At 42.9% G+C, this 60,948-nt stretch overlaps 1 protein-coding gene across 2 annotated transcripts; it reads right to left on the bottom strand.

Moving 5' to 3' along the window:
* Positions 1–9,045: 9,045 nt before the first annotated feature.
* MARCO (macrophage receptor with collagenous structure) lies at positions 9,046–36,276 on the bottom strand. Of its 2 annotated transcripts, XM_088662012.1 has the most exons (16): positions 35,955–36,276; positions 34,823–34,924; positions 30,718–30,942; positions 29,795–29,839; positions 28,897–28,929; positions 28,189–28,242; positions 27,402–27,446; positions 25,410–25,517; positions 21,949–22,056; positions 20,910–20,945; positions 20,111–20,203; positions 19,972–20,025; positions 18,344–18,388; positions 16,403–16,441; positions 11,202–11,384; positions 9,046–9,979 (listed from the first exon to the last, which is right to left on the bottom strand). In XM_088662012.1, the coding sequence occupies exons 1-16, from the start codon at positions 36,067–36,069 to the stop codon at positions 9,849–9,851; spliced, it is 1,416 nt and encodes a 471-aa protein (XP_088518138.1). In that variant the 5' UTR covers positions 36,070–36,276; the 3' UTR covers positions 9,046–9,848. The 2 variants fall into 2 exon arrangements, with proteins under 2 accessions (XP_088518138.1, XP_088518137.1); XM_088662011.1 differs by lacking the exons at positions 9,046–9,979; positions 11,202–11,384 and adding an exon at positions 16,930–17,037 and having other exon boundaries at positions 13,907–16,441.
* Between the last annotated feature and the right edge of the window lie 24,672 nt (positions 36,277–60,948).

Here is a 60,948-nt window from a genome sequence, read left to right as displayed (position 1 = left end):
GTGCAGTGTGAAGGTATGAATGATTTTCCTTTTGCTTTTTATAGAGAATTAATTGAACCTGGCCACCTCACACACCAACTAATAATAAGTCTGCACTGGAAGGAACAAGCTGTGAATCCACTGAACCAGATGGTGATGATGATGATGATTTTATTTTATTTTATTTGTACCCTGTCCATCTGACTGGGTTGCCCCAGCCACTCTGCATGGCTTCCCACAAATATAAAAGTATAATAAAACATCAAACATCAAAAGCTTTCCTATAGGGCGCTGTCTTCAGATGTCTTCTAAAAGTTGTATATTGTAGTTACTTATGTCCTTCACATCTGATGGAAATAGAGTGGACAGCTAGCTAAGCACAAAATGTCCCAACAAGATGGGAAAGTCTTAAAAAGGTCAACTGCTCTATGTTGTCCACCTACCACCCCCTTCCGCCTTCACCCCAACAGGTGCCTGCCCAGCCTTTCCTTAGTGCAGATGTGAAGAACATTTGGTCCGTAATTCCTGGTCATTGGCCATGCATGCTGGACCTGATTAGAGTTGTAGCACAGCAACATCTGGAGGGCCCAAAGTTTCCTACACCTGCTGTAGCACCTCATATTTGTAGCTTTCTTTAGGTGATTGCTAAGATTGCTGAACTTCGTGGTCTACAAAGCCAGGCATCTGGGAGATAAAGGGAAGCTTGTCCAACACTTTCTCATATAATATTGAGGGGAGAGACAGAGGACAAAGTCGACATTATGGGAAATCATTTTCTCTCCCTAAAACGCCAACAACTTGGTCCTTCTTTGTAATCAATCGGTCCATGTTCTCAAAAAGCTTAGCCTCACATCATTAAAAACAAAAGGATCAAGGATGGAGAAGGGGAAACAGCTGGAAATAATAACCATTCCTAAGGGCAAATATTCATTTTTAATTACTGGTATCCCTTTTATCCATGACAATGTAATTGCATTCTGTTTAACTAAATCTTAATTGGGGCTGTGAAGTAATGATAAGCATAGCTGTACAATTCTTTACTGGCTATCTTATACATACATACAATCATTCATCCTATCTACTATGTAGAGAGAGGATATGATGGGGCACATCAGAGTAACAGTCACAGCAATATGGTGCGATTTTAAGGGAATCCAGTCCATGTTTTATGTGTCCCTGTTCACCAGAGTCTAGAGCAGTTCCAGTCCAGTTTTTACACAAAGCTCAGGGGCTCAGTGTAGAGACTAGGCTTTGATACAGCCAATGAGATCTAGTCCAGCATCCCGTTCTCACAGTGGCCAACCAGGTGCCCCAATGGGAAGGCTGCAAGCGGAATCTAAGCACAACATCAATCTCTCCATTTGGATTTTATACCATTTTTTCCTGTGGTGGCCGTGCACCTGGAAGTTGATGCTGCCACTAGGCCAGGACCCCAGTAAGCCACATAGGTGAGGGGGGGCTGTGGGGTGTGTGTGGAGGTAGCAGTGGCCAGGGGAGGAGGGATATTCCCATTTTGTTTCAGGCAGTGAAAAGGGTCAGTCCAACCCGGTTCCCAGTCCTGCCTGGAAGTGCTGGGAATTGGACCTGGGACCTTTTGCACAGCAGATGCCCTACTGCCAAATGGTCCTTATGTCTGTCCGACACTGACAGCAATGGAACAAGAATTCTCCACTGCAGTTTGTAGAAATGTCCTAAAAACATTTTGAAGCACTGATTGGATTGTGGAGATGAGGAGCCTGATGATCAGCCACAAAGATTTACAATAAACTTGAAATGCCTCCGCAGACAAGCGGGCAATATTTCCTGTTTTTGCTAAAGTCTCCTCTTAGTCCCTGGACAACTTCAAATATGTTTGTGCCACAATGGATGATGGGAATGTCAGGATTTTCAGGAGAGTGCAAAAGAAGACATCAGGGCCCCCAACCCGCCTTCAGGATCATCTACCTCCAATTGTCCTATGGGGGCAGAGCCAGATGATTAGTTATAGTTTACTATTCTCATTATTTTATCAATGTATCCTTATGTTACTTGTAAGCTGCCTTGAACATAGGCAATGGAAAGAAGGAATTTCAGTTTGCACTCTGGCAGACCTAGAAAAAATCTGAGCACCATGTTCCTCCTTTTCTCAGATTTGACCAGAGGTCAAAGAGAATAACAATTACCAGACCTGTAGAAGGCATCTTAAGGCAGTCCTGTTTAGGGAAGCTTTTAATGTTTGATGGATTTCGGTATTTTAATATTTTGTTGGAAGCCGCCCAGAGTGGCTGGGGGAACCCGGCCAGATGGGCAGGGTATAAATAAATAAATAAATAATAATAATAATAATAATAATAATAATAATAATAATAATTAAATAATAATTATTTTATTCAGCTAGGGATTGGGGACAAATTCGATTCAGTTTGCATTTAGAGGCAAATCTCTGAAATTCAGGCAAATTACATTCCTTTTTAAACAGGTCTTTGGTTGCTTTGATTTACATCCTATACCTTTTTAAAATATGTATGTGTGGGGTGTTTTTTGGGGGGGGATGTTATTGGGTTGTTACTTTTATTTTGATTATATATTTTGTGGTTTTATATTCTGATTTTGTTCTGTGAACCACCCTGAGACCTCCGGGGATAGGGCGGTATGTAAATTAATTAATTAATTACCGGTACTTAAATTAATTAATTAATTAATTAAATATAAAAAGCAAATTAAAACACAGCCATCCTTTGAAAGTTGCTCCTCTGAATTCTGCCATGCAGTACTCCAGACAAGTAATGTGTAAAAAATATATATGTATGTACTAGGGTAAGGTATGCACAGAAATGCACATACTGGTGAAAATCACATATGAAATACATTATATCGGGGTGTGTGTGTCATTTTTCAAGAATGTGCATATTATCCAGAAGTGCATACCAAAATGTGCACATTAAGAAAAAGTTGCACTAAAATGCTGGTGAATGTTTGTAAAGACTTTTTCTTAAATTGCAAAGTGGTGTGGAAATGTGGCAAACTGGATAAAGGAGAAACGGGGAGAAATTTGAATTGCTGGATTCACCCATTGCTAGATACAGAGTTAAAGAGGGAGGGAGCAGCCATCAGATACTTCTCAAACTCGTGGCCAATTTGCTTCTAATGGATAGTTGTCAGGCACAGCCATGCAAATTCTGAAGGTGAAAAGAGGCAAGATTTTTCTCTTTAAAAAAAAAGAGAGAGAGAGAGAGAGAGATTTTGTTTATGTGAAATCTAAACATTGCTAAAATGACTAGAAGTTATCAAGTAGCTTATCTGCCTAGGCACACACCTGGAGTAAGACGGTTTATATTTCAACACCATGTCCTACCTATACTCACTGATTACTTTTGCCAGTGACTCCTTGCTATATTTTTCTCATGACACTGGACTACATCTTTATTCTAAATGAGGACGAGGACCTTGAGCTCCACCTAGCGCTGGGAAGGAGCAATTTGTGAAAAGATCCGAAAGGAGACAAAACACATCGAAGCAACAAGGTTGTCTGTTTCTATTGTGGATTGTGTTGTCTTTCATCACACAATAAGAAAAGGTTGATTCAGTGTAAGGGTTTCAGCTGATAAATCAATTAAGTCTATATGCATTTGCATGTGGGTAAAACACACCTGTGGAAGGAAAAACAAAGGATATTTGTCTTGTGTATGATGTGTATCTCACATCTTATGATGTGTATCTCATAACAGCTTGTCTCCAATGTGGCAAAGGAGGAGAAATTGTGCTTCTAAGGAAGTGCTTATTTTAAAAACAATTAAGCTTTTTTTTTTTAAAGCAATAACAGCAACAGCAACTGCTGTTCACAAAATCGGAGAGAGGGTACTATTTTAAAGCCATTTTTTAAATGTTTAATTCATGCTCAATTAATTAAATTAATTGATGAATGGACTAGACATTGATGCCCTAGGCTTTGGACCAATGCCTGATAGAGCAAGCAAAGTTTATCCACATTAAGAAAAGAAATATGTTAAGGTGATTTTTTTTCAGCAAACATTGGTGCATACCCTTTTACTGTTCTGCAGAATGTTTAGAAGGGGTAGTTCCTATTTTCTAGTATTGATCTCTAGGTAAATTGCTGTCCTTTCCCCACCTTTTTTCATCATTTCAGGGATGCCTTGTTAAAATTGTGTTTGTGTGAGCTGCTAGAGCTCATTCTTCAGGGTTCAGCTCCTTTGTTAGGGTTGCCAGAACAGATATATTTGGAACCTAAGACTCTCCAGACATTGCTAGACCCATCTCCCACCATCTCCAGTCAGCATGGACGATGATCAGGGATGATGACAGCTGGAGTCCAACAACCTCAGCAGGGCCAAAGGTCCTCCCTACCTGTTCTAGATGTTAAATCTCCAAATGAGGGTTCTGTGGATGTCTCTTCACATCCACAGCATGTGTAGCAAGGCACCACACAGTGTGTTGCCCAAATGATGTGGATGTGGGGCTTTCTTCTGAAATGTCAGTGTTAGAGTCTAGGGCAGGCATCCCCAAACTTCGCCCCTCCAGATGTTTTGGACTACAATTCCCATCATCCCTGACCACTGGTCCTGTTAGCTAGGGATCATGGGAGTTGTAGGCCAAAACATCTGGAGGGCCGTAGTTTGGGGGTGCCTGGTCTAGGGCAGGGGGTGGTCAGACTTCCAGCTTTATTTATGATTATATTTCCGCTGCCAGAGCAGAGGAAAAGGCTTCTGGGATAACTTGACCAGCCCTGGGTAGTAAGCATCTTGAGTTGGAATGGGGAAAGGGACACACAATTCACTGTTCTGCATTTAAGTAGCAAACCTCCTGGCCAGGCTGCTGGGTTCATGCACACAAGCTTCACATAGCTGTTCTAATGTCTAGTTGATCCAGAGATTCCTTCTTCTAGTTCTTCCTGAATGCCAGTGCTTTCCCAGGGATCCCTTTGCACACAGCAACAGGCTGCATTGATGCAGTGAAGATTCTTGACTGCTGGTAGGTTGGGTGCTCAGAAGGTGGGACAGGTTTGGAAAAGATATGGACTTATTGACTTAAGTCAATTTTGCTCATCTGACTTCAGCCGCGTTGGCACTCCAAACCTGGGACCATGGTCATACATTTCCTTTTAAGTGTACACTTAAGATAACCATTAAAGCAGCACATATCACTAGAGGTGAAAATATATATTCCGTATCTTCTCTTCCAGATCTGGTTGTATCCATAAATGAAGCTTCATCTGATGCTTAATGACAGACTCCAGGATTCTGAGTTGAAGCTTGAAGGCATTCCCAGGACTCATGTCTTAAAGCAGAGAGTGGTGAGTAGTGTAGGGTTGCCATACATTACTGGAGGTGGGGTGGGGGTGGGTATGGGGAAATTTGTGTCCTGGGGGAATTTCCAAAAGCTCAACAACTTTGGGAGTTTCCTGGTTTTTACTTTTTGAAATATGGCAACCTTGGAGTAGTGAGGAAGGTTACTCAGCATGGTTTGCTTTTCTGATTGCATGATTTCAAAGATCTTGTAGATTAGACAAATCCTCTGATTCATGCAGCCCAGTGCTTTCAAATGAAGGAGCAATTTGCTAATGCACTCTATGTTAGAGCTGGTCTCTTTCTCTCTCTGGCTATGTGAAACATTGATATTATGGGTGTGCACATGTGTGTTTTAAACCCACTCTTCTATATTTCTTGTGCAAAGAATAAAGTATTACTAGACTCTGTGCCACTTTATTTCTTCAGACAGAAATACCTTCAATGAATTTGCTAGGCTTGCAGTTCAACTAAAATGAAATGCGCTTTAGAAGAAATAATAAATTCTGCATAAAAACAATAGTCTAAAAATATAGTACTTAGCATTCAATTATATTCAACACAGAAAAAGTAATTTCAATGATATTTTTTTCCTTGTGTGTTTGGCCGAATACAAATTATTGGCATGCCTGGGCGGACATAAGTAGGGGAAATATAGGAGAGACATCAGCTGGCAGTGCTGATTTTGGAAATTCCTGAATTGCTTAGCTAGGTGCATCATGTTTTTCTCCTGCCTGATAGGGACACATCATTCAATCAATCAATCAATCAATCAATCCTTAAGAGAAACTAAAAAATGGCAGCACAGTGCATTCATGTTCTGCTCTTTTATTCTGCACTGTAATCTAGCTATAGGTCCCAACCTGCTACTAGAAATCAGCTCTCGTCATTCATCAAGTCATTTAGGAACTTCCAGAATCCTTTCTTTCCCTCTACATGTGTGGCCTGGCCCATTTTCAGCATGACTTTTCTAGGTGTCTGTTTAAATCCCCAACCTTTGCCTAAGGCTAGCTGTGGGGTGTAAAATGGGCTTCCCCCAGTCCCTTTCCATGTCTGACATGCTTGTGCACTGTTTCAATGCTACCTATTTCTATGGGGAAGGTGGTGAGCACAATGTTTTGACCACTGGATGTAAAGATAACTGAAATTTCTCATAACCAGGGTTCATTTTTTCCTTACATATGAATAGATTTCTACCAGTTGCAGAGGTGCCCTATTAATTTTGGTGCCTCATGAGAAGGAGACCCAATAATTTTTATACAGTCACTGAAACTTAGGGTAGATCCATACCCTACAAATAAAGGCCATCCAATCCACATTTAAAGTGCATGACTTCCCCAAGATTCCTGGGAACTGTAGTTTTCCCACCATAGGACTACATTTCCCAGTATCTTTAAGAAACTACAGCTCCCAGGATTCTTTGGGGAAATCATGTGCTTTAAATGTAGGCCGAATGGCCTATATATGTAGGGTGTGAATCTTCCCTTAGTGTCACACATTCATGGATGTACATCAATTAACTGGAATCACAGGGCACATCTGCACTATGCATTTAAACTAGATGACATCTGAGTTAACTGCTATGATTTTCCCCCAAAGAATCATTTTGTGAGATGGTTGAGAAGTTTTTGTCAGAGATCCTTTATAACTACAGTCCCCAAGATTCCTTGATTGGGGCCTCAGACCGCTTAAAATATTTGAAATGGGTTGAAAGGTGTAGCGCAGACATGACCTTAGTTCCGAATTGATCAGTCATGTATTTTGGCTCTCCCAGGAAGTGACTATGATCGGTTTTTGCTTATATCATCCACCTTTTCTGTTGGGCACTATGAGTTTACCTTTAGACATTTGGTATAGGAGGGGTATTATTTAGTAAAGTATATGTAAGGTTTATTCATCAGTGAATTGAAGCCTAAGTATTTAATTAAAACCTGCACATTCTGAAATTTACACTATATCATTATTATACTGGCGTAAAGTTTATCATGTAAACCATGTTGGCTCCAAATGCACTCAGCACTTTAAAAATATAAAATAATGCACGGCTATGTTGTTTGCAGGAATGTTTTCACCAGTATACAGATTGACAAAATTCATGGAGAATAAGGCTATCAATTGCTATTAGCCATGATGGTCATGTTCTACCTCCAGTGCTGGAGCCAAATATGCTTCTGTATACCAACTGCTGGGAATTGCCAGTGGGTAGACTGGCACGGGCATCTAGCTGGCCCGTGAGAACAGGATGCTGGACTAGATGGGCCTTTAGCCTGATGCAGCAGGGTTCTCATTATACAGACTGGAAATCTGGAGAAATCACTCAACAGTTCATTTGCCCTTTCCCCGCCTCCCTCTCTCCATTGGTCATCTTTTCAATATTGCCGCCATCCAATCAGGCAGCAAAACCAATGCCCATGGTCCAAAAGAATGCCATGGCCATAAAAACATTGGTACAGTGGAGCAGGAACACAGGGGAGTGCAGCACCAGGGTTTTTACTCACAGGAGTGTTGCAAGCTTGGGAGTTTGGAGGATAGTTCTAGTCCGGCACATGATCCCCCTTGTTATGGAGACTAGGCTCAGACAATGACTGGTCCAGTGAAGTTCATGGCAGATCAGGAATATGAACCCAGTTCTCACAAGTCAAAGTTTAACATGGTACATGAAGATGAAAGTTTATTGAAGAACAAACAAGTTTTAAATATGTTCAGAATGGTTTCTCAAATGCGCGCCCTTAACTAGATGTGGGACTCTCACACTGTCACACTCTTCTCTCTCAGTTCTATCCGTCTCTCACTCTGTCACAACCACTATGTTTGACTTTTTCTGTCTCTGTCTGTCCCTCACTCCTCTATCTCCCCATGGTAAACCCCTGGGCTGAGCCTCAAAACCAGGTATGCTCCGCCTCTGACTTTCTCATTGGTCAATCTACATCAACCATTTCCATCCCGCCTGTACAAACATAATCACAAGGAATGGGCAAACGCCACAGTGTCCTTCATTTGTTCTTGGACTCCCAACTCCTTTTAGCTCCAACCAGCATGGTCAATGATCAGGGGTGATGGAAGTTGAAGTCCAGCACATTTGGAAGGCACCATCTGCTATGTGCTTTGTGGTATGTATCTATAAGGAATCAACATGGATGGCTGCATTGTTATCCTCTTATCTGAGTTTAGGGACTCCCCTTGGAAATCAAGGCTATGGAAGACATTTTGAGCTTTGACACTTCAACATTTACCACAGCATCGAAAAATAAATCAGCACACTGATTTGGAGAGCTTCGCTTCTTTTTTCACTACAGCAGCCCCCACCAGCAGTAGGAGCAAGCCACTGCGCTCTCTCTCTCTCTCTCTCTCTCTCTCTCTCTCTCTCTCTCGGAGAAGCTTGCCTCTTTGGCAACAGAAACAGTTTCATTTCTCTCCTCCACACCCAGATCCTTCCTTGGGATCATGGGCAGTGTCATGTGACTTCAGCCAAACACTGCTAGAGCTCTAAGAGGAAAACAGTGAAATGAAGAAGTTATGAACAAGGCACAGAAAGACAGACTAAATAAACATGAGCATTATCTTTCAGAGAGACAAAGGCTCTAAGTGTTGCCTCAAGTCTCATCTGCTTTCGGAAGTGTTTCCGGGATGTACATTTCAATGGGTTTATGGACAATATCCAGCTGAAGACACCTGGAAAATGATTTTGCATGTTTGAATTACAAAAGCCAGCTGCACATATTTTTCAAGTCACCCTCCTCTATCTGGATCCTATGCATCCTTACTCAGAAGTCAGCATCCCTGATTTCAATGGGTCCTTCATTTATTGATTTATATGGGGGCTCTTTACAAGGAAAAACTCTCTCAAGGCAGCTTCCGCAAAAACAGAACAACATACAAGCATCAAACTTCCCCAATGCAAACCATGAACAAACCTATCAGTTATAAAAACACATCCAGCTCTCCCAGCCCAAATAAAACTATAGCCAAAACCATCAACAGCAAAAGAGCACAATAAATCATTACACAAAAGAAGGCTACTGAAAACAGTCAAGATTGTAGGCCTTTCTAAAGACCCTACTCCCATTTTAATGTGATTAGGATGTAGAGTTCCTGTTTAAATGTTCAGTGTTATGATTAGGAACATAGGGAGTGCCCTTATACTAAGTTAAACCTCAGGTCGATCTAGCTCAGCATTGCCCACGCTTGGCTGGCAGTGACTTTCCAGGGTTTCAGACAGGGATATTTTCCAGCCATACCTGGAGATGCCAGGGATTGAACCTGGAAGCTTCCTCATGCAAGGCAGATGCTCTTACCCTCGAGCTACATCCCTTCCCCCTGCAATAATAGTCCAGTTTACTGGTCTTCTAATAAAGTGAGCCCAGTTCCTGATGTTGATTCCTCACACACCCAATTAAAATAGCCTTGATCAGCAAAGGAGAATGTAGAGATGTGTTGGTACAGTGGAATTAAAGGAGTAAAACAAAATTAATCCATTCTCTAATTAGCCAAGAGATACACTCTGAAGGACAATGCCATGCACACTTCTTCGTGGAATTATCAGTATTAAGGTATTATTTTCAGACATCGGAGCAGAACTGTTTTCCATTAGGCACACTCTACCCCAGCATCTTCATTATGACTGCAGTTGTTTTCACCCCAGTTAGGTTTTCTACATGAATGAATGGAGAATTCTGTTCCTGTACATTGCACGTCATCCAACCAGATTCTTCCGGAGCCTGATGTCAAGCAGATATGTAACGAGTTAGCACAGGGAGGGAAAGGGTGAAAAACAACAAAGCAACAATCCATCTGCGACTCACATGCTAATGTCTCATTATGCCTAAGTACCAGGAAAGTGGGGGGGGGGGGAGAGGCTGCTTTAGGAAATGCTTCTGGAGCCACATAACAACTGCATAATTACTCCAGAATGAAAATTGCTTGGAAAGAGAATCTCGCTCTTCTTTTCTTTTCCACCATCCTATTGTCCAGCAAACAATTTCAGACAGCAGCAACTTCAAAAGCAGTAACTAGCCATAAAGGAAGCATGCAGACTTTGTTGTTGTTTAGTTGTTTAGTGGTGTCTGACTCTTCGTGATGCCATGGACCAGAGCACGCCAGGCACTCCTGTCTTCCACTGCCTTCAGCAGACTTTAGTACGCTTTAATACACTCTGGACACTGGGTTCCAGTGATGAAACACCTTCCTGGTTGGACCTGGGACTTTTGGCATGCAAAGCAAATACTCTACGACTAAGCTATGGCCCTTCCCCTATTAGGTGAACTCCTCATTCTTCTGAGAAGAAGCCAAGGCTGTCAGAGCCTTCTGGGAGCAGGCAGTGCCTGTTGAGGTTCTGCTCACACCTCCACTGCTTGCTACCCCATCTCCCAAGGAGCAAAGAACTTGCTTTGTGGGTCTGGGATGGCTACCAGGTACTAGATGACTCCTCAAAGTGAAGGGATCCCTACTCGGCCTCTCATCATTTCCCCAACTGTTTGGAAAGTGAAGATCCTGCCAGTGTCTTTTTCAACCGGGGGTCATGGGAACTGTACTTCAACTATAACTCCCATGACCCCCAGCAATAAAATATCCTGACAACAGGGTCTTCTCTTTACAAACAATCTGGGAAGGATGAGAGTCCCAGTGGTCATTTAGCATCTGCAAGGGAGTTTCTACTCCATCACATTGGCCAACCTCCCCCCCCCCCATCTCTCTTGGAGTGGCAGAGTCTTTCAAGCACTTGAAAACTCCCTTTAAGGGGTCTCAAGCATTCAAACTGAATGTTCAGAGGGGAGCAGCATAAGGCTGCTTGCCTAGCTCTACTCTAGTGACATGTTTTGGATGACAAAGAGAAATACCTTCCCCATCCCTGCTATTTTTGAACACAGTCATATTACACACAATTGAATCTTTCATTTTGCGACTTGATTAAATCAGCCAGTGAATGAACTGATAAATTACCTGCAGTTGCAGTGAAGGTTTGAACTGCTCGGCTAAATCCCAGCATCCGACAAATCACAATTCCATCATTAATGTCCCAGCTGTCATCACATATGGTACCCCATACTCCTTCGTGTAGAACCTCAACTCGGCCACGTTGATATCCTTCAGCAAGTCTTACAATAGAACTGCTCCCTGTTGGATGTTTTTGAAAGGCAACATTTATGCATATCAGGAGACAGAGGCAACACATCAAGATTTGGGACAGGGTATGAGTAAATGATGGGAGACGTCAGGCCCGTCTTACCCATTGAGGCTAGTGGCGCGTGGCGCCAGGGCGCCAAGTTCTGGAGGGCACCAGACGAGAGTCCAGGGAACACCGAATGAGCGCGCTGAGTGAGCAAAGGTGTGTGCACCGTCGGCTTGGTTTTTTCCCTTTTAGCCTGCAGGCAGAGAATTCTGCGGGGCACTAGAAGGCTAAAAAGGAAAAAAAACTGAGCTGATGCTTGGCGGGAGTGGGGCACGCACCCTCACTCACTTGGTGCAGGCCTGCTTGCTCGGTGTGCTGCCTGTAGTGGCCACCGCGGCACGAAGCGGCCAGCTGAGCCAGGAGGCGCCACATCCAGCCTCTGTCTTTTCCCTGCCGGAGGAGCCGCCCTCCAGCCACTGCCCGCCTCCTCCAGCCCTAAAAAAAAGGTCAACTCTGGGAAAGGGGGGGCGCCGGGGGGATCTTTGCACCACAGCGCTGGATATGCTTAAGACGGCCCTGGGAGAGGTAGTCTCTACACATCCCCTCCTTTTTGGTTGCTGAAATATGTGTTGTACATTCCAAGAACGAGGCCCAGCCTATTTCTTTGTAAGCTTCCAAATAAACTCTGATAGTGGTTTGAAGGGAAGCTGTTCCTGAGTAGCTGCCAACTCGTAGTGGAACACAAGGACACATTACATCACTTGGGACTTTAAGCGTAATCCTGTGATAAACATATCAAAATGATAATGTGCACATATGTGTTTACTAGTAGCATTACTGCACTTTAGATTACTGTTTCCTTAGGCTTCCTGTTTCTGGCGGTGAGAAATGGCTGACTCCCACACGATCGGACCTCAGCCGTGCCAGTAATTCAGGGCTGATATGGGGGTAATTAGCCCTGGCAGACTCCCCAGGGTGGGGGAGGACTGTCTCATAGACCCGCAGATTGTCCGAGATTGTCAGCTTGCATCAAGGTGCAAGCGGCAGGACACTGGGTCCCAGAACATGACACGGCTGGCACTCTCCGAAGCCACTCTCTTAGCTGGGAATATCTGTTTGATAAAATAATTAGATTCAGACAATAAACAGACATAGTCTGAACCGAAGAAGACTGAGGAAAAAACCTGCAGAATTGTACAGAATTGTACTTTTTTTTCTTTTTTTCTTCTCAATACCTACGCCAAGCCTCATTAATAAACTTATTTTTTTATGAAAAGTACAGATGGACTTCTATTTATATTTAAGTATTCAATTGCACAGCTTTACTTAGACTTGAAAGACTTGATAAAGAGAAAAGAAGAAACAAGATGGTGCTTGTTAATATGACGCAGCACAGAAAAGTGGGAAGAGAAGAGGGAAGTGGGAGATGCTTGCTGGCTGATTTTGTAGTGACTTGAGACAATAATTTGGGACAACATACAGTGCATGGTTTTCCCAGTAGTGATGTATGGAAGTGAGAGCTGGACCATAAAGAAGGCTGATCGCCGAAGAATTGATGCTTTTGAATTATGGTGCTGGAGGAGACTCTTGAGAGTCCCATGGACTGCTAGAAGATCAAACCTATCCATTCTGAAGGAAATCAGCCCTGAGTGCTCACTGGAAGGACAGATCCTGAAGCTGAGGCTCCAATACTTCGGCCACCTCATGAGAAGAGAAGAATCCTTGGAAAAGACCCTGATGTTGGGAAAGATTGAGGGCACTAGGAGAAGGGGACAACAGAGGACAAGATGGTTGGACAGTGTTCTCGAAGCTACGAACATGAGTTTGACCAAACTGCGGGAGGCAGTGCAAGACAGGAGTGCCTGGCGTGCTATGGTCCATGGGGTCACGAAGAGTCGGACATGACTAAACGACTAAATGACAACACAGTGCATCTGTTTGCAGAATTTCTTCATTATGAGCGAGAGAGAAGGCTAAATGGATGTCTAGCAGCCCCCCTTCTAGGGCCCAGAAGGGGGGATTGTGTGGTCTCTGAAAGCTGATCGATCACCAAATGACTTATATCTGTGGAATACAGTTCATTTACATTGCAGTATTGCGGACAGTATGCTTAACATCAAAAGACAGGCTTGGACAACAGACCGGATTGGAATAACTTAACAACATGGGAGTTGCTGCATCATTAAACTCTAAACGATAGACTTGGACAACAGCACAGACTGGAAGATTGGAATGGAGTCAGGAAAAGCTGCGCTGGCAAATAGACAGTTGGAAAAATACTGTACATATTTACAAATAAAGCTGTATTCGATGGATGAAAGGCTATATGATTTCTGACATGATTGAGAATCTCATAGCCAGGGACGAAGAACTTTAAAGTGTTAAGACTGGAAAGTGGAAAATATGAGAACAACAAAAAGAAGACAGGAACGAAGATATTGGAGATATACTTAAAGAGGTCCAGACTATGGGGAGCCTGGAATAATTAATAATTTGGACTGTAATTTGTTTTTTTTTATTTTAGTTTATTGTTTTTAATTGGATTATGATTATGGATATGTTAATTGGCTGTATTTATTGGAAAATTAATAAAAATGATTTTAATAAAAGATTACTGTTTCCTTGACCCCACTGACTGGTGTGCATGGAAAGGAATCACGGGTGGTGGAGGCTTCCAATGGAAACAGAAACAGAAATGGCCAAAGTTGATTTGTTGGTTGTTCACTGTTGTTTTCAGTCCACAAATAATGTGTAATTGATGGTGTTTCCCCACCCCCACACATACCTTGCATTGTGTTTCTTTTGCATTGAAATGAATGGTGCAGGATAATGTAACGATAACGGAATTAACAATGTAAAATTCCACCATGGCAGACAGTGAGATAAGTAATGTAGTTTTTGTTGGAATATGAACTGCAGTGGGACAGAAACAGCAATGAATGTGGGTTGGAATGGAAGTCGATGCCTTCTTACAAGCCTAATAGGACTTCTTACAGAAGGAGAAGCTGTCACACATTTGCTTCACTAACAGAGAAAGCTTGATAAACAAGTTCTTGTGCCTCTGGTGTTGTTCTTCTCAGACGCTTACTAGATACCCACTAGCGGATTTTAATCCAGAGTGCACTAAGAATGTACCGTGTTTCTCACATTATAAAACATCCCTACAAAATAAGGCATGGCAGGATTTTTCTGAGGTGGCAAAATATAAGGCATACCTCGAAAATAAGCAATACCGCAGGTCTGTGGCAAAGAAGAGGAAAAGGAAGGGGGCTGCTCGGAACTGGATGCTGCTGCTGCGTTAACCCCCGGGACCCGGCTGCAGCCTTTGCACGCGGCGCGAGAAGCCCCGGGACCCGGCTGCAGCCTTTGCACGCGGCGCGCGAAGCCCCGGCTGTAGCCTTTGCGCGCGCCGCGTGAAGCCCCGGGACCCGGCTGCAGCCTTTGCACGCAGCGCGCGAAGCCCCGGGACCCGGCTGCAGCCTTTGCGCGCGGCGCGTGAAGCCCCGGGACCCGGCTGCAGCCTTTGCGCGCAGCGCGCGAAGCCCCGGGACCCGGCTGCAGCCTTTGCGCGCGGTGCGCGAAGCCCCGGGACCCGGCTACAGCCTTTGCATGGGCTGCGCGAAGCCCCGGGACCCGGCTACAGCCGTTGCATGCGGCGCGCGAAGCCCCGCTCGCAGACAGGCAGGCGCGCGAACGAACGAGGGAGGTGAGGAAATGGCCAGGAGAGGTTTCCCTCTCACCCCTGTCGTGAGAGGGCGGCAAGCGGCTACCGTATAGAATTTAATTTTATGTATGGCTTCTTCGTTCCTAGAAGGAGGCTCTGGTGGGGTTTTTATGCATCAGCAGGTGCCAAAATAGCTTGGGGTCAGACTACGCACAAATTCAGACTTGCCCATAGGAAAGATCAACAAATGGGGTTTTAAAAGAATTCCCAGCTGCATTAAGGTAGGTTTAATGATGATGATGATGATGATGATGTGTAGGAACTGTAGGAGTACATTGGCAATGGGTACTAAGAGATAGCTTGCTAATTCCTAAATCTCCAATAGGTTGCATTGGTTTCCCATTGGGCACCCAAATCTATTCCACTAATTACTCATACTGCACTACCCATGTACTGTAATAAAAATAAGACATCACTTGAAAATAAGCCATGGTGTGTTTTTTTGAGGAAAAAATAAATATAAGACATGTCTTATAATATGAGAAACACGGTAGCTAAATTTTGTTACTATGTGTCAAGACTAAGACACGACGTGGCATCAATCAATAACAGTGATAAAGCCGCCTATTAATTCATAGCGGATAACAGTTAAAGGGAACTATCCCTCATTAAATTTTAACCTAATTTTAATTTAAAATAGGATTATGAAACAGTATTGCTCAAAGATGATACTTAAGAACTATCTATTTTATGTATTACTGGGTTTTTTGGGGTTTTGTTTTTTTTGCTGGTCTACGACCGTAATAAAGATGTTGTTGTTGTTGTTGTTGTTGTTGTTGTTGTTGTTGTTGTTGTTGTTGTTGTTCTCAGACACCATACAAAACAGAGAAGCCTCACTTCGTGTGGTGCTCCATATGTACAATAAAAAAGGTAAAAAGGTAAAGGACCCCTGGATGGTTAAGTCCAGTCAAAGGTGACTATGGGGTGCGGCGCTTATCTTGCTTCAGGCCAAGGGAGCTGGCGTTTGTCCATAGACAGCTTTCAGGGTCATGTGGCCAGCATAATTAAACCACTTCTGGCACAACGGGACACTGTGGCGTGGCAGAAACCAGAGCGCTTGGAAACGCCATTTACCTTCCTGCCACAGCAGTACCTATTTATCTACTTGCACTGGTATGCTATCAAACTCACTCTGTCGCAGGAATTCGAACTGCTAACCTTCTGATCGGCAAGCCCAAGAGGCTCAGTGGTTTAGATCACAGCGCCACCCATGTCTAATGTACTCCATATGTACAATGAAGCTCCACGAAACATTGGATTGGGATAAGTTTATATACTTGTAGAGAAAAAGACCATACTTGCCTGAACCCCCCCTTTCACCTTTAATCCCTTGTGCTCCTGGTGCTCCTGATTTAACACAAAAGGAACAAATGATTGATGGCACATTTAGATAATTTTTGCATTAATAAGCTTCAAATGAAATTTTTTTGAGTTTCCCTTAACTGATAAGAGATCATTTTTCCGGTTTTTGCCTAGTACAAAAGCTGCCAAGTTCCCTAACCATATTTAGGAGATGGGGAAGTGCCCCCGACCCCGACCCAGACATGCCCTCTTCCTCTTCCTTCTCTTGCCTTCTCATGTTCAATTTCAGTCCTCTAAATACAGTGCAACATTGCTAACCATGGTTAGGTCAAACCACAGTTTGAAAACCAAGTGTAATGATCATTGCAAACTGTGGCTTGGAGCTAACTGCTGGAATGTAGTGTCTAAGAAACTGGACTATGAATAAGAAAATTCCCAGTTCAGAAGTAATCTCTGCCATGAACTTGGTGCCAATATAAAGCACGCCAGATAGTAATAAGTCATTTCTTTCCGTCTTGCCTTCTTTCTTTTACCTTTGGGTCCCTGATAGCCTCTGTCTCCTTTTCTTCCTGGTTCGCCTTTCACACCATTAGATCCATCACTTCCTTTACTTCCTTTTTCGCCAGGCATGCCTTTGCTCCCTAAGTAAGAAAGGTGGGTGTCTCGATTTCACAGGGACAAAACAACAGCAAATGGCACAAGAGGCATTACCTGCAGAGGCCATGAAACCATTATTGTGCAATAACCAAATGGATCCTGCCATTCCTCTGCCTTTTCCACAGAAATGAAAGTTAAGGGTTGTGGTCCTAAACACACATACTAAAAAGAGAGTAAGCCCTGTGGAACACAGTGGGCTTTATTTATTTATTATTTAAATCTGTATGCCGCTTTCCCCATTAAAACGTGCTCAGAGCGGCTCACAAGAGATCAGAAAAACTGCAAATCACTACATCATTACAATATAAGTCGAATGTTGAATAATTTTAGAACGTAACACAGCAATCCATCAAATTTCTGGCATGTGGCCCCTGTAAAGTTGCAGGGAAAGGAATGCGGCCCTCAGGTAAAACTCAGCGGAGCAATTAATGTGAATTTCACCTTTGTACTGTGGACTAATTTCTGCACACAGTCACACACTCCTCTCTATCCTCCATTCAGTCAAAAAAGAGGCATTATCAGAGTTGATGTTCACCAGGTAGCAACCGTGGACAGATCCTTTTCAGTAGGGCTTCCCCGATCTCGTGATTGTTCTCTCTAGGGAGGCTCAAGCTAGGCAAGGATTTTTTTAAAAAAAAAATTCCCCAAGCTTTCAAAGCAACTTTTAAAGCAGTTGGGGTACTAGTTTTTGCTTAGTATTCTTGAGGGTTTATATGCCCATGTCACTGTTACAGCTTTGCTGCATTTTAATACTGCATTGTATTGTATTTTTGCATTATGTTTTAACTGTAAGTCACTCTGGGGAGTATAAAAGAAGAAGAAGAAGAAGAAGAAGAAGAAGAAGAAGAAGAAGAAGAAGAAGAAGAAGAAGAAGAAGAAGAAGAAGAAGAAGAAGAAGAAGGTTATTATTTCTATCCTGCCCATCTGCCTGGGTTTCCCCAGCCACTCTGGGTGCCTTCCAACAGAACATTAAAAACAGAATAAAACTTCAAACATTAAAAACTTCCCTTCAGATGTCTTCAAAAAGTCAGATAGTTGTTTATTTCCTTGACATCTGATAGGAGGGCATTCCACAGGGCGGGCGCCACTGCCGAGAAGGCCCTCTGTAGCTTTCTGCTTCTCACAGTGAGGGAACCGCCAGAAGGCCCTTGGCGCTGGATCTCAGTGTCTGGGCTGAACAATGGGGGAGGAGACGCTTCTTCGGGTATACTGGGCCGAAGGTATGGAGTACACCGCTTTGATTCTACTGAGTCGTCACTTTCATTTAGGAACTTCCAGCAAATGCCTTACCTGTCATTCCCTGATCTCCCTTTGACCCTTTACTTCCCGGTATGCCTAAAATAATGGAGGCAGAGGGAGGGGGAAAGAATATAAGGTGGCAAATCCAAAGACAATGGGAATTTCAAACTTTTGCTTAATATTCAAAATTCTACTACGTGTATGTGTTTAGATAAAGTTTTAACTATGCGGAGGCAAAAGAGCTCTGCAACCTCCATATAGACAGCTGTGATGCATAGGGAGTTGGGAGGCAGATTGGGAGCTGCTAACCAGAATGGGGCAGGGTGAGATACAGCAGACAGGTCAGGGGAACGCTGGGTTATGTAGGTGCCAACTCCCTGGGGCCCTGAGCAGCCACAAAATTCCCCGTGAAGGGACCAAGCCCCCACCAATTTTGGTACCAGGGCCAGGCATGCTGCATGGCACCCACAGCCCCAGGCACCCACGGTCACAGGCCAAGTTGGGTTAGCAGTGCACACCTGTGGCATACCAACACCACCAATCACACTGCAGCCTTGCCTTGCCCCGCCCTCTTCCTGTCCCAGGAGGGACAGGAGGGTGCTGGGAGGGTGGAGGACTGCCCCTCCTCATGCACTGCTGCTGCAGGTAGGAGTGGGAGAGATCCCATCTAAATCTAGAGAGCTGCTGCCAGCCAGCGTAGACCAATGTAGCCAACATGGTGCACTTCAAACACTGCTTGATTCAAACTCACAACAGCCCCAGCCAACATGGATCATGGTCAGAGATTACTGGAGCTGTAGTCTACATTGGATACTGAATTAGATGGCCAGTGGTCTGATTTATTTCTACAAAAAAAAAAAGGACAGGGGATCCATGCTAGGAATGAGTATTGTATTGCACAACTGCATGGCTATTTCCCTCAGGGAATTTTCACAGGAGACGACGACGTCCCATTGATTTCTGTAAAGCAGTTATTAAAGAATCCTGAATTAGCTAGAACTGGGGTGGGGAGAAGGTTGACCACAACCTACCAGCAGATCTCTGGGTAATTTTTCCAGAACTGGAAATGCCAAATATACCTTGATCAACTTTTGGCCAGGCTGTCAGAGGTCAGATAGCTCTGAAACTAGATTCAGCCTGGGAAATGTTGGAGACTTTGAATAAAAGCTCTTTTCCATTGGTGATAAAGGTAAAGGGACCCCTGACCATTAGGTCCAGTCGTGACCGACTCTGGGGTTGCGGCGCTCATCTCACGTTATTGGCCGAGGGAGCCGGCATACATCTTGCAGGTCATGTGGCCAGCATGACAAAGCCGCTTCTGGCGAACCAGAGCAGCACACGGAAACACCCTTTACCTTCCCGCTTGGAGCGGTACCTATTTATCTACGTGCACTTTGATGTGCTTTCAAACTGCTAGGTGGGCAGGAGCTGGGACCGAGCAACGGGAGCTCACCCCGCTGCGGGGATTCGAACTGCCGACCTTCTGATCGGCAAGCCCTAGGCTCAGTGGTTTAACCCACAGCACCACCCGTGTCCCTTTCATTGGTGATACATCTCTGTAAAACACTTAGATACCACAGCAGAGGATTTGTCCTGGCCTTATGGCATCTCACATCTCTCTGAATGAGATGTATTTTGCTCACACACCGGGTTCATCCACATCCTTTTTTCTTTTTTACCTGGATCTCCTTTGTAACCCCTTTCTCCCTTATCGCCTTTCACTCCTGGGACTCCTAAAAGAATAAAGGGGAAGGACAGGTCAGAAACTTCTTGGGAATAATTATTTCAACAGATTGAGCAACATTCCCATTTGTATACCTGGAAGGGTACTTGCTTCTCCTTTCTGTCCTTTTTCGCCTTGTGCTCCCTTTGGGCCAGGACTTCCTGGTGGCGCCATGCTGCCTGCAGGACCTTGTAAGTGAACCAAAGAAGCTTGGTCACAGCCAGGATGACACAGGAAGAGCAATCAAGCACTGAGGTATCTGTCATATTTGGTGAACGAGGGAAGGTTTAGAAGGACTGAAGCTTAGTGCTGGCAGAGCTCCTGCTTTGCATGCAGAAAGAAAGTCTGGTTGAATCCCTGGCAACTGGGATTGTCCCTTGCCTGGAACCCAAGAGACCTGCTGCCAATCAGTGTTGACAACCCTGAGCTAAATAGTCCAATTGGTCTGACTCAGAATAAGGAAGCTTCCTTTGTTCCAGAATGGAACTGTCTCAATGAATATTTGTCTTTTTAAATAATTCTTAGGAGTTAGTTCCAGGTTGGTGAAATCAGAAGCAGTTTACTAGTAAAATCCTAGGCATGTTTACTCAGAGGTAGGTATCACTGGGTAAGTATTATTAGTTTACAATCCATCACATTTACTTCAGAGTAAGCCCCACTGAACAGAGTTACACTTCTGGGTAAACACAGTTAGAGAAATTTATGTTGATTAACTGTTCAATCCTAGGCATATCTGCTGAGAGATAAGCTCTGCTGGATTCAGTTGACTCACTCTCATGTAAGTGTGTACAGCATTGCAGTCTAAATAGAACTTTAAATGAAGCACAAATGGTAGAAAGTATTTGTGTTAAATTGCATTTAACCTGGTTGTCCAGGAGGTTAATTGCAATATACCTGGTTGTCCAGGAGGTCCTTGGGGACCACGTGTACCTGAAATAGAACATAAATGAACATAAGAGAACATAATTGAACACAAAAGAACATAAATTGCTAGTATATGGGATGCTTCTATCTGTATTTTGCAGCTAAGTTACAAATGGCTAACAGAATATAAGGAGTTAGTTACAGGTAGGTAGCTGTGTTGGTCTGCTGTAGTTGAAATAAAATAAAAAAATTCATTGGTATGTGCTTTCGTGTGCATGGTATCTGAAGAAGTGTGCATGCACACGAAAGCTCATACCAACGACCAACTTAGTTGGTCTCTAAGGTGCTACTGGAAGGAATTTTTTTATTTTGTTTAGAATATAAGGAGGCATGAGAACAGGAATGGGAACAGAGTCTTGGACTGGGGCATAGGGGGTGTTGTTGCAGGGGTAATGTTGCTAATGCTGCTATTGATATTAATTGTTGATCTTATAATTTATGTGGAAATTGTTCAATTTGACTGTGTACTTTTCAATGTGTTTTATGTATTGTTTATTACTTCTTTTGCTATGTTTGTAATCATGTAAATCTTTTCCTGCAGTAAGCCTCCTTGAACATAGTTTTAACTATAGAAAGGCGGAATACAAATAAAATGACGACGACGATGAACAGACACCTGACCTTTCAATATAAGATGAAAACAGAAAAGCAGCAGCTGATTTGTGCATGCCTTCATATAACTGTGGCAAACAGTATCACTGGATTCCAAGAAAATTAACAGAAATACGTAGAAGGAAGAACTATTCAGGTTTGTGTGGTCCTGATAAACCATGCTTTAGCTTCCCCTGTTGTGCAAACCAGGCCTTAGAATGCCTGTTTGTCTTTACCCTTAAGAGTGACAAGATCCAGGCATGGTTTCCTTTGGTTATATTCTTCCCTTACGGTTTCTGAAACCAGCACTGACAAGATGAAGATTCAGGGAGGGCTGGGCAAAGTCAGTAAGGCTAGTCTCAAGCCTAAAAGCACGACAGTTGTAGTTTAGGTTTGGCACATTGCTGGGTCCACTCACCTGGCAGGCCTCGTTCTCCCTGCATGCCCTTCTCTCCTCTAAGACCAACTGGTCCTTGTGGGCCCAGATCCCCCTTTCCACCAGCTGGTCCTTGGAGTCCTGGAAGACCTATAGAACAAGCTTGTTTCAGGCGTTAGCACATACAATATATTATTTATTAGATTCCTTATCTGCCCTTCACCATAAACTCCCAAGTTAGAACAATGTGTAAGTGTTGCCAAAGGAAACAATAAAACTCTTAATAACCTCTTCCCTAACCAAACATTGAACAAGCTTTCAAGGCATGTCGATTTTATGTGGCTTTTTTGTTTTAAAGCTCCTGGAAGAGATGGGGGTCAATATTTAGTTGCTTGGTGACCAATACAAACCCGGAGGGCTAAACTGAGAAAAGTATAGAGCTGGACTATGTTGCCCAACCTAGCTGATACTCAACCTGAGAGTACAAGGCAGGCAGTGTCCTTCCCAGGTCCCAGTCAAGCAACCCTTGGGCTTCCTCTTTACAAGTACAGTATGGCGATAAAGGTTTCCAGGCTGAGTTTAGGCTTTGGAGAGACAATGCTGAGTCTTGAGTCTGTCTGCCAGTATTGTCTCTACTGCTGTTCTCTATTTAACTGTTTCAGCTACTTTAAACATTCATGTAACGTTGCTGAACAAAACGACAGCACAGTAATTTTTCCTGGCTTGCAACTACCTCTCTCCTCTGGACCTCATTTCCTGTGTGCGATAGTTACCTTCTCTTACGGACACAGTTTCAGAACAATGAACTTCCATTTTTTAAGACAGGTTCCTCACCCTTATTCATAAGAAGGAGCATAAGGCCCTCCTTTAACTGTGTGTTATGTGTGTGTGTTCTGCTATTTCTCAGACCTTCCGAGTGTTCCTATTTTCTAGGGGTGTCCCTGATTTAGAGAAGCCATCCTGGTTTCTGATTTGATCCCAGAATGTCCCACTTTCCCTTTGGATGTCCCTATTTTCTTTGGAGGAATGTTGGAGGGTATGGAGTTATCCGCTTCCCGAGCTGTCTGAAAGCAATCCTGTATAGGGAAGGGTTTTTTTAAAAAAAATGTTTAATGTTTTGTTATGGTTTTATATACGTTGGAAGCTGCACAGAGTGTGGGGGCAACCTAATAAAATGTGTGGGGTATAAATAGTAAAATTATCATTATGGAATGGGATGCCCCTATTTTCATTGGAGAAATGTTGGAGGGTATGAACTCTGCCTTTCTTCTCTCTCTTGGGTTTCAGGAAGCAAGGAAGCCAGGGCTCCAATGGAAGAAGGAACTTGGTCTGCTATAACTTATTAGACAGGACAAGAAAAGCTACGCCAACTACTGAAGATAAAGAGGGTCTTCTAGTGCCAGGGATGCAGAGGGAGGGGGACTACCTTGAATAATAAATCAATAACAATACTAAATATTCCTTTGTATTCCTGTAAAGTATATTACATAAAATGGAAACATTAATTAACAATCATAAATGCCAATTCACTAGAGAGGCTAATGGTTTCATATCTAGCTTTTAGCTGGCATGCACTTTTAAGAAATGTTACTGTCAAGAAAAGTATACTGAAAATTTGATCCATTTCTCAATCTTATCTTGGCTCTTTTCTGCATTGGGGATGCTCTGTTTTTGGGGGGGAGGGTTTTGTCTTCTCTTTTTAGCATGCATGCCCCTGTTAAGGCTTGCAAATGCCAATTTAATGGAAGTTACACATTGCATAATTCTTCTGTTTAACTAAGACAAAACTCTGGCTTATACATGATACAAACAACTCAGAAATCGACTTCACAATATCTCCAACTAGCCAAACACACACATGCTTATGCATATAAATTACTCTGTATTAGTTTGTACCAGATAAATCCTACTATAAACACCTTTGCATTAATCAGAGACAGAAAGATAATTAAATACTCATTGCCTGTATTGCATACACATATGCCCAAAATGAAATATTAGTATGTACAAAGTTAAATTTGCTTTCTCCCTTTTCCAGTGCCTGCCTGGTTCTGTGACACAGTGTATAAAGAAGGTAGGACATTATACATATTGTCTGCCTCCTTGAAAGACATGCATAGAGTTGACACGTTGGTATGGGGCTGTTTGAGGCCAATTTAATGATGTTTGCAAGAACATCATTATCAGTTCTGGAAAATGAATCTTGAAGTGTATAACCTTGGCTACCACAAGCAACCCAATACAGTGGTACCGCTAGTTATGAACTTAATTTGTTCCGGAGGTGCGTTCTTAACCTGAAACTGTTCTTAACTAGAGGCGTGCTTTCACTAATGGGGCCTCTTGCTGCCGCTGCGCCGCCGGCACACAATTTCTGTTCTCATCCTGTGGCAAAGTTCTCAACTCCAGGTAACTCTCCCAGGTGAGTGGAGTTTGTAACCTGAAGCGTTTTTAACCTGAGGCATTTGTAACTCAAGGTAGAAGAAGAAGAAGAAGAAGAAGAAGAAGAAGAAGAAGAAGAAGAAGAAGAAGAAGAAGAAGAAGAAGAAGAAGAAGACGACTTTGGATTTGATATCCCTCTTTATCACTATCCTAAAGAGTCTCAAAGCGGCTAACATTCTCCTTTCCCTTCCTCCTCCACAACAAACACTCTGTGAGGTGAGTGAGGCTGAGAGACTTCAAAGAAGTGTGACTAGCCCAAGGTCACCCAGCAGCTGCATATGGAGGAGCGGGGAAGCGAACCCGGTTCACCAGATTACGAGTCCACCGCTCTTAACCACTATACCATGCTGGCTCTTGTTATGTTTATAAAAACATCTAGTCTAGCCCAATGGCTGGTTGCCTTCCCAGATCAACTCATCACCCAAACCGGCATGATGAGAAACTGTGGGTGTATGTCTGACCTACCATGCTAACTACCCCCTACTGTTCATTATTCAGCAGGTACCACATGCCAGGCCCCAAGAGCACCAAAGCAAGCAGCCTACACAAGCTGGTCAACAATAGGAGGTTAGTGAAGTGCCCTGCTCCCAACATGTGTGAGGGTGCTGACCTTCCTCTAAGTCACTTACCTGGTCAGCAGTGGGTCCACATTGCTAGCTATCATTTCAAGGGGGGAAAGGTAACTCCACCGCCTGTTTAGTTTCTGAGATATACAGGACAGTCTACAGGCAATAGTTCAGAAAAACACAATTCTTCTCCTGCCTCCCAATATATTAGGGAAGTTGGTATAATGATTAATAATATGGGCAACAGTGATAATCTTCATACTATTCCACACCATTGCATGTGGTGACCAACTGATAGAAGCAGGATCAATTCAAGCAAGCAGGAAAACGATCCTATCTACAAATGGGTGAATATGTCCATTTGTTTCCTCAGTTTCTCCAGTCTGAAGTTCAAGTTTCCACATTTCCATATCAGTTTGCAATTATTCTTATTTTTAAGTCCTCATGAAAATCACCAGCATCATATTAAGATTATGAACACTCTTGGCAAAGTCTTACCTTGAGGTCCCCTGTCTCCCATTTGCCCTTTTGTTCCTGGTTCACCTTTTGGACCAGCCGGCCCAAGATTTCCTTCAGATCCCTTTTCACCATCAAGTCCAATTAAACCTGTATTTTTAAACACACACACACACACACACACACACACACACACACACACGATTTATTTATTTATTTATTTTAAAGCAACACAATTGCTACACTAGTGATTCCACTGCCTTCTTTTGGAAGTACGGTGGTACCTTGGTTATTGAATGGCTTAGTCAACGAACAAATCGGCTCCCAAATGCTGCAAACCTGGAAGTAAGTGTTCTGGTTTGTGAACTTTTTTGGGAAACCGGACATCCAACGTGGCTTCCGCTTGAGTGCAGGAAGCTCCTGCAGCCAATCGGAAGCCGTGCCTTTGTTTTTGAATGGTTTTGGGAGTCGAACGGACTCCCGGAACGAATTAAGTTTGAGAACCAAGGTTCCACTGTAATTTGATGTAAGTGGTTTCAGGTCTCAAAACAGTTCTGCCTGTGGATATTGCAGAATGTTTGCAATTGTCACAGGATGCTTTGCCATCAGAAATGTACATGTTAATTCTTCCCAGTACGCATGAAAGATGAAATTTGAGGAAACTGGCTTACTTGTGATGGCCTCTTATGACATACTGATTGTCAGAAGCCAAACCTTTTACTGAATCTTCTAAGTCATCTGAAATTTGTACTGTTAGTTTCCAGTCATTGCTTTATCAACAGGTTCCTAATTTAAGCAGTTGTGCGTTTTGTCCTATCACCTTGGTTGAGTTGTCTGAATCCTCACTCAAAGCTGGACTGCCAGCTGAGGGGTTGTAAATATGCCTTACTGGTTTCTAGCTTGGCCTTAATTCTTGAAAAGTTGACACTCTCAATTTGACATACATTTGGATAAACGTGCACATGGAAGGTAGATCTGGGAATGGCTGTTAGCTCTGGAAGCTAGAGGGGACTTATATGTTCAGAGACAATCATAGCTACCTCTGATTACCAAAGGTGAGGACAAACCACAGGAGAGATCTATCATTTCCATGCCAAATCTGTGAATTTATAGGGACATTTGGCTTGTTTCAGCTGAAAACAGAATGCTGGACTAGGTGGACCTCTGGTCTGATCCAGAAAAGTTATTATGTGCATATACAAAATTGGGGAGGGGTCTATTTTAAGAGAAAACAATAAGAATGGCACATTCTACCAGTGAGTCGATCAGGTGCCTGGGGCGGTGTGTGGGGTGGGGCCAACCATCCATAGGGGCGGGGCAAGCTGGGGCAGGATGCTCCATGGGGCCTCTGAGGAGTCTGCCTGCCTCCTCCCCCTCAGCTGCCCTACAGCTGAGGGGGAGGCGGTGGGGGGACCGTTTGGGCAGTGGGGGGCTTGCAGTCATGCAAGCCACTGCGTCACTCCCAGGAGAGACACGTGGCTCGGGCACGCTGCAGGCCCTGTGGTGAATGGCGCTTGGCATTTTGTCACACCCTCAGTGGTGATACCCAGGGTGGACCACCCCCACTGCCCCCTTTCTCCGCCCCTGCATTCTAAAACTGGATAGATTGGTGTAAATCAGCCTCCCCCCCCCCAGTCTGGCGCCCTCCAGATGTTTTGGACTACAAATCCCACCAACCTAGTCAGCATAGCCAAATGGTCAGGAATGCAGGGAATGATAGTGAAAAACATCTGGAGGTCACCAAGTTTGGGAAGGCTGGTGTAAATATCAGGGATAGTTGCTGTTGACCTACAACTTCCATCATCTCAGATCATTGGTGATACTGGCTGGGACTTATGAAAGTTGTAGTCTGGCAAAACCTGGAGGGCACCACATTGGCTACCCTGATCTAGATGATTGCCATAATGCTAGTTCAGTTACTCTGGTAGTGCCAGTGGTGTAATGTAAAAAAGATTTCTCAGTGTGCATCAGAATGCTGCTGACATTACACCTAATATGCCTTCATCCGTTGCAAGCCAGTGGAAGGGGCCTTACCTTGCAGTCCTTGCTCTCCTTTTGAACCCTTTGGCCCCATGCTTCCTGAAATAAAAATACAGAGAAATAATTAATAATAAAGTGGAGAAGAAGGGAAATTATCAAATGCCTTTTTTGATATGGCGTCCAGCTTTGACTTAACTGACCTATGGTGACTTAAGCGTCCATTAGATTGCCAATTTACTTTTTTCAAATGCAAACAATTCTTCAAGCACTTGTTTCTGTGTTGGTGAATGCTAAATTTAGTTACTCTCAGATCAGTTGCTTTTATGGTTTTTAAATTTTATTATTGTAATTGCACATTCTTTTATTGGCTTTGGAAAAATTAACAAGTATGGTAAAAAGGGTACTCATTCAACCCAAGACATTATCCGATCACAATGCCATCTTGATAACAGTATTAACAGGTGAGAAATGTTCTTTGTTTAGGTGGAGGTTAAATTATAAGGTATTGCAAAATGGGGAGGGACTATGAGTTGAATATATGGAAAATAACTGTATACAGCTGAAAATTCTGGCAGCACTAAGATCAATTCATCAGATTAAATAATTTTTGATGGATGTAAAAGTAGAAAACTGATTTGAATGATTATAGCAAAATATGCAGGAATGTATGATACGTTAAATGGACCATGGAAGAAGAAGAAAGTTTGTAAAATGTTTATTTTGAAATGTAAAATTGAAAACTTAATAAAAATTATTATAAATAATAGTAAGCTTGAAAAGCAAATGAGGTGGAATTTCACCTGCTTTTCAACATTTGTTTCTACAGCTCTTCTTTCATTACCTGTATCGCCCTTCTCTCCCCGGGTACCTGGAGGTCCTCTCATTCCTGGAGATCCTAAAATATAAATACATTGAGGTTGCAGCCCTCTTTGCAACTACCTTGAAGTGAGTCCCATTGACTACAGTAGCATTTACTTACCAAAAAACTTATATAGAAAATGGGATATGAAGACCCTTTCCAAATATCACTAAGGGCATGTCACTATATAAACACACACCTAGAACTCTGAAGAGAGAAACTTGGATGGGAGAAGCGAGGATTGCAGTAGAACAGGGGAGGAGTTAGCAAAGTATCAATATTCCCTGACTCTTTTCTACAATTCAATCCAATTTTCTCCTCCCCCCCTTTTAAAAGAATGCTCCTATCTTGAGTTTAACATCTCTATCCAGAATGAGGTGTGGCCATGCACTTCCCATCACTTTTCCTCCTAAACTCAAAGGAACTGCCCCCTCTACTCTCCTTGGATTCTGCTGGAGCATTTAGGAAGTACGGTTGATTCATTTTAAAATGTATGTCCTCCTTACAGGCTTGCAAATGTGCTACATCTCCATTATAGGGGCACAGAAGAGCTGCTCATCCCTTTTGACAATTCCTGCCATAGACCCAGTGTAAAAACTATCTGAAGTGCCTCCGTTCAATTGTAGGTTCAAGGGAATTGCCCAAATGTTTACAGGTATTATAGTTCCAGAAGTGGGCAAGCAACATTACCAATTTCTCCTTTTGGTCCAGGCAATCCTGCACCTGAAAACAACAACAGCATGTTTGTTTGTTTTAATCAGTTGTTCAAAAATGTTAAATATTGATCCCCATCCCCCTCCACTCCATGAAGATTTGAGATTTCATGTTCTTTGTTTGTCCTTTGGTCCTGGCTCTCATTGGCTTCCTCTTAAGCTGATGCCTCCTTTCTCACCTTTCCTTCCTGAAATATGTCCAAAACAGGTGTGTGTTGCAACTCTAATACAATGTACTTATTGCAAATGGCTGAAGCTCCTACTTTACCTTTCCTCACTTAATCAAAGCCACATATTAGCCACATAATTTTATGGGCTTCACATTGAACCCTGTTTGCCTGCCTGCCTGCCAGCCTGCCTGTTATTTCATTTTATTGAATATGTAAATTTTCACTCATTAAGATGTGACATCAAATATATTTCTGATTTTTCAGTGGTCCCATTCAGGCACCACAATCTTAACACAAGATTGTACAGTACAAAAATGAGCCATGTGCTCATTTCTAGCCTGGTTTGGCTTTCACAATCTGGTTTGGAAGTTGTCCTTAAACCACGGTTTCCTGGTTTGAATGCCATGTGAAACTGTGTTGTGCTTATGAATTTGCAATCCTATCGGACACTTGTTTCTGTGCTGGTGAATGCCGAATTTAGTTACTCTCATTTCAGTTGCTTTTTTGGTTTGTAAATTTTATGATTGCAATTGTACATTCTGTTTATGTTATTTGTCATATATTTGTCTGAGAGTTAATAATAAAATGTGAAAATAAAATAAATGAGAGCAGTCAAATAGGGCTGTTGGGTCATCTGCAGCTGCTTCATAGGACTTGGGCAAGATCTGTAGATGGAGAGATTCAAAATGATGCGTTTCCACCTACCTGGAGGTCCCGGAGGCCCTTGAAGTGCACGGCTTTCCAGTTGTTCTGAAACAGATATTGATAGCTACTAGAAATCTCCTACCAATGGCAGAAGGAGTCTACAGTTAAAATGAAACCTTTAATCTTGTGAGATGACCAAAAAGAACAAACTCTAGGCAGAATTCCATCAGCTCATTAGTTTCAGTGAAAACTGTAGCAAAAGAGGACAATCCAAAAAAAAATGTCGTCATCCACCCCTTCCAAATTTACTCTGATCCTTCATGCTTCTCCTCAGGATGCTGTACAGGCTTAGAGTAAGTGAGCTGGACTTTCTCATGAAACTACTTAATGCTGCAGTTCACACCCTGAACAGTACCAGGCTATTATTATTGACAAGCTCAGCTTTAGAAACAGGATTGGGCTCCTGGCAATGGGCTGGGCTGCATCAGAGCACTGCTCTTTCTTTGTTTCAGCATACATACCTTCACTATGAAGCCAGAGAGCAGTGTAGTGCAAAGGTACCATTTGGAGAAAGCTTCAGCCTTATTGAATGCATTTCGCTTCACTACAAATTGTCTTAGAGAGACTGGCTCCTTTCTCCGAGAGGCTCAAACACCGATTATAGATTGCATTAATGACTTATTCAATAAGACGGAAGGCCTAATTGCCAGCCAGGGCAGTAGCTCCTGTAATGGACTCAATAACCACTGGTGATTAGTTTTATTGGCTTTACCTTCCCGTTGTGTGTATATATACGGTTTCCTCACATCTTGATTCCTGCCCTCTTTCCCTTCCCTTGCTTTTTTGTTTTAAAAAAACCCACCCTGTCTTTTGTGTAGTTCATGTGAAACATGTAAGTTTGGATGGGAAGGTTACTGAAATGCCTATTCACACACTAACTTCCCCCCAAAATGATATCCAGCCAAGGAGAAGCAAGAAAGTACCTGTAAAATTGATCATTCTCCATTGTAAATGTTGGTTGCTCAGTTTGATTATGTGAATTTCTTCCTTTAGATTTCTGATCCAATTGTCTCCTCTTCTTTGTGAGCTTGCCTCCATTTGGTCAATATCATTGGCAAGATTGGTGTCATTGACAAAATAGCTTGCAAGTTTTTCTGCTAAAGGTAAGCTGACTTTGTTTTTTTCCAAGACTTTGTTCATCTCATAGACTGAAAGTAGAGGAGAAGAAATCATGACATAGGTAAAGTACAATGTTGTGGGTTATGTACTGAGCTTGGATCCTAGAACAATAGGCAAGTAGGATCCTAGAAGGCAGCATCCTGATTGGTCTGCAGGAGCCGCCCACTCCGGCTCCAGGAGGAAGTCAATCATGTGCATCGCCTCTTTCTTAACAGCTGCTAATCAAATATTAACATTCTACACTCATTTTGTTATTTTCCCAATATGGTAATGCAATACTAAGACTGCAACCCTATCACCAAGGAACATACTGCTAAGCAGACATGTATAGGATTGCATTTAAAGTGAAGAACTTCCCCATTTGTCCAAACCTAAGAGTCACAAGGTCTTCTCAAGAGCCAGGTTTTAGAGCAGCAAATGTGCAACGGGAAAGGCCGTAGCTCAGAGGCAGAACCCCTGTCCTGTATGCAGAATGTCCCAGGTTCAATCCCCACCATCTCCTGGTAGGGTTGGGAATGTTCCCTGTCTTAAACCCGGGAGACCAGTTGCGCATCGGGGTAGACAATACTGAGCAAGAATATTCTGACTCGTTATAAGCCAGGCTCCTATATGCCTAGATGCATTTTCTAGGGATTGCAAGGATATCACATTTTGTGAGCCTCGGTGTCACAGTGTTTTGTACCTGGGAGAATGTGGTTCCACCCCACTCTCCAGCAGCACATCTATTATTGTTACTACTGCCATGTAAAATATGGTTGTGCAACTGTTTGCCTATTGCTTATAGCGTGAACGATGACAGACGGCACAGATTTCCCCACTTCTTGTGTCCACAAGGTAGTAGAGCTCCCACACCACAACAAGGCCACCTCCCCCTCCTCAATCCATTTGCTATTGGCTGGCTATGACTTCATTAACTTAGGAGGGTGCAATTATGCAAAAGCTACAATGTGGTTGGGGCAGGCAGTCAGACATATAAAATAACCAGATAGTGGCAGCCCAGAGCCACAGCTGGGCCCAAGTGAACACATGCACACCCCATCCCTTGAGGAGCAAAGCATCCAATGATGGATTCCATCTATGCTTTATCCAGAACCATGGACAGAACTTCCATAGCACTCCATGTGCAATGCTTTCAGACCGTGAATCACCTCACACACTCTGGCCCACTGCAGTAGCAAAAGAAGGGGGAAGAAGAAGAGGAAGAGGAAGAGGAAGAGGAAGAGGAAGAGGAAGAGGAAGAGGAAGAGGAAGAAGAAGAAGAAGAAGAAGAAGAAGAAGAAGAAGAAGAAGAAGAGTAGTAGTTTTGGATTTGATATCCCGCTTTATCACTACCCTAAGGAGTCTCAAAGCGGCTAACATTCTCCTTTCCCCTCCTCCCCCACAACAAACACTCTGTGAGGTGAGTGAGGCTGAGAGACTTCAGAGAAGTGCGACTAGCCCAAGGTCACCCAGCAGCTGCATGTGGAGGAGCGGAGACGCGAACCCGGTTCCCCAGATTACGAGTCCACCGCTCTTAACCACTATACCACACTGGCTCTTGTTATGTTTATAAAAACTACCGCTCTTAACCACTACACCACACTGGGTAACGTTTGAAGGTCAACAATCTTGTGGTCAGATTTGGCAATTTGAGTGTCTCTCTCTCACACACACACACCAGCATTTTCGACCCCTTCAAGTACCAGATGCTGGCATGATAGAAAACTACATTGTCATCCCCACCAAGCACATGATAGATTTGTTCCACACATTTACCTGCAGCAATATTAGAGCAGCCACATTGCTGTTGCAAGCGATGGATACTCCAGGCCTCAGCCGTGTGGCATTAAGCGGTAAGGAATCAAATGAAGCACATGCAGGTGGGGCTGGCTCTTGTTTGTGTGGCTTTATGGACATTTACAATGTCCCCGAGGTAAGCAGCCTTCAACCCTTTGAGTCCCATGGCCCAACTTTAACCTCAACCCACAGTATGGGGTCCGCTTTGACTATTTTACCATATATGCCAAGACAGGCATGTTCTGTTCATCATCATTATTACTCCTTGCTCCTTTCTCCCTGTTCCCTGTGTTCTTTTCTCTCTCACCCTCTTTCTATTTCAAAAAAGTCAACCAAAAAGAAAGAAAATTGGTGATATCACTTTGTATCCAGCTATGATATAGGATCTGATCACAGGTTCAAGACCAGTGCCTAGTGCCATTTGGATGAATAGGCATGTACAATATGGAATTCCTAATTACCCCAGCAGTATATTCTGAACACATGTTCAGAACACATATTCTGAACAGTTCTGCATTAGAACGAAGAAGTCACTAGCAACCTGCAGGGTAAGAAGCACTTGAAAGCACTTCTACCCAAGCTGTCACCAGGGTCCTTAAGATGACAAATTTGTCTAACATGTGGCTGGATGTGAGAACATCTGAGAAACAGCTTGGGAGGCAAAAGGTCTGAGGGTTATTTACTTGCATGTACGGAAATTGGCCTTTGTTTTTCCCAAACACATTACATGCTTGGGACTTTTAGAGTTGTAATATATTGTTACAGATTTGGGGTAACAAGAATTTGAGGGTGGAAGGGAACCCTTAACTGCTGGAGTTAGTGAATGTTAGAAATAAATTAAGGGGTAAGAATTAGCTGGTTTATGAAATATTGAAGGGAAAATGCAGGCCAGTGGAAAAATACAGGCTAAGCTCCCTTTCCAGGCCAGGGTCTCATCTGGGATAGAAGCCGTTAAGCATGACAAAAGGTGTTGATGGGTCTTTGCCAACCCAATCACATAGGATACAGGGAAATCATCACCTTTTAAAACTAGGCTTGGAACAGCAGGGAAAGGGGGATGAGTTGCTTGGCAAGGGGTTTTCTAGGAAGGAGAAGCAGGAGGTGGGGGAGAACTCTATGTTGGGGAGGGAGCTGAAAGGCAGACACCATGGGGGCAGAGGCACAGAAGCGGTGCTTAGAAAGCCTCTGGGTGCAATGCCCAGTTGCTGTAAAGGACAAGTCCTTTTTGGGATGTGAATGCTGTAAACTCTGCACTCCCTCCATCTGTACCCAGGTTGTAAAAGGTAAAGGTAAAGGGACCCCTGACCATTAGGTCCAGTCGTGACCGACTCTGGGGTTGCGCGCTCATCTCGCATTATTGGCCGAGGGAGCCGGCGTATAGCTTCCAGGTCATGTGGCCAGCATGACAAAGCCGCTTCTGGCAAACCAGAGCAGCACATGGAAACGCCGTTTACCTTCCCGCTGTAGCGGTTCCTATTTATCTACTTGCATTTTAACGTGCTTTCGAACTGCTAGGTTGGCAGGAGCTGGGACCAAGCAACGGGCGCTCACCCCGTCACAGGGATTCGAACCGCCGACCTTCTGATCAGCAAGCCCTAGGCTCTGTGGTTTAACCACAGCGCCACCTGGGTCCCTTGTACCCAGGTTGTAAATACGTGTTAATAAACCATATCTCTTAAAGAAATGACAGTCTCCACTGTGTTTTGATTCCCAATGGAAACATGACCCCCTGGAATCTTGCTGCCACGGCAGAGATTGGGGGTGGCGTGCAACCCTTGTAACAACTCTTTTGTGTGTGTCTCTGTGTTTTATACTGTCATTCTTTCTGAGTTTTTAAAGGTTTGACTAAAACTCTTTTTAAAAATGAGAACTCATTTGCCCATTGTTTGAAAGAGAGCAATCCATTTGGGAAGCTGTTCCTGAAAGCAAAGGTTTCTCTGCTGAGCATCCCTGAAAAGACGTTCTTTTAGGTCTTCAGCAAAGATCTTCAGCTTTCGTCCCCATCTAACCTCTTGTTCTGGTGGTTGTTTCCTTTCTGGAAACAAATTTACTTACTGAATATTTAAAATATAACCAGTGCACAATCTTTTATCTTTAGATTCAGGACTGGAAATAACATTTAAAATCAATTACCTTTATAGGCCAACAGTCCGAAGCCTGCAGTGAGCAGAATCAGGTACATTGTAACCAGAGCCGAAATGCACCTTTTGCAAGTCTTCTTCTGGCCTTTGGGTTCTAAAGTTTTGGAGAAGAAAGAACACACTAAGAATTGATATTCCATCCTTTTTGCTTGCAAATGAGTGACCAATGTGCTGTGGCTGCAGCCGTATGCACAAGTACTGAGAGTTAAAATCAATGACTTGCTTCTGAATAAATAGGGATCCTATCAAGCTGCATGGCTGAAGCTGACAGTGAATTCATGCAGAAGCAGACTGTGATATAGTACTTCTTTAATAACTTTGTTCAACTTGATTGTATTTCCAGACAAACTTTCCATTTGCTGGGTTCTCAGAACTGCAAATAGGGCTGTGCAGAGTGACAGGCATGTTTCACATAATGTTTAGCTTAGGTTTACACCCAAACCAAAAAAACATTGTGTGAACTCAAGTCCTTCGCCTCTTTCCCTTCTCTGGCCGCAGAAATACAACAAAGGCGACTAAAAGCTTGTTTTATGGAAGCATCCATCATCATATATCCTTCATAGTATATTCTGAAATGCAAGACAAATTAATTCTTCATTTAAAGCACAGTGAAACATCTGCCTGTAGGCAGGAATACTCCAGTATAAAATATACACACAGCTTGTGTCAGTTGGCATGCTGTGTAATTACATTTAACTTGACACTTTTTTTCAGTGAAATATTCAGAAATAGCATAAGTGTGATTTTTGTGTGTTATGGTGTGGGGAAAGGCTGATTAAAACACATGCATGCTATTCTTAACTAACGTGAAGCACATAGACATTAATAAAGTGAGTAGTGGTCCCTAGGAATCCCCTAACCTCACTTACCTGGAAGTAAGGGCTACTGAATTCAATAGGGCTTATGAAGTATACATGGTTAGGGTTGTACTGTTAAACCATTCAGTGCCATATTCTGCTAAATTTGTCAATGGCACAAATTTAAATAAAAAGACGGGTTTTTTAATGCAATTGAATCCAAATTAAACATTTAAAAAGAAAAGCACCTTTGAACACTAGTAAAATGTCTTGAGATACTGTGCGTTTAAAAGTCTATATCATTATGAAATAATGAAAATACTTTACCATCTATTTCAAAGGGCATAAGTCCAGATGCTGGAAACTTCAATCTGTCTGAAAATGTAAAGGATCCGGTGTCTTTGCCACATCCATCAGCACTGTAACATCCTGGGTTGTCCATGATCAAATTTTGACAGCCACACTACAATCTTGCCAGGATAACCTTAGGCACTGAAGATGAAGGGGTTTCTGAGCTTTATCTGCTGGGAATGTGTGCTATTAAGCAAACCTTTTATGTTGGCTTGGGGTTATTTTGTACTAGCTTGCAAAACACACACACACACACACACACACACACACACACACACACACACAACCAAAACCCAACAAGTATCTGATGTGGCATCTTCAGCACTTCCTCCAAAACTCCGCAGGAGGTTGGTCAATGCATGTCTTAATACAGAGCAAAGCAAAAAAGATGTGCGTTAAAAATGACGGTGATGTGAATTTGATTTGTCAGTGTGAATAGCATTTTATAAAACTTTCAGGTAACAAAGGCATTACTGTATTCCAGATTCAGGTAGGTAGCCGCGTTGGTTTGACGGAGTCAAAATATAATATATCAAAAATATCAAAAATATCAAAATAAACAAATAAACAAATATAAAAATTGTCCTTAGAGACCAACTAAGTTTGTTCATGCATGCACACAAAAGCTTATACCCAGAACAAACTTAGTTGGTCTCTAAGGTGCTATTGGACAATTTATTATTATTATTATATATATATATATATTTCGAAAGACATTATTGTTGGATTGGCCTAACTTGCAGGTTTCAGATAATTAATGTGGCATAACAGCGACTTTGCAGACAGGCTGGTATTTATGGTCCCTCTGGATCAGCTCACCTACCCTTTGAACTAATATTTAAATACTATTAGTTGAAATTAGCATGCATGCATGCATAAATAAATGGGCTTTGTTTGGGGCAGGCAAAATCTTTCAGGGTGCAAAACTGGGCCATACCTCCCCCCGACTTGAGGCTCCCCATTCATGTGAAGGGATCTTCACATGTAGAAGATGGAGTTGGGGGGGGGGGAAGCTGCACTGTTGTGCCTGCTTCACATGTCCATGCATTTTGTGTGGCTGCCTGCCTACCCAGGGCTGGATTTAGGTTTGATGAATATATACTGTATGGTAATTTATGGACCTAATAGACCTAAAGCCATTTGCACATAACAAAATATGTATTTTATCAAAGTTAATTGTTGAACTGAAATACAATTGGAAATGTACATCAAATGTTTTTTCCCTTTAATTTTTTGGGGGGCCCCCAAGAGAGTGGGGCCCTAAGCTTTAGCTTGTACGTAAATCCAGCACTCTGCCTGCCCCTTTCTATACTTGGAACCACATTCATGTGACTAATGTGTGGAAGATTTTAGAATCCAATAGCTAGAGCGAAAGGTTACTCTCAGACGACGATCCATTTCTTGTAAAATGACTGAGCTGATGACAGAATCGGTAAGGATTTGAAAGAACGGACTCATGGGAGTGGGCTTCTCACATGTCCCTTAATTGAAAACGTATCCTTTAGTCCTGAATTTGTGACATTGCCTCCGAATTTCAGGGTGTGCCAAACTAGCCCCACAGCACTTTATGGAAGACTGTGAACCAACAACAGCTTCCACAGCTGATTTAGCATTTTAGTGCTAAAGCAGAAGTGGAAAAAGAGGTACCAGCTAGCATCATCTGTTTGTGCTATGGACATTCTTTGGGGGATTTCTGTACGACTGTGGGGGATCCTGTAACCTTTCTACCTCCTTGTCTCATCCTATACTATACAAGAAGACTAAACCTCTGCAAAATAGTAACAATTTACAGAATCAGTTATTCAAAATAAGAATTCATACCAAAAATCTATAGAACTAGCTTCCTGTGGAATTTTTATATTTTTCCTCCATATTTTTTTTAAATGCAGCCCACATTCAACTCTTCCTGAAGGCCAAAGATCTATGAGGCAGAAGGTTCCCTGCTCTGATTTCTCTTTTTTCATGGGGGTGTTTGGCAGGGCTCCCCAAGTCAAAGCAGATTGCATTCAGCCTCTGCTGTCTGCTACCTCTGCCTATTATTTCTGATGGAGTCCAGGTAATTGTGTCCATGTTGCCTTTTGTAATTTGGTGTCCTGGCAGCAACAGATGTTGCTCCTCTAATAAGTAGCACCTTGCCTGATTTCTCTTCCTCTCTGTGGCTCTAACAGATTAGTTTCTGAACATTTCGACCAATACTGCTCCAAATTAATTGCTTAACTAACTAATGACAATTAGAAGAGGGCCTTTGGAGAATAAACCAAATCAATCGGTTCCACTGAGGAGGAGGCTGATCAAACCTGGCTGTTATGTGGACAGTGATGGAGAAATGTAATAAGAAAGTGATTTGTGGAAGCCCCTTTCCTCATCCCCCTGCCACAACCTGCCACTTTCCCATTTTTCAAGAGAGCTTTGCAGAATTTAACAAAGTGGATTTTGAATGAAACCCAATGAAAAGCAGCACAACAGGAGGTATCACTGTCGTAGAAAACAATGAAAGCAATGCAGAAACCCAGCTGGTACCCTGGGGTGCTGAGTTGACTCTGGAATCTGTAAAAAAAGAAGTGAAAAACAGCAACAAAACAGCAGCATTCACAAAGCTTAATGCATAAACTGGGAGCAGCCGCCGAGACCACATAACACCGGTCTGGAAAGACCTGCATTGGCTCCCAGTACGTTTCCGAGCACAATACAAAGTGTTGTTGCTGACCTTTAAAGCCCTAAACGGCCCCGGTCCAGTATACCTGAAGGAGCATCTCCACCTCCATCGCTCTGCCCAAACACTGAGGTCCAGTGCCGAGGGCTTCTGGCAGTTCCCTCGCTGTGAGAAGCCAAGTTACAGGGAACCAGGCAGAGGGCCTTCTCAGTAGTGGCACCCGCCCTGTGGAATGCCCTCCCACCAGAGGTCAAAAAGAAAAATAACTACCAGACTTTTAGAGGACATCTGAAGGCAGCCCTGTTTAGGGAAGCTTTTAATCTTTAAGAAATTAGTGTATTCTAATATTTCTGTTGGAAGTCGCCCAGAGTGGCTGGGGAAACCCAGCCAGATGGGCGGGGTATAAATAAATTATTATTATTATTATTATTATTATTATTATTATTATTATTATTATTATTATTAACGGTGTCCATTGGCCACAGTTGTTGTTTTATCAGATCACCACTGTATCTGAAAGGATAAATGTCGATTAAATAAGGGGAAATATGGGATGACATTTTGACAGCAATGGTGTCATGTGGGCACTGAAAAGAAGAAGAAAAACCATGCATAAGATCACTTATCCCACATCTGGGAGTATACCCAGTTGTTGCTTACATTGCCTCTGACGAAGGGGTTTAGTGGAAGAATTGAGGACCTTGTATGTATGTATGTATGTATGTATGTATGTATGTATGTATGTATGTGGCTTGATGCGGATCAGACACTTCTTTTGCCAGAACTGAAAGAATCTCTCTCTATGTGTGCTTGGACAACTAAGAAATGCATGCTGAAGTTGTAATACTATGGCAAGCTGCTTGAATAACACACCAACCTTTATGCTCAAATTCTAAGAAGATGTAACCAAAGAAACAACCTTTCTCAGCTAAGAGAGAGAGAAGGAAGAGATCAGCAGATTAATCTCACATTCAAGTTGCATGTGTAGTCTTCCCTCTGCAGCATGGTTTGACAATCTGTTCTCTTGTAAGCATTTACAGCAACTCATTGACTGCTGTTGTGAAATGGGTTGCTAAATAAAGGAAGAAAATGTGCTGACGCAGGTTGAGATTTTAGGTGGAGGGTTTTGTGGAAGCAGAAAGATTATTAATAGCTTCCTGCATGTTCTGTGAGTACCAAAAACCAGCCCCTGGGAGGAAGTATCCATATAGAGGAAGTATTCCATGGGAAATCCAGAAATGTGTAAACCAAGAACACAGCGTACACACAATATGAACAGTATGAACATATTATACATATTATACACTTGCAAAGTGTGAATGTTTCTGCATGCAATCTCTCTCTTTTCATCTCTGGGGTGTGTGTGCTTGTTGATCTGACAAAGTGGGAGAAAAGCGACTAAGGTGCTGGCACCGATGTTACTTACTCAGAAATTCAAATGTGCTACAGAGCCCAACAAGACGAATCCACCAACATTACAGGGGTCAGCAAACTTTTTCAGCGGGGGGCAAGTCCACTGTCCCTCAGACCTTGTGGGGGGCCGGATTATATTGTGTGTGTGTGTGTGTGTGTGTGCGTGTGTGTGTGTACGAAGTCCTATGCCCCACAAATAACCCAGAGATGCATTTTAAATAAAAGGACACATTCTACTCATCTAAAAACACTCCGATTCCCGGACCATCTGCGGGCCAGATTTAGAAGGCAATTGGGCCGGATACGGCCCCCGGGCCTTAGTTTGCCTACCCATGGCCAACAACATACGAATCAATCTGGCTAACCTGATCCAAAAACACACACATACCCCACTCACACACAAAAACAAATTTCACTACAGCCAATCAAAGACAACCAACCATACCCTAGGCCACCCCCAACCTCTCTCACCACCAAAGAAATACAAGTGAATAGTAAGAAAACCCACACAAAAACCCCACACATACACTAATTAGAAGAGAAGCATTGCCACCCAACCCCACCCCACTTATCATTCTCTCTTCCCCCTCTTCTTCCTAACCTAATACTGTATGTGACACTAATGTCTCACAACAAATATAACATCTGTAGAAAACACAACTTGAAAAAAGAGAAAATGCACATATTTTTGTAAACTAAGAAATCTTTAAGAAAAATATTTTTATAAAAAGAAGAAAAGAAATCCAAATGTGCCATGGTCCTTAAAATGGTTAGTGACCCCAGATTTAGCGGGTCACACATTGTTTAGGCTTGTATGAGAAATTATCCAACCTTCTTACAGAATGTTAATTACCAGGGTCATTAGGTTTTTGCTTGCTTTTGAAGATCACATTGATTTTTGGGGAGATGTGTGCATTCCCATTTCCTTAGCTTGTTTATTTGCGACACAGTATAGTCAGCTTGACATTTCCAAGATTAGAGAGAGGGGCTGCGTGATGCTGTGATGGAGGGACGCTATGGGACACATTCCATATTCCCTGCATATGGATCTGAGTACAGTAATTGTATAACCTACTTTGTACTGGGTTGAAACATGCATTCTGCCCTTTCAGAGGAAAAGCTCAACTAAATTAGATTGTGGGAAGCCTTGGCAAGTATCTTTTCCAGTGAATCAGGTGGTCAAGCCCAGAAGGTTATGAATTTTAGAGATAAAACCAGGGATTGTATAAGATAGTTTGGGGCCCTTCATTCTCAGGTTAAAAAGTGTGACTTTGGATATTGATTAGGGTGTCCACTTAGGCATTATCGGTTACTGAGGAAATGCATCACCACAAAAAGAAGACACAAGCTTGCATATGCTAATTCATATTCACAGGTGCTAATTCAAAAATGCTTACTGTAACTCAACCATTATGATCAGATCTATTGTATTTGACCAGCTGACCTGTGTGCCTGCTCAGGTACAGATGCTTCCTTCTGATGTTTCTTTAAACCAGACTTGGATAGGACTGCCCATCGAAAGCAGGACTTCTTGATGGAAAGACACAGCCCTACCTACAGCAGAAAAATGGCTGATAAAACTATTGGACCTGGTGGAGATAGCCATGTTTAATTAGAGGGGGGGAAATCATTGTTTAAGGATTGGAAATTTCTTATAGACTTTTTGTGTGAAAGAGAATATGATCTTGTAATACTTAGATTTGAAGGTAGAACAAATTTTGGTTTTTAGAAGGTAGAATGGTTGTCTTTTAAGGAATGAATATCATATGTAGCTGCAGCCCAGAGGTGGGAAAGCAGTACTGCTTCAGACAGGTGACTGTTCTCGGTAAAGCAGCACACACAACCACACTATGTTTGGTAGTCCTAAGAAAGGGGGAGAACTTGCCACAGGGATAATAGTACTTGATCAGAAACTGTGGTCTCTTCCCTGTGCAACCCTTTCTGTTTTCCTCTGTTGCAGTGGTGGCCAACCTTCAGCCCAGAGGCCTAATTCAACCTGCCAGGGCTCCCATTTTGGCCTGCCCGGGTATTTTGGGCAAGCAACACCCACAGATAAAGCCGTGGTTGCAAAGGAAAAACCAAGAGCCTTTGGATGCACTCCTGACTGAGTACCTATACTTCTTCAAGCTCACTGATCTTTAGTATTTTGATTCCCAAGGGTCCTGGGACTGGACAGGATTTGTAATCCAGGAATAGGCATGAAAATATCGTGCGAAACTTATCTATAATGACACTGTCAGGGCTCAGGGGCGCAAGGATCCCTATCTCGGTTGATTCCCCATAATAGAATCATAGAATTGTAGAGCTGGAAGGGACACAAAGGGTCGTCTGGACAACTCCCTGCAATGCAAAATAGATACATACATTTATTTATCCTCAGTGAATACGTCCTTGCTGAAAAACAGTAAAAACACAGATGCTGAATAGTTGACATATCTCCATCCAGTCCTGACAAGTTGCTTGGCTTTATCACACAAAATGAAGCCAGGCTCTGAGTTATGATCATTCCTGTATCATTAGGACTCTTTGGTGCTTTATATCCCAATCCCAGCTGTGCTACAGATACAAAAAACCACCTGGAAAGTGTTTTGAAGACTCCAGCCCAGAAACTGAACCGAAATTGGGGTGGCCTGGTAAAATAATCAGTGGGGTGGGAAGCGGCACCACCAGGGAGAGGAAGAGAAGAGATTATCTGCATCAAAGCAGGCATGCCTGACAAAAATGGTTCTCTGAGTCATCTTCCCCTGATCATACAGGCTTAAGTGAGATAAGATTATTTCCCTCAGCCAATCTAGAATATGATGCATAGAGAGAATAGATGTGTATAGAGAGACACCTTCCAAATTCACCATTCTCTGTTCGTAATAATGCGACAGAAAGACATAGGAGAGATATGGTGCTGTTCATATCAATGTTGTGTTCTGATGGATTGTCAGGACTAGAAGGTGCTTTTTCTGGGATTCAAGTGTGGTGTCAAGGCCCCCCTGCTCCACCCCCCCCCACACTTTTGTTGCACTAGAGCACAAGAGTGCTTCTCAAGACAGTAATAACTTGATGACATTGGGGAAGCATTGCAGAACAATGAATAAAGTGGTATGATGTGTGGGCAGTCTAGCATCAATTCACCACTAATGCACTATTTATGCATCAGTGACATGTTACAGAATGCATCAGCAAAACAACAACAACAACAACAACAACAACACCAATCTGGAGGGTTCCCTGTTCTTCCAGACTCACAAGAATCGACAAGACTAGCCAGTTCAGTCATTGTGCTACCTGGGGAAAATGGGGAGATCCTTGCAAACCTACCACCCCTTTATACGAGTCTTGAAGTTTCAAGTTATCAGCAATTCTACATGTTGATGCAGCTGCCTCTTGACTTCCAGTTTTTTCTTATTAGGCCCCTTGTCCTCTCCTCTTTTCTCCTAATTCAAGCAAGATCGATCACGAGATTGTCATGACCTCCAGGGCATGGATATGGATATCCTCCATTGCAGATTTTACTTTCATTTCACAAAATGATGGTTCTCATTTCCTATTAGGCTGGAAGAGAGTTTTAGAACTTGGTTGCTCAATCTGATGGCCAGGAAGGGTGGGATCTTGCTAGCATCAACATCAAGAAATACTTCCCGTCAGCAGCTTTATTCTATTGCCACTAAAACTATTGCAGAAACTAAAAGAAATACCCGGGTATTTTTATGTTCTGTCCCTAAATTCTCTGCCACACCCTATTTGTGGTTAGGACCAGTGTTTCAGCTGAGTGTGGTGGTGGTGATCACAATATAACATAGATCCATTCATACTAGATAACTGCATAGCTGCCAAGTTTTCCCTTTTCTCATGAGGAAGCCTATTCAGCATAATGGAATTTCCCTTAAAAAAAGGGAGAACTTGGCAGCTATGGATAACTGTGCTTGACTAGTTAAAGAATCACATGCTGATTGTGGAGTCACCCGAAGATCTCAGGGCAGTTCACAATATAAAAATACAAAATAAAAACTCAAAATATATAGCGAAAGTGGGAACAAAACCAAAAACAAAAGAATCAACCCCTCTCCAAATGTCCTGAAGTTGGAGAATAATTCTAAACACATGCACAGAAATCACTTCACCTTTTCTGTATGTGGGCACCATCTACACATGCAGCTGAAGCAGCTGAAAATGAATTTCTGAGGTGGATAAATGGAGTGTGACCTTTTAGGCTGCAATTTTAGGATGGGTATGGGGGGGTATTACTTTTGCAGGCATTAAGAAAACTAACCCAGCAGGGGAAAGGCTGGTTTTCATTCAGGAATTCCCCTAATGAAATGCATTTTTGAATGTTATTTTCACTAGCACGGGCCCTTTAGGCTACCAGGTGAATTTTTTGTACAAATTACCTGACTGGAGAACTGCATTGCAAAAACTGGAGAAGTACAGATTTCAAAGGATGGCTACCATTTGGTTCACATACTGTTTTAGAAAGAGGTTCACCTTTGAATGTGAGTTGAATCAAATTTTTCCCTGCTGCTCTCTGTGCATAAAAAACATGGAGCTCCTCACTTTAGTGTCTTCTCATAACGTTAAAGTGATGCACTTGTGAGAGGGATTTTTATTACTGCTGTGGTATACACACACACATATAGGAGGACTCGAAGACACATCTGATATGGTAGACGTGCACACAAGAATTCCACTGATCATGGAGATAGGTTTCTAGACAGCCCACTGAATCAGCAATGTCCTTATCCTTTATCGAATCATTGCTTTGTTAGCAAATGTATTTTGCTCGTCCATTAAAAATAAAATAAAATTATACTGATACTACATGTTTACATCTTTACCATGTTTTTTTTACAAGTTAAAGCTTTCTTTTCTTTTTTGTGAAACACCTATTTTGCTGAATTTATACCCCCCTCCTGCTAGGAATTATGGGTAATGGAATCCCCCCAAAAAGTTCAGGAAAGTCTTTATGTATGTTACAGTTGCTGCCAGAATTCTAATTGCAAAAGGCTGGAAGGGAGAGGATATTCCATCTAAATTAGAATGGCAAAACAAAATAAGAGAGTACGCTGAGCTGGCGAGATTATCAGCAAGGTTAAGAGACGTTACAGATGAAAAAATTATCAGAGAGTGGGATATATACAGAGTATATGTAAAAGAACACTGTCAAAAGATCAATCCAGGGCCATCCTTCCCATTGGGCTGACTGGCGGGGTGCGCCAGGGCGCCCACCCAGCAGGGGGCACATCAAGGAGGCACACGGAGCCGCCTCTGCCTCGCCCACTTCGCTCCTTTCGCAGCAGCAGTGGCTGAAGCGAGGCGGCAGCAGCGGCGGTGGAGCTGCCTTCGTCGAGGGGTGGCAGGGAAGAGGAACAGGGCTACCTTCCACCCACACTCCTTCAAGTCACAGCGAGCACAAAACAGTGCTGCCCCACAGTGCTCCGCGGCACCACAATGCTCTGCCCCACAATGCTCTGTAGGCAAACCTTCTGTTGGGGCGGCAGCTAGGGCTCCCTGGACTGCAGCGCTGCTCCACCGCTTCAGCTGAGCAGGCGGAGGCGGAGCACAGCTGGCAGCATCCCTGCCTGTCGCACCGCGCCCTCCGGCTACCCGCTGCACTTGGCCCTGCCTGGTGGAGTGCAAGGGGCGCCAGAGGGATCATTGCGCCATGGCGCCCGATACACTTAAGACGGCCCTGGATCAATCCGTTGGCAGGTCTTGATTGAGCTTCAGTGTGTAAGTAGGATGATTTTATAAAATAAAAATAGAAAGTAAAGCTTAAGCGCGTATTTAAGGAACTTAATTCTGGAACACAAGGGAAAGATCGGAGGTCTTGTCAAATCTAAGCACAAATGGATGTACAAAGCAAGTATTAGTTAAAGAATGGATAATTGTTTATTTTGTATTTCTTATTTTGCCTGTAACATCTATTGCATATTTCTGTTATAAAGTTTTCAACCAATAAAGCATTAAAAAAAGGAAAAGAATTTATACCCTTCTATTCCATTCGGAACAGCTTTACTTGTTTATAATTATAATGGTTTCATCTGTTGTTGTTGTTTTAATTCTATATTCTGTTCTTGTAACCCACCCTGGGACTTGACGGTGAAAAGTGGGTAAGAAATCTTACAAATAAATTGTCTTTTAAGGGTAATACAGATGGATTGTTATGAATGAGAACAAATGATGGGATACTCAGAAGCCTTTATATCATACCTGTATGTGTCTTACTGCTGGAATAAAAATCAAAGTTGAACAAAGCATACATATGTGGATGAAATGGTGGGGAGGGGACAGGGACAATGTGGTCTCTTTCTTTAAACAGCCAATAAAGTTTGATAGGAATGAATTTAAAAGGCATGAAAATGAAATAGTGGAAAAGGAGAACACATTTTGGAAAGCAAATGTGCAGCTTATTAGTAAAATGTTTGAACTCTAGGCAATCATTCTAGACTGTCATTGTTTACCTTTATTAATCAGCATCTAATATTTGCAAATCACTGCAATAATCTTAATGGAATGAAGAGGCCTTGCATGAAGGAAGGCGATTTATATCCATGGCTGCGTTTAAATTAGCTTAGCAGATGTTCGCAGACACTCCCGTGTGGAATGCTGCCTTTCCGAGACAAATCTGGGGCTTGATGCAGAGTCTTTGAAGTCAGTATGATCTTTTCTGTCAAGATTCCTGATAATAACAGTCCTCAAATCACTTACGCCACAGACATTCTGGGAAATTTAGGACTTTCAGACCGCTCACTCTGGAGTAGTGCTTGGAAATTTCACGTTGGGACGGAACAAATTCTAGTTCAGCTTTATCTTGTCCAAAAGGGAACAGGTTCCAGTGCACATTTGTCCTTTTACAAATAAAATAAAATAAATAAAAAGTTATAAAACTGAAAGCTTATCCTCGGCAAAATAAATTCTGAATTGAGAATGCTGTGAGCTGCTGCACCGAAGTATAGGGTCCAAAAATAAGCCAGGGGCCACATACAAGTAATACGATGTCTTATTTGGATTCAGATCCAAGTTGGGTCAAAGGAGGTACTTGCAAAAAATATAAGAGCAGAAAAAGAGATTATAGGGATAAAAACTGGGAAGAATGAAAGCCTTTGCTGATGATTTAGTAATTACTGTAGAGGACCTGAAAAACGCTCTCCCTAAGATGATAGAGAAAATTCAAGAATTTGGGGAAGTGGCAGGATTTAAATTAAATAGAAATAAAACTAAATTATTAGTTAAAAACCTGAACGAATAAGAGAAAAAAGATTTGGTGCAAAGTATTGAGATAGAAATTCATAAAGAAGTAAAATATTTAGGGATATGATTAACAACAAGAAATATAAATGTGTATAAAGACCATAGCTGCCAAGTTCTCCTTTTTTTTAAGGGAAATTCCATTATGCTGAATAGTCTTCCTCGCGAGAAAAGGGAAAACTTGGCAGCTATGATAAACACAATTATGAAAAAGTATGGTGTGATATAAAACAGGAATCTAGAAATATGGAGTAGAATGAACCTCTCCCTGCTAGGGAGAATTGCGGTAATAAAAATGTATGTGCTGCCAAAAATGCTCTTTCTTTTCCAGACAGTCCCAGTAATGGGTAAAGATGACTGCCTCAAAAGATGGCAAAAGGATATTTCCAAATTTGTTGGGGGGGGGAGGCCTAGGATAAAACATAAAATACTTACAGATACAAAAGAAAGAGGAGGCCTCACCCTCCCAGACCTTAAATTATATTACGAGGCAGCATGTTTGGTTTGAATTAGGGACTGGATAAAACTGGAAAAGGAAGAAGCATTGGATTTGGAGGGACATGGCAACAGATATGGATAGCATGCATATCTATGATATGGGAAAGGGAAAATACATAAAGGATTCTATAACCATATAATTAGGAAATCATTAATGAGAGTGTGGGAAAGATACAAGAAAGAACAATGGCAAGAAAAACTGATGAGCTATGCGGAACTGGCAAAGTTAACATATAAACTACGAGAGAAGGACAACTGTGATTTTAAGGAAGAATGGTAACTTTTTACAAACTATTTAAAAACAAAACAAAATGACTTGGACTCCTTGGCAGGTTTTGAATAAACAGCCACAATTTATTAGTAGAATATAGGATAGATAAGGTAAAGATATGTACAATTTTATAACATGCAGAGAATAACATGTGCAAACAAACCAGAGGGGGGAGCTGAGGGAAGTCTTGGGAGGGTGGGAGAGGGAGGGAGGGGAGGGTATAAAAAAGGGGGGGATGTAATTGGTTATATTGATTCATGATGTATTTTGTTAAATTTGTTCAATAAAATTTTTTAAAAGAGGTCTGGATCAGTCCAGGCTGGATCAGGTCTGATCTGTATTTACAAATGGGGGCCACAGATTGGATCAGGAGAATTGGTTGGCCTTTCTGGAAATATTTGCACATTGCTGTTTCATTTGGTTAGTACCTCGTCCTCCTGTCCCTGACTATTATTCTCTTTCAATGACTTTTAGTTAGTTACCTCAAGTGGTCCCTCAGGGTAGAAAGTCTGGGAACCACCGCTCTGTGAGGAAGGCATTGGCAAGAGCCTTCCTCTTAAGTAAGGGGAAAATGAAGTAAACGAAGCACTTCTCTATGCAGCTAGTCAAAGGGTCATTCGTGTTCACAGTCATCCTCAAGGGAAAGAAGATCTGGAAAGTTGCATTCATTTGTGGCCTAGAGCATATAATTTGCCTAACTGACACAAATGAAGAACAGGCTTAGGAAAGTAGGCCTGGTGTGCTTTACTTTGCTATTGTGTCCACTATCGAGGGAGGAGCTCATATCTCTCACTCAGCTCTGCGCAAAACACCAGACTACGTTCGATAATAACCGAAAGTGTGGTCATATAGGGAGCTTTTATTTTGAAGAAAAAGCAGACATGGGTCTCTGATCCAAACCATGGTCCTGCACCCAGTCAGGGCCCCACACCAGTTACCACACCAAAAAAACCTCCCCCATGGGTGCTTTATGTCCCTGAAGGTGCTGTTTGCAGTACAGAAACAGCTTCCAAGGCAAAATGAATAAGGCTCAGCAGTGTGCTGCTGGGTCCTAGAGAAGGTGATGCCTGCCTCCTAACCTTTTGTCATTTTGGCCTGATCACCAGGGGAGAGAATGATTCTCTGCCTCCAGGTATGAGGATAAAGTACAAGGTGGGGGTTGTGTATATAACCCTGAATTCATTGGCGGAAGGGTGGGGAAGATTGAGAGAAAGTGATGCTAGCCAGTTCTCATTAGGTTCTCCACAGGAGTTAGGTTTGTCACAACTGGGATGGATAAATCTGTCAATTATTGCTTCTCTCTGCTTCTTATTTTACCTATCTTAAATTCAGCTCTCCACATTTCTGCAGCCATTTGTGATTTTTTTTTTAAAAAAAAATATACCCAGCCTTTTAGTGTGGATTTCTCCTCGTACACACTTTTTTTTTTTTTGCAAGCAATCTTCCCCAATATAATGAATTTATGTATGCTGTTTTCACTGATGTATGCATTTATATGCATGTGTTACTCCAGTATATGCATATTTGTGTACAGTGGTACCTCGGTTTAAGTACACAATTGGTTCCGGAAGTCTGTACTTAACCTGAAGCATACTTAAGCTGAAGCGAACTTTCCCACTGAAAGTAATGGAAAGTGGATGAATCCGTTCCAGATGTTCCGCGGAGTACGTAAACTAAAGCGTACTTAACCTGAAGCAAACTTTCCCATTGAAAATAATGGAAAGTGGATTAATCCATTCCAGATGGGTCCACGGAGTACTCAACCTGAAGCGTACTTAACCCGAAGCATGGGTGTAATTGGTTCTGGAAGTCCGTACTTAACCTGAAGCGTACTTAACCTGAAGCGAACTTTCCCATTGAAAGTAATGGAAAGTGGATTAATCCGTTCCAGTACTTAAACCGAAAGTACTCAAACCGAAGTGTACTTAAACCGAGGTATGACGGTATAATGGTCTGCTGGGACATGCAGAGCAGCTTGACGCGTGTTTTCCCAGGCAGAAGTCCTGCTGAGTCCTGAGTCCTGTTGGAGCCTGATTTCCCACAGGGGCAATCTGTCAGGACCCCCACACTGTGGGTAGGCAGGGCCAGAGACAAAAGTGGGTGTGGTCAGAGCCTCCCTCTCTCCCTCTCTCTTTCTGCCACCCATATTAACTTAGACCAAAGTCTGCATGAAATTGATGTGAGAGCCACAGGCAGTCCAGCCCCTGGGTCAATGGAACTTCCTACCAAGTGCACAGTGTTTTCAGCCTAAGGCAGAAAATCTAGGAAGTAAGCCTACAGTGTAGGAAGTAAGCCTACACTGAACTTAACACGCTTAGGATTGCACTGTGAGTCACAACTGACTTTAACCAGATTGACCCCCTGGCCTTCACTTCTTCGGGTCATTCTCTGCACCACTATGGAGAAGATCTAGGATGCCCAGCAAAAGGCATTCTATCTCCATCTTGTGGTTTAACTGTGGATTGCTTTCTATCAGCTGCAAACCCTGCATTTCACATCAACCCAGTTTCTGGAAACTTAAGAGGAGAGGAAGTGTCCTTCTTCAGATTGCAGCTTAATTTCATTGGCTCTGTAGGAGAAAATTACTGGGCCCTTGTCCCTTGCTGATTCGCATTAGCAGATGCTGAGAGCCTCCACTCTGAGTATCATGTTGCTTATTTCCAAATTCACATGGTCCTGCCGCTGTTGCAATGCTATATTCGATAAGCTAATATTGACATGTGCCGTATCAAATAATGACTCCCTTGTTCCTCAAACAAAATCACCAATGAAAAGAATCTCTGAAGCTTTTTCTTAACCCCTCATAACCAGTAAAGCTGACAAATAAATGTTGAGCCTTTTGAATGTATATTGCTGCTATATGAATCAAGTAATCCACACAATATCTGAAGCATGTGGTTGGTCAAATACTGAGAGAAACAATTGGGCTTTCTACATACCTGAAAACTATCACATTCCTCATCTGAAAATGTACAGCAGAAGTTGATACTTGGAACTGATGAGCTAAATTAAAATAATAGGGATCGTGAGTGATTGACATTTAAAGAGCACCCAGTTGCTTGTGAAAAAGCTCCACTGAATTCAGAAGGACTGTGAATGACTGTACACTAGATAGACTTGGAAGAAATCAAACTATTTTAATCATCTGAGTTTGGACAATTCAAGTAATACAAAGAATTCACAGTTTGCTATCCTCACCCCAATTTCAAATTAGTTCATGAATCAAGTTACATCTAGCTTTTCCCTCTAGCAAAAAGACTTTCAGATGAATTAGATTACTCTAAATTTCCAGTGCATTAGAGGCAGTATTCTCTAAAGAGACCCCAGTTATCATGTTATGGAGAGTAGTGGCTGTTGTTGTTGTTGTTGTTGTTGTTGTTGTTGTTGTTGTTGTCATCTCCCAGCAAAGACTAAAATCAATATTCTCAGCAGCACAACAGAAGCCTAAACATCTTGAAACATTCAGAAATTTTTATTTTTTAAAAAAACCCAAGCCCTTAAAAACCCAGGTGGGACCCAGGTGGCGCTGTGGTTAAACCACTGAGCCTAGGGCTTGCTGACCACAAGGTCGGCAGTTCGAATCCCTGTGACGGGGTGAGCTCCCGTTGCTTGGTCCCAGCTCCTGCCAACCTAGCAGTTCGAAAGCACGTCAAAATGCAAGTAGATAAATAGGAACCGCTACAGCGGGAAGGTAAACGGCGTTTCCATGTGCTGCTCTGGTTTGCCAGAAGCGGCTTTGTCATGCTGGCCACATGACCTGGAAGCTATACGCCGGCTCCCTCGGCCAATAATGCGAGATGAGCGCGCAACCCCAGAGTCGGTCACGACTGGACCTAATGGTCAGGGGTCCCTTTACCTTTACCTTTTAAGCCCTTAAAACATTAAATGGGGTCGTTTCCAGCCTTTAAAAGCTAAACGTTGTTCTCTTTGTGCCAAAGATACCATAGCCTAGGCAAGGCTTTCTGGGGTGGGCATTCCACAACTGGGGTGCCACCACTGAAAAGGCCCTTGTCCCAGTAGCTGTCCTTTACACCTCACTTGGCACACTTAAGAGCAGTGCCTTAGAAAATAATCTAAAGCAGTTAGAAGGATATGATATTTTGAGTTTGGGATGTTATAGGATTAAAACCAGCACTTTTGAACTCAGCCCAGGAGCATCCTGGAAGCCATTGTTGACAAAGCACTGGTGCAGCTTGATCAAATCATGAAATCCCAGTAAACTGTTCCGGACAAGCTGAAGATTCCAGGTTGTTTTTCAAAGGCGGCCCCACATACAGTGCACTAGTCAGATTGCATTCATTTTGACTATGCTTGATGCACCACTGAAGAAAAGATGCCATGGGTAAAGAACTATTGACCTTTGGAAATGGATTTATTACAGACACAAGTCAACATAAATCAACACAACAACACTTATATTATGGGGCTTAGCTGATGGACACCACCTGAAGATCAAGCCAGTTTCTTCCTTGTGCTGTTATGTTTGGATAACAGAGCTGCCACCTGACCAACAGGAATTATTCAGTGTTAATATCGAAACAAGCTGCCCATGGTTTTTAACTAGCCAGCACCTGATTTACACAGCTGTGTCCCTTCTGTTCTTTAAGCTTCTATAAAAGCTGTGAAGATATTGATGCAATGAAAACAACCCATAACCATTTCCATCAGGAGCCCAGGAGGAGGAGGAGGAGGAACATAGAGCCCTCTTCTTCTAAAGTCAAGATGGGAGGTGTGTTAATGAGGGGACAGCTTGCAGGTGTGCTCTCCAGAAATATTGCTTCTCCTGGGAAAACATATCTAATCTCAACCGGCTGGTTATTTAATATGAAGCAGAGGTCTCACAGCAGCAAGAGACCAGAGTACTGGCTGGTGAAGCCTGTGAGCTGTTGGGCAAGCTATTCATTCAAAAGGCAAAACAAAGCAGGTCCTTAGAAACTATGTGCTCGTCTACATGAACCTCTAGCAGTAGTGGCATGTGGATCATTACACCCCACATTTTGTCCAGGGAACTCAAGATTGGTCCCCATTTTCATTTTACCCTCAGAGCAGCCCTGTGGGGTAGGTAAGGCTGAGAGACAATGACTGGCTCACCCAGTCAGCTTTGTGGACGAACGGTGATTGGAAGCTGGGTCTTCCAGGTCCTAGTGCAGGGTTTCCCAAACTTGGGTCTATAGCTGTTTCTGGGCTACAGTTCCCATCATCCCTGATGATGGCAGATGTAGTCCAAAAACAGCTGGAGACCCAAGTTTGGGAAACCCTGTCCTAGTCCCACATTCTAGTCACAACACCACACTGACATAGTATCTAGTCACAAAAGAGGCACATCACGGTATCCAGACTGTGACGCTAACTTCCACTTTACCCCATGTTTCAAAAGCATATTTGGAGGTACCATCTTAGCTATCCAAAGAGTCTATCGGCACACAAAAAACCATGTGCAAACAATCAATTATCTCAGTGAAATATGTGTTTTGGGGTCGGGAACAGATGCTTTTTGCGCTGTGTTTCCATTCTCAAACTACTGCCCTTTATCAAGGGTAAATTTATTTCAAAGGCAGCTGTTTAAGATAAACATGTCTATCTTGGACCCATAAGCTATTTTTGATTTTGACTAAGATAGTTTATCATTTTGAAACTCGCAAAGGATGTGACATTCTCTGGGCCTCAGATATGGACAAGGAATTGACAGCAACTCGACCAGTGATCTTGGCTAGGCATCTCTCGTGATCCCTGGACTGCTTGGCCATACAAGGCGATCTGTCTGCTTACAGCTGCCAGTCATGGCTTGGATGCAAGGAGTTTTTTCTAAGCATTAAGTGGAACATTTGCCAGAAGGCATTATATGGCTTTAGATAAGAACTTGAAAAAAGCGTAAGTAACCAGGCTCCGGCAGTAAATCTTTTATTAGTGCCCAAACAATATGTGTTTTCAAAGGTTGCCTCCCACCTGTTGAAAAATCAGTGCCGGCTCAGAATTGGACCAATCTGATAAAGGAAAGGTTGCAGTCCTGTTGCATTCTTTCCTGAACGCAAAAGGACTTCCTTTTGAGTAAGCAATGCCTAAGTTTGCACCGCAAGGCTTCTTGTTGGCAGACCATGAGGCCGTATCAGCCAGTACAAATAGGAAAAAGCAAAGCCAACATCATGTGTCACATCACGGTATAATGAACAGAATCGTCATCATGGAAATCAACAAGGGACTGCACTACATGGAGGACAGCAGAGAGTTCAAGGATTCAATGGAGAAGACTGATTCTGTCATCTTTAAGTATATCAGATGCCTTCTAAGTTCCCATGTGTACTTGTTAAATTTAAAAATCAATACATAACGCAATACAAACTGCCCCCCCCCCCAGTTTCTTACATGTTTATTCCTAAATGGATCCATTTTTGCCTTCGAATCATGTAATTGGAATCAATGTTTCCTTTGCAGAGATTGGCACCACCCAGCAACTACAGTCCCATGGTCAACTATGCCCTTGCTTTTCCACTGAAATCTGCATGGATGCTGGGGACTGGCTGGATGATGAGGAGCAGTGAGAGGCTCCAGCCGAAGAACCCTCTAGGCTAGGAAAGCCTCAGAGGATGAAGGATCAGAGCCAGGGGAGTGGTGGTGGGACACTGAAGGCAGATAGGAGGCTGAAGGCTGGGGCAGAATGGTTGGGTGCTGAGCAAGCAACAGGCTTGAGTGTGAGGGAGGAAGAAGAGGCAGAAAGCACTGTAGATGCAGGACAGGCAGCTGAGGAGAATATGGGGACTAAGGTTGTAACAGATTCACAGGAGCCTGCTGTCCTACTATATTCAGCTCCCCTCCTCCTCTTGTCTCCAAGGGCACAGAGAGGAGACCTTCAACTCAGCATAACACTGCATGCATCTGTTGCAGTGGACTGTAGCCCACAAAAGTTTAGAATGCAATGTTTCAGCCTTTAAGTCACAAGGATCTGCTGTTTCTGCTGCAAGAGACTAACATGATTATTTCTCAGGTAAAAAAAGAAAGAAAGAAATACCGCAGTGTATGTACAGCCCTACCAACCTACCTACCTACCATCTATCTAGCACACACATCTTGCCCTTCCTCCAAGAAGCTCAGAGCAGCATATTCAAGGCTATCTCAGGTTACAGAGCTTCCAGGCAGGGTGTTAATATTGCTAATGTTGTTGAGGTACTGGAAATGCATCACTGGCAACATTTCTGCATGTTCAGGGTTTTTTTTTTTTAGTGTACATTAATAAGTTTGTTATCCTAGCCATGACAAACTTGTATCAATAATATTAGTTAATAATAAATAAATAAATAAATAAATTTATTTGGATTTTTTTTTGTGTAGCTAGTGCAAAAAGGACCACTTTGTGTGTTACATAGCTATTATTGTCTCTCAGAAGAAACCAGACCATTTCTTCCAGGATGTACTTCCTTGCTTGTGTGAGAAAAGGTCCCTTCTGTATTCAACAGATGTGTCTTTTTGTGAAAATAACATATAAGATGCATTATATTGGGGGAAGTTGCTTGCAAAAAATGCACCTGTAAGGCAGAATTGCATTTTTAAAATGTGCATAGTAGAATCAATGCTCACTAAACTGCTGGTGAATATTCATGAAAGCTTTTAAAATAATAATAATAATAATCTGCAAACAGAGATTGAAATGTAACACTAATGTCTCAACAAATGAAACTGATCTGTAGAAAATTTAACTTGAAAAAAGATACATTTCAGTACTTTGTAAACCAAGAAATCTTTAATAAAAAATATGTTTATTTATAGAAAACAGAGATGGAAATGTGGTGAACTGAATTAAAGACTGGAGGGGAAATGAGGAAACAGAGAAAAACTGACAGATTCCCTCTACCTTACTTCCTGGTTCACAGCTTTGTTTTAACCACAGGATTGCCCTGTGGAATGAGTGGGGGTAGGAGTAGCCGCCTAGTAGTTTGACCTAGGGAACAATGACATGGACCATACAATCCACATGGAAACACACTGAATTTATCTGCAATAGTGAAATGAAGCATCAGGGGGCAAGGTAGTTTAAAACCAGTTGGGACAATTTTTACTAAGGTGCTGACAGAGGCTCAAGTTATTTCAAGTACTTGGGCCCACTGCTAGTCCATGAGTATTACATGTACATACAACTATGGTGAATGAAATGCATATTAACAATGCCCATTTTGTCCTCTCTGTGATAGTGGTGACACTCCTAAGAAGAATTTCTAATTGTGCGGTGTGAGTGGACTGGGCCAGATAGTTAAATTTTGTTTTCCAGGCAACTCCAAAAGTCAGATGGCAGATCCATCTTACAAAATGCTATCAGACCACAAACGATCAGGAAATCAGTGTCCCGTCTCTTGCATGAGGATTCCTAGTAATATAGCTACACTCCACAGTGCTAAATGCACACAAGAGTTTGCTGCACATTCTCAGACACACTCTGATTGTTTCTACAGCAGAGCCCCGTGCTGCATTACAAATTGCTTCTGAACTGCCTGTGCATCAATAGGGTCCTAATGCTCCTCTGTGTATTAAGGCAGAGGAAAGAGAGGCTATTCAATAAACACATGCAAGTCCCACTGGGCACACAGAATAGTTCTGCAGCACTGTAGAATTTGTAGCCATTCTTTTTCATTAAAAAGGGGGGTGGGGACCACTTAGGGATGTGCAGTGCCTAAGGAAAGCCACAAGATGTCTCTTGAAACCTGCAGTTGAGAATAAGATGCACAAGAGCTGGGAATTAATCATCACTGCTGCCGCCACCACCATCATTATCATCACGAGAGCCCTTTTTAACTTGCAGGGTGCTCTGAGTTTATCCATGGGCAAATCTGAGAGGCTTTATTCCCTGCTGGAATGACAGTGGTGTATCAGAACTTGGACAGCACAGCCATGACTCTGACACAAGGGACAACACACACCATAGGGCCAAAATAGGGCTGGTGATGAGGTCATTCCTGATGAACCGATTGAGAAGCTCAGGTGCTAGACTGCATTATGCGTGACGTGAGGCTCATGTCCATTGTTTTATGGAAGACAATCTTACTTGGCTACGAGTGATCGCCAAAGAAGAAGAAGTCCCTCTCTCCTTCTGATAAATACTGCCACCCCCTGCTACTGAATCATTTCCATCCCTATACCATGAATCTCAATGTCAATGGTATTCTTGCATGATGCCACCCCAATAATCACAGCATAATCAGCCCAAGAGGTTCTAGCTTCTCCCATAGGCACAGACTTGGACTCCAACAGAAATCAACCACAGTGCTCTGACCTTCTCTCCAGCTTGCTGCCTTTACCAGCCTGCAACCTTTTTTTCCTCTCGGTCACAGCCAACTCTAAACTCTGCCTTTGTCATTGTTCCCTAGGTCAAACTACTAGGCCGCTACCCCTACCCCTACTCACTCATGCATTAAGGTACCTTTATGCAGTGGTGGGAAAGCTTTGGCCATCCAGATGCTGTTGGACTCCCATCATCATGCCTGGTCATTGTTGATGCTGGCTGGGTCTGAAGGGAGCTGGAGTTTGCTGTGTAGCGCCACAGGTTCCCCAACCCAGCGTTTATGGGAGTGATGAATAACACTGGAGTCCAAGATTGGCAGCATTCAAAGCAACCCAACAACCCAACTTGCTCAGTCCATGGAAGAAGGAGTGGATCTACTATGAAACTAATGAAGCTTAAGCTTCAGGGCCCCCAATCCCAGAACGGCCCCAGAAGTGACTTAAGTCTACAGTGCTTAAATTTTTTGGGTCTAGTAGACCCAATTTGAATCACAGAACTCAAAAACTATAAGGCGTAGGAAATTTGTATTCACGCCAGTGACTTTGACATATAAGATAACGCAGTGCAGCAATTTTAACTGAAATCTGTGATGGAGTAGTTAATTGTTTTTTGTGTGTGGTGATCTGTTTTAGAATAAGTCAATTGAAGAAGATAACAGTGGTTACCCAGACATCATTGGTAATTGTGAAGGGCCCCCCATAACAATTTGAGCTTCAGGGCCTCCAAAATGTAGGTCTGCAACTGCATGGAACGTCCAACTGGTCATGTTGTGCGGATGCCTGATTATCATCTTCCAAAGCAACTACTCTATTCCGAACTTAAAAATGGAAAGTGTAATGCTAGTGGTCAACAGAAGAGGTTTAAAGACTCTCTCAAGGCAAATCTTTTAAAAAAATAGTATAAACACCGACAACTGGGAAACACAGGCCTGCAAGCACTCCAATTGGAGAACAGCCTTTACCAAAGGTGTTGTGGGCTTTGAAGACACTCGAACTCAGGACGTAAGGGAGAAACACGCTAAGAGGAAGGCGCGCTTGGCAAACCCTCACCATGATCAACTCCCGCCTGGAAACCAATGTCCCCACTGTGGAAGGACGTGTGGATCAAGAATTGGCCTCCACAGTCACTTACGGACCCATTGTTAAAACCGTGTTTATGGAAGACAATCTTACTCAGCTACGATTGTTCACCAAAGAAGAAGAAGAAGGAAGGTGGATGCAGTTGTTTTTATTAAACTTCCCTCTGTATAGGATCTGTCAGTTGAATAGTGGATGAATAACTTAAAGGAAAGAGAAACGACTCAAACTGTTTAACCAGTTATGAACTGCAGTCCCGCCTGCCCCTGCCCCCAAACATTTTACATTTCTACTGTGCAAATTAGACTTGTGAATATGTTCAAGCAGGCCACCTTTGGCTATACTTTGCCACCCCCTCTTTTCTGTCTGTGGACATAGAAAGCTTTTGAGTATCTCTTTAAACAGTCACAATAGCAGGAGGAACTTTTCAGAGGGGTAGCCTTATTAGTCTGTTGCAGCAAAACCAGCAAAGTGTTTTACAGCACCTTAATGACGAACTAATGCATTATGAATTAGCTTTTGTGGACGATTCATTTCATCAAATGCATGAAGTGCTATCCTGAATTACAGGGGTTTTGGGGGGTGGGGTGGAGGATGGATGCAAAGAGGTCAGAGGGAAATAAAATGTGCAGCGCTCAGGTAATAGACCACCTGATGTGGTGCAAGACATCTGTGTATACATTATATACCTTTAAAGCACATCACCCCCTCAAAGAATTCTGGGCACTGCAGTTAACCTCTCACAGGGTTACAGTTCCCGTTAACAAACTACAGTGCCCAGAATTATTTGAGGGAGGAAATGTGCTTTGAAGGTGCTTTCAAGGTATGGTGCGTACATAGCTCCTCACGTTGGTTGGTGAGCTGGTGTTTGCGGGGCAGAGTTGGGACCACACATAAACATAGATCACAGTTCCAGGTAGTGCAGCCTTGACTTCCTCAGGCAGACTAAACAAACCTGATCGATCCCACCCTGGACTCCAGCCTTTGTGGGAAATCCCTCGTTTCCTTGCAGGTCTTTCCATCACCACAGAAAGCAAGTTTGATGTTCAGATAAGGATGAGTCAGCTTCGCAATTGGCCTTTGATGCAATGAGATCAGCAAAAATCAGCTTCAAGGGATTCTTGGAGCTGGCTTTGTTCTCTGAAACTTGTTGAATGGTCTGCTGATATACAGCTGTCATATATGATGATGAATATCACAGCTGCCTGTGGAGTGGAGTTCCACAGAGTGGTCTGCTGATGGGTAATGAACCCATCAACATTATTAGTTGGGGGAAACGGCCGAGAATCATCATGAGCCCTCTTCACCAACACCGCCCAGTTCCTTCCAGCGTGTCAGGGATGGTGAACTGGTAGCTCTCCAATCCTCATCAGCCACAGCCAGCCAAGGCCTGTCTATACCAGCTGCCTCACTGACTTTCCATCGCCACTTGCTCATTTTGATTCTTTTCTAGCTGATGGGAAGAAAGCTCGGTTTCTAAGATGAGAAGGAATGGCCTTGCAGCCCAACACAGAGAACAGGGAGCTTCAGGTGCTGGGTGTGGTGCTCAGGGGTGCTGTGGTCAGTTTCAAAGGACAGGAGCTCATCGCGACAGCCCCACTAGCCATGGGCATAGCCAGGATTTTGTTAGGGGGGAAGAACTTTTGTTAGGGGGCAGAACCAACATGATTGGCCAGTTAGTTAAGTATTTCCAGGGGCGTAGGAAGATAGGGGCGGTGGGGGCGGGCCGCCCTGAGCGGTGCGCTCCAAGGGGCGCCATCGCGGGCGCCCACCCCACCCCCAAAACGTGCATCCTGCCCCCGGAACACGTGTCACGCCCCTCCGGGAGGCGCACCACGCCCCCGAAACGTGCACCACGGCCCTGGAACGCACGCCCTGCCCCTCCGGGAGGCACCCCCGCCCCCAGAACGGGCGCCAGCCCTGCCCCCGCCCCCGGTGCCAGAGCATGAAGCTCCACCACTGAGTATTTCTATTGTTTTACTTGATCTATGGGGGCACAACTGTCCCCCCTGCCCCCCTTGGCTATGCCCATGCTAGCCACTCATCCCAAGGTCAATCCAGAAATGGAGGCAATCATATGAAGTTGCAGTACACATTAATCCATTCAACTCAGCATTGTGTACACTGTCTGGTAGTAGCTTTCCAGAGTAACACACACACATATAAAACCAAATAGAGAAAAATCAACAGGCAAAACAAATATAAATGCCATTCACCACTACACCACAAAACCTATCATCAACAATCCAACATTATAACATATTTTTACATAAAGCAAAACAACCAAAACCTGCATACAACCAACATTCACTCCTCTCCAACAATTAGACTTCCACTTGTAGTCTTCTCGGGATATTTAATTATAACATTTCATTACTGCATTCCATTACCACTTAGCTTTATATTCTACACATTATTTCATCATATAACTTTTATCTTATAATAATTTTTATCTCAATACGGAATATTAGAAATAGATCCAAGACTTTAGTGTGGGGCATTGTGTTTTCATATAATCACCAGATTTTTCCCAGCTTTGCTGAAATTTCTGG

The sequence above is a fragment of the Zootoca vivipara genome, chromosome 1 (assembly GCF_965207765.1).
Source record: "Zootoca vivipara chromosome 1, rZooViv2.hap1.1, whole genome shotgun sequence".
Lineage (NCBI taxonomy): Eukaryota > Metazoa > Chordata > Lepidosauria > Squamata > Lacertidae > Zootoca > Zootoca vivipara.
Note: the sequence above shows the minus strand (reverse complement) of the source record. Positions and strands in the feature narration are given on the sequence as shown.

What these genes read in the sequence shown, in the direction of transcription:
- MARCO (XM_088662012.1), bottom strand. Translation starts at nt 36,069, where the DNA reads ATGGACAACCCAGGATGTTACAGTGCTGATGGATGTGGCAAAGACACC. An exon ending in CGGACTGTTGGCCTATAAAG is followed by an intron (nt 30,943 to 34,822) that starts GTAATTGATTTT and finishes CTCTACTTTCAG; the next exon opens with TCTATGAGATGAACAAAGTC. An exon ending in AGGGCCTCCGGGACCTCCAG is followed by an intron (nt 28,930 to 29,794) that starts GTAGGTGGAAAC and finishes TGTTGTTTTCAG; the next exon opens with GTGCAGGATTGCCTGGACCA.